This window comes from Diaphorina citri, unplaced genomic scaffold (assembly GCF_000475195.1).
Source record: "Diaphorina citri unplaced genomic scaffold, Diaci psyllid genome assembly version 1.1 scaffold430, whole genome shotgun sequence".
In the NCBI taxonomy this organism is placed as follows: Eukaryota; Metazoa; Arthropoda; class Insecta; order Hemiptera; family Psyllidae; genus Diaphorina; species Diaphorina citri.
Window position 1 is genome coordinate 206,570 of NW_007377865.1, and position 65,497 is coordinate 272,066.

Below are 65,497 nucleotides of genomic sequence, written 5' to 3' on the forward strand. Positions count from 1 at the left end.
CAATTTAAATGAAGGACCACAGGAGTTTCTAAATAAATGCCTTTTCTTCGTGTTATTATATTACAAATTTGGTGATCATTGCAGCATAGCCTCCATCTCTGTCTCTGTCCGCTCTCGAGAATCTGTCTTGACTCGACCCTGTAACAAATCACGACAAAATCAATCAAATCTTGTATTACCTACTCCTAGTGAAATCCACAATTTAAATGAAGGACCACAGGAGTCTCTAAATAAATGCCTTTTCTTTGTGTTATTATATTACAAATTTGGTGATCATTGCAGCATAATAGGATTTTTCAAATATCTTAACAACCCAGCGTAAAACGTTTACCTACCGTGCTGGCAGCGGTCGCTATGCGCATTTATATTACATAGCTACTCATTTTCCTCACGAGGCTGAGTGGGCCCCACTACAGAGAGTCACGGATTCAATCATTTGCATGATACAATTTTTTTGACTCCGCCGGGAATCTAACCCGGGCCTTCCGCGTGCTAGGCGAGCACAGTGACCACTACACATAATTTTAATTTATACATCTTATATTATACAATCAAGATTATTAGAATAAATTCGAGTACAGTGACCACTACACCATGCGAGCTGACATAAATTTAATTTATACATCTTATATTATACAATCAAGATTATTAGAATAAATTCGAGCACAGTGACCACTACACCATGCGAGCTGACATAAATTTAATTTTTACATCTTATATTATACAATCAAGATTATTAGAATAAATTCGAGCACAGTGACCACTACACCATGCGAGCTGACATAAATTTAATTTATACATCTTATATTCTTATATTATACAATCAAGATCATTAGAATGAATTTAAGTATTTTACCTTCAGCTCCCCGTGCGCTCGGGTCTTTCATTTCGGACCGATCAAACGTGCGGCCTCCATCCCGAGGTTCCCTGTCTCGGGCAGTGAATCGTTCGGGACTCGAACCCTCGACCCCGCGCTGACTAGGGTCCTTCATTTCCGATCGGTCGAACGCTCGCCCGCTGTCCCGGTCCCGACCTCTGTCTGCGAAACCACCTGTGGGGGGGAAACACAAGATGGCCTTGATTGACTTTCACATTACTCTCCTCCCAGATTCAGATTCAACAAACCTGACAGATCACAGAAACTCTCACAGATAAGAAAGGAAGAAAGAAAGGAAGAAAGAAAGGAAGAAAGAAAGAAAGAAAGAAAGGAAGAAAGAAAGAAAGAAAGAAAGAAAGGAAGAAAGGAAGGAAGAAAGAAAGGAAGAAAGAAAGGAAGAAAGAAAGAAAGGAAGAAAGGAAGAAAAAGAAAGAAAGAAAGAAAGAAAGAAAGAAAGAAAGAAAAAGTTCTAGTTCTTTCTTTTTCATTCACCTTATTATGGAAAATATACTACATTATCCTATAGTTATGAGAGTTGACTAGAAAACGCCCCAACACCTCACATCAAGTTTCAGAAAAACCCCCTCTCCAATCATGGGTTAAACCTTTCGACTTGCATTTGCATGAATTATAACTTTTTTTCTTTTTTTTTTTTCTTAAAAAAAAAAATAACACAATGCCTAGTTAGCTCTTTCAAATAACACAATGCCTAGTTAGCTTGGAGGGTAGTGCGTCTGCTTTGCGAATACTAGGCCGCGGGTTTAATTCCCGCCCGAGGCGGACTTTATTCTAACAGATAGGGTTCTTTCTGGCTTTCTCCTATCCTGTCTTCCTTCTCTCTTCGCTTTTAGGACGATAAGAACTCAGTAGTTACAATTCCCTCTGTCAAACTTCTCAAAAATAATTCTAATGGTACGATTTCACCAATGACAAAAAAGGAGTTTTTAATGACCCAAACAGGAGTTTTTAAAAACTCTTTTTTGGATAACTAAAAACTCCTTTTTGGGTGATTAATAATTTTAGCATTAGTGAAATCTCTCATTATGTGATGAAGTCACTGGTGAAATCCACCATAATAATACAAATTCCTTACCTCCTCTGCCTTCACCGCGGGGGCCGCGCTCTCGCTCGGGCAGTGGCGTGGGTTTGGCCGTACCGAAGTCATCGCGGGTCATCACCGCGTTCTCATCGCTCCCCCGGAATCCGCCACGACGAGGCGATCTCCGATCTGAGTCTCGGTTGTAGGAGTCCCGGCCTCCATACGGGCGACGCCGCTCTGTGAAACCGACACCAAAAAAAACGAGGCTAGATTAGATTTTATTTTTACTTATTTAATTTGACATTACAGTCTGACATTCTAAGATGAATTATGACCTGTCACTATAAAAAGAATAATAAAGGAAGGACGGGCTAAAAACCTGAAAAAAATTCTAGATATAATTCTTACACAAAACAAAAAGAAACATTAATTTGTTGAAATGTTAATATTACGAGAGAGAAAGAATGTAAGAGATATTTTAAGAATTTCCTAAGAAAAATCCCTCCTAAAATATGATGTACAAATGGAATTTTGGAGAACCTTTTTGTTGAATAGGGCAAATGACCCATTATTGTGAGAAGAAAAACAAAAGAGTGTGGAATAGTATTTGAATATTTTTGTACCTCAAATTGCTTGAAGTTCACAACATTACAGTCTGACATTCTAAGATGAATTATGACCTGTCACTATAAAAAGAATAATAAAGGAAGGACGGGCTAAAAACCTGAAAAAAAAATTCTAGATATAATTCTTACAAAAAAAGAAAAAGAAACATTAATTTGTTGAAATGTTAATATTACGAGAGAGAAAGAATGTAACAGATATTTTAAGAATTTCCTAAGAAAAATCCCTCCAAAAATGTGATGTACAAATGGAATTTTGGAGAACCTTTTTGTTGAATAGGGCAAATGACCCATTATTGTGAGAAGAAAAACAAAAGAGAAATTGTATTTTTGTACCTCAAATTGCTTGAAGTTCACAGTGGATGGGAAACATCAAGACATCCTGTTGTCAAGGTTATAATATACTGTACGAATACCTCTAGCACTGAGTGAACATTTATATTAACACATCACTCAGAGACTCCAATGAAGTTTCGATATAAACAATTTCAAGATGGACATTTATGATTTAGTAGTAACTTTTTTTTTTCATTCAAATTTTCAAGTAAAAATAGCTTTTGTCGTACATGACAGGAAAAAAAAACAACAACAATTCAATATAAAATTCAACAAATTTCATAAACTAAATGAATAAAAAGGTGTGCTATCAATTAATAATGTGACCTAACAGGAGTAAAAAAATCACAAATAGGAATCTCTCGATAGCTGAGCTTCTGATATTTGCCATATAGAAAACATGGAAAACCAATAGGTAGGAAGTTTTACACGTCAAGCAAAGTATGGCAGTAGTTAGGACGGTGTTAATGTTAACGTTACTCCGAATTGAGATTAAACGAGGATCTCCATATAGGTAATTATTATCTTCTAAAACCCTGGTCAATCTCGTATTGAACTCAATGCAGAGCTAATCCCTGGAAGGTAAACCTCAAGCTTCTACTTCAACCATTATTAAGTGAGACGTTTAACAAATTGAGGTTTAAATTAATAATCCATTTGAAATCCAAATCTAAATCATGTAGTTCGTGGTGAAGTTAGAGCTTATTGTGTAACATCCCAACATTATTGCGATTTTCTTCTTAAAACTTATGTATGAATGGAAAAACTCACACTACTGGAACTGGACCTATAAACCAATTGATGTGGCAAAATGCCTAGGACTGCCAACTGGAGGAGTTTGAATCCGTTTGACTTGGGCAATGGCTATGGGCAACACAACATGAATGGAAACTTCTGACGTTAAACCCCTAAAAATTAATGTTCTCACCTTCTACTTCGGCGCGCGGTGCGGAGCGCCAATCCCCGCTGGTGAATCTCAAAGCGAGCTGAGTGTTTTCATCATAGCAATTTGACAATAACTAGATTACTAGACAGACTGAAACAAACTTAAATTCCTAATACATACCAACGTTAACCAAAGAAGCAAAACAACTTGTCTCTTTTTTGAATAATTTGAGCCCACTTCAAGGCCACACTTAAGGTGTGAAAGTTGAATTTTATTGTACCTCAAATTGCTTGAAGTTCACGGTGGATGGGAAACATCAAGACATCCTGTTGTCAAGGTTATAGTATACTGTACGAATACCTCTAGCACTGAGTGAACATTTGTATTAACTCCAACCAACATGGTTTCATTAAAAACAAATCCACCACATCCAAAAGAAAGCAAAACAACTTGTCTCTTTTTTGAATAATTTGAGCCCACTTCAAGGCCACACTTAAGGTGAAAGTTGAATTTTAATGTACCTCAAATTGCTTGAAGTCCATGGTGGATGGGAAACATCAAGACATCCTGTTGTCAAGGTTAAAATATACTGTACGAATACCTCTAGCACTGAGTGAACATTTGTATTAACACATCACTCAGAGACTCCAATGAAGTTTCGATATAAATTGTTTTGAAGAAAATAGAAAAATGCATAAGAAGAAAAAATGGTTCGATCTAATAATAATTGACCAACAATGCAATACTTCACAATAAAATTAAAAGGAGTCCCTTCTCAAAAGAAAAAGACATAAAAAGGGGTTCTTTTTTACATTAGACGCCCGAACACTTGGGTATTTCGATTTCGGGACGGTAAGACCTTAGCAGTCGCATTCCCTCGATAAAAAAATAATAATAAATAAATAAAAAAAAAATCATATTTGTGGCTTTCTAGGGATGGTGGTCTAGGAACGGGTCACTTAAGGATCGCGTCCATTTCTTAGGACCATTGCATTCGGGGGAAGAAGATCTTATTTACCTATATTTTGTGGTTTCAAATTGCTCTATGGGTAAAATTTTCAATTCAAAGTATGCAAATGCATAATTCCGTACAAAAAAATAGAACCTTCAGATAATCATTCTCAAAAACTGGCCGACCATCTTTGTCGGAGCTCGAAAAAAATCCAATCCTAAACACGAGGGAAAACACAACCCCAGAAAATATCTCGCACAATTCTCCCCCACAAAGAAAGGTCACCCCCAGGGGCAAGAGGGGTCGAAAGTTCAGGAAAGCTCAAGACTAGTCTGAATTGAGTTGCTTCCCCGCGCGCTGAGGGGGAGTCTCGCACATTGAGCTAACTTGGCCGATTGTGAGAGGTTCCATCGCCCACTCCGGACTTCGTCTCAGGCCCTACGAGGAGGTTTCACAGACGGGGGTTTAAATGGGGCCCGGAGCGTGCGCTATTTCTGGTTCCCTCACTCTCTCTGGTGAGAGAGACTTCCGGCTAGAAAGTACATTTGAATCCAAAACTCAGACCTTCCCGAGACGAGAGTGTGGGTAACTGGGTACCCCGTGAGTACGCCCCTGGTGCAAGATTCGAGCTTTCCTAAAACGGTTCGGGTCCGCCCCTGCCCGCCGAAAATGACACAAACCAGGGGAGGGAATGGTGAGGGACACCTGCGAGGTTGTGTTTCAGCCCGAGTGAAAATCAAATTTTGTTCCGAGCTCAGATTTCAGATCATTTAGCAGGAGAATAATTAGTTATCATCATGAGGTTTGTTTGCTTTTAGAGCACTTGAGATTTCCAATACCAGTACATTATAAACAATATTAAACTAAAGCATACTTGAAAATAAATATTGAACCAACGTACATAAAATATTTGTTTTCTTTAAACTTGGAGGAAGATTTCAGATCATTTAGCAGGAGAATAATTAGTTATCATCATGAGGTTTGTTTGCTTTTAGAGCACTTGAGATTTTCAATTAAACCAATAAATTATAAACGATATTAAACTAAAACATACTTGAAAATAAAAAATTAACCAATGTACATAAAATATTTATTTTCTTTAATCTTGGAGGATAGGTAAGATTTCAGATCATTTAGCAGGAGAATAATTAGTTATCATCATGAGGTTTGTTTGCTTTTAGAGCACTTGAGATTTTCAATTAAACCAGTACCTACATTATAAACAATATTAAACTAAAGCATACTTGAAAATAAAAAATAAACCAATGTACATAAAATATTTATTTTCTTTAATCTTGGAGGATAGGTAGGTACGAGCATGAGTAATTAAATTCCAAGTACTATGTACTTTAAAAAGACATTAACTAAATATTAATTACCTCCATTCCTTCATATCATATTTAATGAAAATCTAAAGTGGTGCAAAATCCAAAGTGGTGCTGATGTACCCTACTCAAAACAAACTAAACATAAGTATGTAATAATATTTTGATATTAAGAAATTAAAAAAAAAAAAGGAAAAATAAACTAGCAAATTTAATACTGAACTTAATAACGAATGTAAAATCAAAAACTCAAAATTAATATTAAGTATTACTTAAAATTAAATTATTAATCAAATTATTTTCTTACCATCTTCTTCGGCGGCTTCAGCCCAGGACACTGGCTTGATGGGCAGCGCCGAAGTGTTGATGATCAGGGTAGGATCTACTGCCTTCCATTTGTTCTTCTTTTGTTTCTTTCCTGCGAAGTCAAAAAATACCACATCCTTGAGTGAAAACATTCCTGAGAAACTTTAGAGAAAGAAATAAAGAAAAAAAAAATTTTTGCGAGAAAATTTAAGTAGCCCCTTCAAGGTTGCATACTTTTTTTACTGACCAAAAATTCTTTTTCCATTTTTTAGGCTTTGAAAATTTCCCCTAATACATTTCTATAAAACACAAAATAAAATTACAGCGCCACAGGCGAAATTTTTTCGAGAAAATATGAGTTGCCCCTTCAAGGTTGCATACTTTTTTATGGACCGAAAATTCTTCTTTTTTTTAGGCTTTGAAAAATTCCCTGACTTTTTAGTCCGTCCTTCCTTTATTATTACAATAGCAATAAAAAGGTATAAGGGACGGACTTACGAGTATTGTATTCGCTTCGGTGTCGTCTGTCTGTCATTCTGTCTGTTCCCATAGAAGGACTTATCCAAAACTGGTCGACCTATATATCAAATTAAAGGTCTTTTTACCAGGATCACGAAAATGGTGGTGCAAATTTTGTCCAGAGAACCATAAAGCCAAAAAACCAAAAAAACTGGTTTTAGGGGGGATTTTTTTTCACATTTTCTCACACAAATGAGCTCTGATCTTGAAATTTGTCGCGACAACCTGTGAACCTATGGCGTTCAAGCATGATTGACAGGCCCGCCTGAACGTGTGTGGCGGGCATTAGTTTATTGGGCCACAAACAGTTTAAACTCGGTTTAAGCAATCAGATTGGCTGAAATTTTTGGATATATTTTTTTTTTTGAAATTAACCAATCATACCTATTGCTTAAACCGAGGTGAATCCAAATACGCTCACTTGTGGTTCCGGCCATTAAAGAATTTTCTTCACTTACCCTCAACTCCTGAAAGAACTCATAAATGTCCTCCTCGGCAATATCAAATGACAAGTTCTGTAGGAACGCCATGAAGGGGCCCTCATGCGGTACCGTACGCTCGTAAACTTCCGCATCGATAGACGCACGCGGCGCAGACGGGAGCACGATCTTCTGGGCGGGCTTGGAGGCGGCGAACAGCTGCTCACGCTCTGACGAAGCGAAAAGGGGGCAAAACAAGGCAGACGGAGAAACGTGTTAGAAATGGAAAGGTTCACTATGTCCTATTTTTAGCTCAATTTCCTTTAGCGAAGACCAAACAAGTCAGAAGAAACATGTGAGAAAGGTTCTCATTGAAACTATTTTCCCTCTGTGTTTAGTTAAATTCCATTTAGGGATTGGTATTGGTGAAGTAGGACCATCGGCTATAATAAACGTCTTATGTCACTAGGACCTGGTTAGATCTTGACTTTCCCTTTAGGGAAGAGCTATGCATTTTTTTTTTATTTTGTTAGAAATGGAAAGGTTCACTATGTCCTATTTTTAGCTCAATTTCCTTTAGCGAAGACCAAACAAGTCAGAAGAAACATGTTAGAAAGGTTCTCATTGAAACTATTTTCCCTCTGTGTTTAGTTAAATTCCATTTAGGGATTGGTATTGGTGAAGTAGGACCATCGGTTATAATAAACGCCTTATGTAACTAGGACCTGGTTAGATCTTGACTTTCCCTTTAGGGAAGAGCTATGCATTTTTTTATTTGTATTCAATAATTACAATTCGAATTGCTCAGAAAATAAATCTAAAGGGAACGAAGGGTTTTCTTCATCGCGATAATCTCAAAGCGAGCTGAGTGTTTTCATCATAGCAATTTAATTAAATTCGCCTAACATTAAATCAGTATGTAAAAAAAAAGTAAAAAAGTTAGACGTCTCTTTTAACATTACATATCTGTAAAAAAAAAAACACACACACACACACAACAACAACTTTTGGGGAAAATATGATGTCTAATAACAATGAAAATAATAAAACCTCATCTTTAAAAAAACTGATTACTTTTAGCGGGGAAAGGTTATTTTATTGTACCTCAAATTGCTTGAAGTCCATGGTGGATGGGAAACATCAAGACATCCTGTTGTCAAGGTTAGAATATACTGTACGAATACCTCTAGCACTGAGTGAACATGTTGCTTGAAGTTCACAGTGGATGGGAAACATCAAGACATCCTGTTGTCAAGGTTAGAATATACTGTACGAATACCTCTAGCACTGAGTCAACATTTGTATCAACACATCACTCAGAGACTCCAATGAAGTTTCGATAGCTACGACCATCCTGTTATACAGGGTGTCTACCAAAAATGGAAAAATAAAACTCCCTGACTTTTCTCGGTTTTCCAGTCCATTTTTTTTTTTTTCCAAAATTCCAGTCTACTTTTTCAAGATTTTCCACCCTATTCCCACTGCGTCACAACAGATTTTTCTTTTCTTCAAGTAATGTTCCCAAGCCAAAAAATGGAAAAATAAAACTCCCTGACTTTTCTCGGTTTTCCAGTCCATTTTTTCCAAATTTCCAGTCTACTTTTTCAAGATTTTCCAACCTATTCCCACTGCGTCACAACGTAATTAAATTCCAAGTACTATGTACTTTAAAAAGACATTAACTAAATATTAATTACCTTCATTCCTTCATATTTAATTAAAATTCAAAGTGGTACTGAGGTACCCTACTCAAAACAAACTAAACATAAGTATGTTATTTATTTATGATAATTTTTATTGTACATTATATACAAAATAGTATGAGTACAACGTCATGATTGCTTAACCTAGGTCCTACATAGTATATAACTTAACTTATAACACTAGCATATGTAATATTTTGATTTTAAGAAATTAAAAAAAAAAAAATAAACTAGCAAATTTAATACTGAACTTCATAACGAATGTAAAATCAAAAACTCAAAATTAATATTAAGTATTAAAATTAAATTATTAATCAAATTATTTATTTTCTTACCATCTTCTTCGGCGGCTTCAGCCCAGGACACTGGCTTGATGGGCAGCGCCGAAGTGTTGATGATCAGGGTAGGATCTACTGCCTTCCATTTGTTCTTCTTTTGTTTCTTTCCTGCGAAGTCAAAAAATACCACATCCTTGAGTGAAAACATTCCCGAGAAACCAAGAGAAAGAAATAAAGAAAAAAGAAAAAACCCACTTGAAGTCAATCGAAAATGGCAAAACTACAATGGAAATATAAGAATATACCACAAACACACACAAAAAAAGAGAAAAATGAAGAAAAAAAACCAGTGTAAGTCATATCATTGACGAAAAAAGCAAAACTAAAACCGAAAAAAGAAAAAAATCCAGTTTTCAAAAACAATGTGTTATATTTACCTACCTGCCATCGCCGCGGTCAATCTAATTCTGAATTATGGGCGATATGAAGTCAATGAATTTAGGTAATGAACTAAAGAACAGCATTCCTGAGAAACTTTAGAGAAAGAAATAAAGAAAAAACCCACTTGAAGTCATTTGAAAATAGCAAAACTACAATGGAAATACAAGAATATACCATGAACACACAAAAAAGAGAAAAACCCAGTTGAAGTCATATCATTGACGAAAAAAGCAAAACTAAAACCGAAAAAAGAAAAAAAAAAAATCCAGTTTTCAAAAACAATGTGTTATATTTACCTACCTGCCATCGCCGCGGTCAATCTAATCCTGAATTATGGGCGATATGAAGTCAATGAATTTAGGTAATGAACGGGTAGGATCTACTGCCTTCCATTTGTTCTTCTTTTGTTTCTTTCCTGCGAAGTCAAAAAATACCACATCCTTGAGTGAAAACATTCCTGAGAAACTTTAGAGAAAGAAATAAAGAAAAAAGAAAAAACCCACTTGAAGTCAATCGAAAATAGCAAAACTACAATGGAAATACAAGAATATACGACAAACACACAAAAAAGAGAAAAATAAAGAAAAAAAAAACCCAGTTGAAGTCATATCATTGACGAAAAAAAGCAAAACTACAACTGAAAAAAAAAGAAAAAAAATCCAGTTTTCAAAAACAATGTGTTATACCTGCCATCGCCGCGGTCAATCTAATTCTGAATTATGGACGAAGTCAAATGAATTTAGGTAATGAACTAAAATGCGCTTTATTGGAACAAAAAAGTAAAAATCATGCACTCAGTTACATATTTATTTGTGCTTGAGCAACCCCCCTCTGAGTTGGCTGACCATCTGGCCTTTAGCCAACAGCCAGCTGGTACAATGACCAACCAAACCTGTTGGCTAGGTGACTGGTCAAATTCTCAACTTTGGCCGATCATACGAGTTGCAATCAAGGCAATGCTAGTAGGAATTTAGCTTGGTAATGAACTAAGAACTAAAATGGGCCTTATTCGAACAAAAAAGTAAAAATCATGCACTCAGTTACATATTTATTTCTGTAACATGCGGGGAGACAGTTTTGGGTACAAGTAATAGTGGAGCCTTTATAAACCGGCAGGTAGGGTTAGCAAAGTGGTTAACCTCAAAATAGGTGGGGTTTGATCATGCATAAAAAATCGAGTCAATGCCACATCCGTTCGATTCCCTGAAGTGTCAAGTCTACAGTAAAGAAAAACTGTAGACAGGGCGTTCTTGGAACAACAGGATGGAGGAATTCTTGAATTTCGCGAAAAATAATGAGGACGTGCCACGAGGAAACGTGAAAATTTCTAGTAAAGCATGCGACCTAACCATCATGACATGCAAGGACAAAATGAAATGCGATATTCTCCAGGATTTACGATAGGTATACTGAGAGAAATGATTTTCTACTAATATAGAGAACAGATAGAATAAGCTGGGCAAATAAAATAGCTGATTTACTTACGGTAAAGAGCAGGTAGGGGTAGAATAACCCATTTATAACCTTTGACTTCTAGCCAAGTGTACCTGACCTGAAAAAAAGGCCAGGGAATTCCAAGGAAGAGGGTATATTATTGAAGAACAAAGTCTGTACTTGAGGTATTTTTACCAGAATTCAAGTCTGCCAAGTACCTTCCTTTTTTAAAGCATAAACATTCCAGGAAAATTAAAAATTATAAAACTCACAAGTAATTATGATTTATTTAGGTAAATCCTGTGAAAATGCAAGGTAGTAATTTTTAATTAACTAGTAAGTAGAACTCCTTTGTTCCCTATTTATAGAGAAAACAATTTCTGCCAAAAGAACTTAAATTAGCAAAAATTAGAAGGAAATTTTAAGAAAAAATCCACATACCTGAAGTAGCCATTTTAAAAGAGTGATTTGTTTCTGAACGGGAGAGAGGGAGAAAGAAAACGAAGGAAGCCGATGATGCGCGAGTGATGTACTGGGTGGGCTCATACGAGATTTGATTTTTAGCCCGTCCTTGTAATAAAAAAAGGTTTAAGGGACGGGCTATTTTATTCGCTTCGGTGTCACCTGTCTGTCTGTATGTGTGTCTGTCTGTCCCCATAGAAGGACTTATCCAAACCTGGTCGACCTATATAGGTATCAATGCAGGTAGGGGTAGAATAACCCATTTATAACCTTTGACTTCTAGCCAAGTGTACCTGACCTGAAAAAAAGGCCAGGGAATTCCAAGGAGGAGGGTATTACTGGAGAACAAAGTCTGTTCCTAAGGTATTTTTTTCAGAATAAAGTCTGCAAAGTACCCATTTACGAATATATCATGAAATTCAAGGAAAATTAAAAATTATAAAACATGCAAGTAATTATGATTTATGTGTAGGTAAATCCTGTTACCTAAAATGAAAGGTAGTATTTTTTTAATTAACTTAAGACTCCTTTGTTACTTTCCCTATTTCTGGACTAGCAAAAAAACGTACATAACTGTAACGCTCTGTGACTGTCACTACCGTGAATATGGGGGGGGGGGGGCTATCCAATCTAATCCAAGTAGAATTTAAATAAACTGCCTTTAATTAATCTGTACCAAATACGTAAGACCTTGTTTAGAGTGCGGGATTAAAGGGCCTTTTCAGTCTCATTCTGGCAGTATAAGCAGGTTATACTTAAGTATTTTACTGTCTATTCTCTGGCAGTATAAAATATTCTATTTGTGTTTAAGCGCGAAGCGCAACCCTATGCTCAATTGCTCAAACCTGCGAAGCCTCGGGAGCGCGAAGCGCGACCGCATGCAAAACCGCGAAACCCTGGGAGCGCGCAGCGCGACCGCATGCACAACCGCGCAAAACCCCAGGAGCACGCAGCGTGACCGTAAACAAGGAAGCGCGAAGTGCGACCATATGCACAACCCCGCGAAGCCGCGGGAGCGCGCAGCGCGAACGTATACGCAACCTCCCGAGCACGCAGTGGGAGTAATAATAAACTGAATATTAAACAAAATAGGTAGGTACATACCTAGGTACTATTTTTCTTTAATCATCACGATCGAGTAAACTACGGGCTAAAAAGTTCCCGGAGGGACGGGCCCAGTTTGTTTTGGTTTCCAGGGTCTGTTTGCATGGAATAATAACTGGACCTACCTGTTACTCAAATAGGTAGTTCTCTGGCAAGAGCTCCCTACTTATAATTTCTAATGGGCATTAAGTCTATGATCAATTTTTGTTGTGACTTGGTAAGCCCTGTATATTAAAAATCAAGAATGGCTCTAATCTTGAAAAATCCCACGGTTAAAAAATTTCCCTCCACTTTCGAGAACAATAATTAATAGCCAGTTATGAAAATCAAAATTTAACCAACCGCAACCCTGCGTATAAGCGTAATCAGAAAATAAATCTAAAGGGAACGAAGGGTTTTCTTCATCGAGATAATCTCAAAGCGAGCTGAGTGTTTTCATCATAGCAATTTGACGTAACAAGCACCTATTATCACAATTTTATACGTTTTTAATTTAACTCGTAACAACAGAGTTCTCAAAAGTTAAGTAAAATCATGTAAAAAAGGCCCCAAGGCAAACTACATGTTGTTAGAGTACTTAAATGAATTAACTCGGGATTTAGGAGTCAACTCCCACAGTTTTTAATTAGGTGATGTTAACAACGACAGATCAGTGAGCCTTTTTTTAAAGGGGAAGTTGTTTTTTTATATATATTAGGGGGACCTGTTTCTTTTTCCATCAGTGGGAGCTGTTTTTTCCCCCATTATTAATAAGAGCTGTTGCTTTCAATTGTTCATCAAAAAGCACAGGTCAATACTTCAGGAAGGGAAATAGAAACACCTGGACCGTACTTCTCAATGATATTGATATACCTCATCATGACTGGCACGCTACAAGCACAGTGAAACACTTGAGATGCGGATGAAACAGAGGTGTTTTTTTGGAGATGTTTAATAGAGGGAACTATTGGCCGCAATGTACACTAGCAAAACGTGTTTCACGAAACCCATACATAAGGCTAACACAAAGAGTAGTGCACACTGGTGAAACCGAGTTTCACGAAACTCACTGTACATTGACAAATTAGCATATGAAACGCGTTTCACTAGTGTGCATTGCACCTTACTATAACAAGAGAGTTTTTATTATGGACCAGAAATCAAAGAGAAAAGGAAGACAGTATAATATAGGAGAAAGCCAGCCGTTCCGAGAATGAAAGCGTTTTTGAGTGCGCCAATGCACTTTTTGGGTACTTTTACATCGAAATAGGACTCTATCTCGAAAAAAATTGTCATTTGGTTGAGCCCCATTGGCATATGAAACGCGTTTCACTAGTGTGCATTGCACCTTACTATAACAAGAGAGTTTTTATTGTGGACCAGAAATCAAAGAGAAAAGGAAGACAGTATAATATAGGAGAAAGCCAGCCGTTCCGAGAATGAAAGCCATCAGCATCTGTTTAGCATAAAGACTTGAGTTACAGGACATAGAGGTTTTACCTTAAAATTTGCAAAGTTTGCAGCATTTTACATGAGTTTTGCTAATTTACAACCTTACTTTCTTCGGGACATAGGTGTCCAAAATGACACTATAGGCCATGGTTTTGAAGTGGTAATACCATACCTATTGCTCTTTGGTGACTGTAAGTATTTTGTCTTTCTGTTTTAGGCAAATAGAAATCAAGTTTTCGTTAATAACATGAAGTACATGTAAATAAAATTATTGCAAATTTGTATACATAGTTACTTTTTTTTTTTGTAAACACCTTTTTTTGTCTGTCTGTATTGTCTTTGGGTTCCTACTTTACACTCATCAGACAAGGTATCTGTATTTTGCTTCTGTTTTGAGTAGGCAAGTAGGCACAGAGAAATCAAGACTGTAAATAAAATGATTACATATTTTATACCTAGGTAGTTCTTTTTTTTTCAATTGGTTATTTTGTTCCATTTCTTTTTGAACTAGGTATATTAATGTAAATAAATTAATTTAATAAAATCTACACAAAAATAAAATTATTAAGAGATTGTTACAAATTTTAAAAAAAAGCCTTTTTTCACCAGTTTTTCATTTACCTTTTTTTCTTTAATGGGTAAGTAGGTACCAAATTTGTGTCAATAGTAAACCAATAAATTGATGAATTTCATGACAAGTTACCCAGTACCGGTACTTGTGCAGAAGTCACATCTGTGGAATATTGCTACCAAAGGAACTGGCACAAACAAGCTCTGACCCTAGTTATTATAGGGTTAGGTAAACGCAAGAAAGGAGTTTTCACAAATAGAGCAGTGATTAGTGTTATTATAGGGTTAGGTTAAATACAAAAAGGAGCTTTTCTTTTCCACGGACGTGACTTCTGCATAATTACCCCCAGTACCTACTACCTAATTACTACCTATAGGTGTACGTAAGTAAATTTGTAAACAACTTCTTTAAAGATTAGAATTTATACCTAATTAGAAAGATGCAACTATTGATGGGGTTGTCAAGGTCACCTTACATAGGTGAATGATTAACGTTTAGTAGGTTTTTCCAATACCTAACTATGGAGGTAGAGATTCTAGTGAAGGACGTGAAGAAATGAACATACCTACTCCATGATTTGACCATTACATAAGTATAGTCAAACCTGTCCAGTTGGAAATCTATGAGACCTGAAATTTTTCCTCCACTTATCCTCATTTCCCAATGGAGCAGTTGCTAATGGGTAAAAATTATAAATAAATGGTCAATTCCTAGGTAAAAAGTTGGGAAAAAACCAAATCTGAGGTCAAAACTCCGAAAAAATAATTGTAAAAGGTTGAAAATTCAATTTTTATTTTCCGCTCTAATGAAAGAGTTTAAATATGTGTGACATCAGACTTTACGCAGTTGTTTTTTTGTCCGTTAGGTAGTGCCTCTATGCAAGCGTGCTAGCGGATATCCTGAACGGATAATGTTCGTTCTCGGAACGGTTGGCTTTCTCCTGCAGAGTTTGACCCACCTGGCCCCAAAGGTAAAGTCCTGTCCTGAGAAGGCCGAACCCCGTTCGCTCTTTCCTCAAGTTCTAGCTCTGAATATAGCGAGACCATATGGTCCTGAATAACGGCCGACCGTAACTTATCTTAGGCTGGATTTTTGAATTATATATAATTTTTCGAACCTCTCTCTTTTTTAAACCCATCTACACGACGCGAGGGAGCGGAAGCGAGGTAAATGCGCGAGTAGACTCGCTTCGTCTAAACCTACCTTTAAATAGAAGCTGTTTCTTTCAACTAAAAATGAGCTCTGATCTTGAAATTTGTCGCGACGACCTATGAACTCAAAGCGAGAAAGTTTTAGATAGGTAACACTTCAGTCGTTATTTATTTTTAAGACCGGTTTTAGCGTCATCTATGTTAAGCTACGCAGTAATAGGGAGCGCGAAGCGCGACAGCATGCACAACCGTGCGAAGTCCCATGAGCGCTCAGCGCGATCGTAAACAAGGGTAACACTTCAGTCTTTATTTATTTTTAAGACCGGTTTTAGCGTCATCTATGTTAAGCTACGCAGTAATAGGGAGCGCGAAGCCCGACAGCATTCACAACCGTGCGAAGTCCCATGAGCGCTCAGCGCGACCGTAAACAAGGGAGCGCGAAGCGCAACCCTATGCTCAAACCTGCGAAGCCTCGGGAGCGCGAAGCGCGACCGCATGCACAACCGCGCAAAGCCCCAGGAGCACGCAGCGTGACCGTAAACAAGGAAGCGCGAAGTGAGACTATATGCACAACCCCGCGAAGCCCCGGGAGCGCGCAGCGCGACCGTATACGCAACCTCCCGAGCATGCAGTGGGAGTAATAATTATAATTTTATAATAAACTGAATATTAAACAAAATAGGTAGGTACATAGGTACTATTTTTCTTTAATCATCACGATCGAGTAAACTACGGGCTAAAAAAATTCCTGGAGGGACGGGCCCAGTTTGTTTTGGTTTCCAGGGTCTGTTTGCTCGGAATAATAACTAGACCTACCTGTTACTCAAATTACAGTAATTTGACTAACTCAAGATTGATTGAATTTAAATAGATTTGGTATAGGTAGTTCTCTGACAAGAGCTACCTACTTATAATTTCTAATGGGCATTAATCATCACCTATGGGAGCATATGCCGTGACATCAAAGTTCATGATTTACTGGTATTTTTTAAAGCGATTTATCTCGGGATCTAGAAGTCATAGAAGAAAAAGGAAAGTTGTTGGTCCTCATATTTCCTGCTCTATGACTTTGAAACATTACCTACCCAAGTAAGCGGAACTGTTCTATTAGATGGGTGATACTTAAACAGGTTTGACAATAGAAGTAGGTACCTACCTAGATAGGTACCTACTAAACTATAATACCTGGGGAGAGGAGTGAAATACCCAATGATATTTCAATTGCTTGAGGATGGGAAAATTCCTGTACTCAAGTAGCCTATTATTGTTGTCAAATTCCCAAATTATACAGAGGATGGAGCCTAAGCCCTCCTAGCTCCTGGGATTGAACCTCTTGTTTACCAGACAAGTGTCTTGACCATAACACCTGGCAGGCAAAGATAAAAGAAAAACCTCAAAAGACCTACATTAATAGAATCAAGTGATAAGAGAAATGGAAATGATGAACTTTGAACCCTGAATCATTCAAAAGATAAGGTGATATCGGACGGGACCTACTTTCTACATCCTCAATAAAATCATGCCATATTCTCATGTTTAATGCTAAAACAGTGAGGAAGGTATAGGATAGGTACATTAAAAAAAAGCTTCAAGCTTGAATCAGAAGTCTTGAATATTTGGATTATTTACCCTTGTGTAAACAAAACTAGTATCTTCATTCCAGTTGGGAACTCAAAATATAACTTGATTTTTCTTCTCTCTCTCTTTTTATATCCAAGCTAACAGATTTACCCAGTTACCCTAAATTTCCTTGAGAGATATGGGTAGCCCAGGCAAGCCACATCTAACTGGACATCCCCCTACACAAAAACAAGTAGGTATTGCATAACAAAAAGAAATCAATAAAAATCTCAATTTCCAACACCTACAAGTCTATCAGCCTGCTGCTAATTCGAAAGTGCTTGAGCAACCCCCCTCTGAGTTGGCTGACCATCTGGCCTTTAGCCAACAGCCAGCTGGTACAATGACCAACCAAACCTGTTGGCTTCAAATTCTCTACTTTGGCCGATCATACGAGTTGCAATCAAAGCAATGCTAGAAGGAATTTACTTAGTTCAAGTAGTTCAAGATAGCTTTAGCAAAGTGGTTAACCTCAAAATAGGTGGGGTTTGATCATGCATAAAAAATCGAGTCAATGCCACATCCGTTCGATTCCCTGAAGTATCGAGAACTCTACAGTAAAGAAAAACTGTAGACAGGGCGCTCTTGGAACAACAGCATAGAGGAATTCTTGAATTTCGCGAAAAATAATGGGGACGTGCCACGAGGAAACGTGAAAATTTCTAGTAAAGCATGCGACCTGACCATCATGACATGCAAGGACAATATGAAATGCGATTTTCTCCAGGATTTACGATAGGTATAATGAAACAAATGAATTTCTACTAATCTAGAGAACAAATAGAATAACCTGGAGTTCAAGATAGCTTTAGCAAAGTGGTTAACCTCAAAATAGGTGGGGTTTGATCATGCATAAAAAATCGAGTCAATGCCACATCCGTTCAATTCCCTGAAGTGTCAAGGTTAGAAATGGAAAGGTTCACTATGTCCTATTTTTAGCTCAATTTCCTTTAGCGAAGACCAAACAAGTCAGAAGAAACATGTTAGAAACGTTCTCATTGAAACTTTTTTCCTCTCTGTTTAGTTAAATTCCATTTAGGGATTGGTACTGGTGAAGTAGGACCATCGGCTATAATAAACGCCTTATGTCACTAGGACCTGGTTAGATCTTGACTTTCCCTTTAGGGAAGAGCTATGCATTTTTTTTATTTGTATTCAATAATTACAATTCAAATTGCTCAGAAAATAAATCTAAAGGGAACGAAGGGTTTTCTTCATCGAGATAATCTCAAAGCGAGCTGAGTGTTTTCATCATAGCAATTTGATTCTAAATAGGTACCTAACAAATATTCAGCAGATTCTTCTGATTGTATGGGTAAAATCTTCAATTCAAAGTATGCAAATGCATAATTCCGTACAAAAAAAAAAGAACCTTCAGATAATCAATCTAAAGGGAACGAAGGGTTTTCTTCATCGAGATAATCTCAAAGCGAGCTGAGTGTTTTCATCATAGCAATTTGATTCTAAATAGGTGCCTAAAAAACATTCGGCGGATTCTTGTGACTGTATGGGTAAAATTTTCAATTCAAAGTATGCAAATGCATAATTCCGTACAAAAAAATGGAACCTTCAGATAATCTAATTTGATTCTAAATAGGTACCTAACAAACATTCAGCAGATTCTTCTGATTATGGGTAAAATTTTCAATTCAAAGTATGCAAATGTATAATTCCGTACAAAAAAATAGAACCTTCAGATAATCATTCTCAAAAACTGGCCGACCATCTTTGTCGGAGCTCGAAAAAAATCCAATCCTAAACACATGATATTGATATACCTCATCATGACTGGCACGCTACAAGCACAGTGAAACACTTGAGATGCGGATGAAACAGAGGTGTTTTTTTGAGAAGCTTGAGTTTCTCAAATCAACTCAAAATGGAAATCAAAAGGTTGTGACAGAAGAAGGCTCTTCTTGGAGAACTTGGGAAACACTCTCATTCAAAAACATGTTGAGAGACATCAAACATTACCAAGAGAATCAGCAGCAAGAAGAGTTGCTGAAAGCATGCAGGCCACTCCCCTGACAGAAATGTCTACAAATTGGAGTTCACAGATGTCAACTGTGTGTGAAGGAGGTAAGTAAAAGTTCCTTCAAATGTTCAAACTGCCAAAGATTCACCTGCAAAAACCATCTAATGCAGATTTGCAGAGCCTGCTGTAGAAAAGTGGAAGAATAGGTATACACTACATGTATCATGTTTGTACAGAGATGTACCTAAATAAATTTTATCTGTACTTACTAAGTATGTCTTAGTTTCCAACTTTACACTCATTGGTCTAGCTGTGTTTTGTTTTTCTGTTTTAGGCACATAGAAATCAAGTTTTCTTTAATAACTTTACTTAAGTACATGTAGGTAAATAAAATTATTGCAAATTTGTATACACAGTTTTTTTTGTAAACACCTTTCTTTTTTTTCTGTATTATGTCTTTGGGTTCCTACTTTACACTCATCAGACTATGTAAGTATCTGCTGTATTTTGCTTCTGTTTTGAGTAGGCAAGTAGGCACAGAGAAATCAAGATTGTAAATAAAATGATTGCATATTTTATATTATACCTAGGTAGTTTTTTTTCAATTGGTTATTTTGTTCCATTTCTTTTTGAACTAGGTATATTATTGTAAATAAATTAATTTAATAAAATCTACACAAAAATAAAATTATTAAAAGATTGTTAAAAATTAAAAAAAGAAGCCTTTTTTTCACCAGTTTTTCATTTACCTTTTTTTCTTTAATGGGCAAGTAGGTACCAAATTTGTGTCAATAGTAAACCAATAAATTGATGAATTTCATGACAAGTTACCCAGTACCCACTCCCTAATTACTACCTAGGTATAGGTGTACGTAAGTAAATTTGTAAACAAGTTCTTTAAAGATTAGAATTTATAATTAGAAAGACGCAACTATTGATGGGGTTGTCGAGGTCACCTTACATAGGTGAATGATTAAAGTTTAGTAGGTTTTTCCAATAATTATGGAGCTAGAGATTCTAGAAAGATGTGAGGAAATGAACATACCTACTTCATGATTTGACCATTACATAAGTACAGTCAAACCTGTCTAGTTGGAAACCCAAGAGACCTGAAATTTTTCCTCTACTTATCCTCATTTCCCAATGGAGCAGTTGCAAATGGGTAAAAATTATAAATAAATGGTCGATTCCTATGTAAAATGTTGGGAAAAATCCAAGTCTGAGGTCAAAACTCTGAAAAAATAACTGTAAAAGGTTGAAAATTCAAATTTTAATTTCCGTTCTAATGAAAGAGTTCAAATATGTGTGACATCAGACTTTACACAGTTGTTTTTTTGTCCGTTAGGTAGTGCCACTATGCAAGCACGCAAGCGGAGGAGCAGAAAGAACTGCACAGAAACATATGCACAAAAACACATTAATGCATTGCCTGCGAGGGAGCTTTGCTTGGGACATTTGATGTGACATCATCACCTATGGGAGCGTATGCCATGACATCAAAGTTCATGATTTACTGGTATTTTTTAAAGCAATTTATCTCGGGATCTAGAAGTCGTAGAAGAAAAAGGAAAGTTCTGTTGGTCCTCATTTTTCCTGCTCTATGACTTTGAAACATTACCCAAGTATTCTATTAGATGGGTGATAATACTTAGACAGGTTTGACAATAGAAGTAGGTACCTACCTAGATGGGTACCTACTAAACTATGATAATACCCAATTATATTTTAACTGCTTGAGGATGGGAAAATTCCTGTACTCCAGCAGTAGCCTATTATTGTCATCAAATTCCCAAATTCTACAGAGAATGGAGCCTAAGCCCTCCAGCTGTTTACACTTTTGTATAAGCAACTAGCCTGGGATTGAACCTATTACCTCTTGTTTACCAGACAAGTGTCTTGACCACAACACCTAGCAGGCAAAGATAAAACAACTAATAGAATACATTAATAGAATCAATGATAAGAGAAATTGAAATGAACTTTGAACCCTGAATCATTCAAATGATAAGAAGATATCAGACCTACTTTTTACATCCTCAATAAAATCATGCCATATTCTCATCTTTAATGCTAAAACAGTGAGGAAGGTATAGGTACATTAAAAAAAGCTTCAAGTTTGAATCAGAAGTCTTGAATATTAGGATTGTTTACCCTCAAAAAAAATATGTTGCAACATCATTCCTAGACTTCCAACAAGCTTTTGATAAGATCTGGCATCAAGGTTTATTATACAAACTAAAGAACAACAAAACTAGTATCTTCATTCCAGTTGGGAACTCAAAATATAACTTGATTTTTCTTCTCTCTCTCTTTTTATATCCAAGCTAACAGAGTTACCCAGGTACCCTAAATTTCCTTGAGAGATATGGGTACCCCAGGCAAGCCACATCTAACTGGACATCCCCCTACACAAAAACAAGTAGGTATTACATAACAAAAAGAAATCAATAAAAATCTCAATTTCCAACACCTACAAGTCCATCAGCCTGCTGCTAATTTGAAAGTGCTTGAGCAACCCCCCTCTGAGTTGGCTGACCATCTGGCCCTTAGCCAACAGCCAGCTGGTACAATGACCAACCAAACCTGTTGGCTAGGTGACTGGTCAAATTCTCTACTTTGGCCGATCATACGAGTTGCAATCAAAGCAATGCTAGTAGGAATTTAGTTCAAGATAGCTTTTAGCAAAGTGGTTAACCTCAAAATAGGTGGGGTTTGATCATGCATAAAAAATCGAGTCAATGCCACATCTGTTCGATTCCCTGAAGTGTCGAGAACTCTACAGTAAAGAAAAACTGTAGACAGGGCGTTCTTGGAACAACAGGATGGAGGAATTCTTGAATTTCGCGAAAAATAATGAGGACGTGCCACGAGGAAACGTGAAAATTTCTAGTAAAGCATGCGACCTAACCATCATGACATGCAAGGACAAAATGAAATGCGATATTCTCCAGGATTTATGATAGGTATAATGAAAGAAATGATTTTCTACTAATCTAGAGAACAAATAGAATTAGCTGGGCAAATAAAATAGCTGATTTACTTACGGTAAAGCACTTAAATTAGCAAAAATTAGAAGGAAATTTTAAGAAAAAATCCACATACCTGAAGTAGCCATTTTAAAAGAGTGATTTGTTTCGGAACGGGAGAGAGGGAGAAAGAAAACGAGGGAAGCCGATGATGCGCGAGTGATGTACTGGGTGGGCTCATACGAGATTTGATTTTTAGCCCGTCCTTGTAATAAAAAAAGGTATAAGGGACGGGCTATTTTATTCGCTTCGGTGTCGCCTGTCTGTCTGTATGTGTGTCTGTCTGTCCCCATAGAAGGACTTATCCAAACCTGGTCGACCTATATATCAAATTAAAGGTCTTTTTACCAGGAACATGAAAGTCGTGGTGCACATTTTGTCCAGAAAACCATAAAGCCAAAAAACCAAAAAAAAACTGGTTTTTGGGGGATTTTTTTCACATTTTCTCACACTAAAATGAGCTCTGATCTTGAAATTTGTCGCGACGACCTATGAACTCAAAGCGAGAAAGTTTTAGATAACACTTCAGTCGTTATTTTAAGACCGGTTTTAGCGTCATCTACCTATGTTAAGCTACGCAGTAATAGGGAGCGCGAAGCGCGACAGCATGCACAACCGTGCGAAGTCCCGTGAGCGCTCAGCGCGACCGTAAACAAGGAAGCGCGAAGCGCGACCATTCCAAGGAAGAGGGTATATTATTGAAGAACAAAGTCTGTACTTGAGGTATTTTTACCAGAATTCAAGTCTGCCAAGTACCTTCCTTCCTTGCATAAACATTCCCGGAAATTTAAAAATTATAAAACTCACAAGTAATTATGATTTATTTAGGTAAATCCTGTTTAAAGGCAAGGTAGTAATTTTTAATTAACTAGTAAGTAGAACTCCTTTGTTCCCTATTTATAGAGAAAACAATTTCTGCCAGCCTAGTTAGCTTGGTTCGTAGCGCGTCTGCCTTGTAAGCGCTAGGCCGCAGGTTCGATTCCCGCCCGGGGCAGATTTTATCCTGAACGTATAATGTTCGGAACGGCTGGCTTTCTATCCTGTCTTCCTTCTCTCTTCGATTTCGGGCCGATAAGACCCTAACAGTTCTGTTAAGATTCCTCTTTGAAAAAAGAAAAAAAAATCTGGACTTACAACACGTACATAACTGTAACGCGATCATAAAGTATCTGTGTCTGTGATTATGGGACTTCCCAATCCAAGTAGAATTCAAATAGGTTGTCTTTAATTTTTCTGTGCCAGATACTCAAGACCTAATTTAGACTGCGGGAGGAGTAGAGGGACTCTTCAGTCTAATTCTGGCAGGATAAATGGGGTAGGTATATTCTTTTTTTTCTTAGGTCATCTTATTACTTCCTATTTTATTTGTATTTATCAAACTCTTGTTAGGTTAAATTGCTCAGAAAATGAATCTAAAGGGAACGAAGGGTTTTCTTCATCGAGATAATCTCAAAGCGAGCTGAGTGTTTTCATCATTGCAATCTGACGTAACAAGTATCCAATACCTATATCAGATTTCAGATTATCAATTTTGTATGTACCTACTTTACTCATAAAATAGAAAGTAAAAAGGCGCAAGAGGCAAAATACGTGTTGGTAGAGTAGTTAAGTGAATTGACTCTGAATTCAGGAGTCAACTCCCACTGTTTAGGTCGTTTAGGACGACAAATCAATGAGGCCTGTTTCTTTTTTACTTACAGGAGGGGAAAGTAATGCAATCAATTTTTTCTATTTCCGGGGTGAAGTCAATTTTTCCTTCATTAGTGGGGCCTGTATTTTTTATTGGTGGAAGCTGTTTCTTTTTCCATTAGTAAAAAAGTTACTTTTTTTTCGTGTTTAAAGGAGCTGTTTCTTTCAATTGTTTATCAATAAGCACAGGTCAATACTTCACCCAGGAAATAGAACTGTTTCTTTGTGGGAACTGTTTCTTTCTCTACTATTGGAAGCTGTTTTAGGTCAATACTTCACTCAGGAAATAGAACTGTTTCTTTGTGGGAACTGTTTCTTTCTCTACTATTGGAAGCTGTTTTTTCATTATTAAATAGAAGCTGTTTTTTTCAACTGTTCATCAAAAAGCACAGGTCAATATTTCTGGATGGGAAATAGAAACACCTAGACCGTACTTCTCAATGATATTGATATACCTCATCATGACTGGCACGCTACAAGCACAGTGAAACACTTGAGATGCGGATGAAACAGAGGTGTTTTTTTGAGATGTTTAATAGAGGGAACTATTGGCCGCAATGTACACTAGCGAAACGTGTTTCACGAAACCCGTACATAAGGCTAACACAAAGAGTAGTGCACACTGGTGAAACCGAGTTTCACGAAACTCACTGTACATTGAAGCGCGACCATATGCACAACCCCGCGAAGCCCCGGGAGCGCGCAGCGCGACCGTATACGCAACCTCCCGAGCATGCAGTGGGAGTAATAATAATAAACTGAATATTAAACAAAATAGGTAGGTACCTACATAGGTACTATTTTTCTTTAATCATCACGATCGAGTAAACTACGGGCTAAAAAAATTCCCGGATGGACGGGCCCAGTTTGTTTTGGTTTCCAGGGTCTGTTTGCATGGAATAATAACTAGACCTACTTACCTGTTACTCAAATTACAGTAATTTGGGTAATTCAAGATTGATTGAATTTAAATAGATTTGGTATACCTAGTTCTCTGGCAAGAGCTACCTACTTATAATTTCTAATGGGCATTAAAAGAGTCTATGATCAATTTTTGTTGTGACTTGGTAAGCCCTGTATATTAAGAATCAAGAATGGCTCTAATCCTGAAAAATCCCACGGTTAAAAAATTTCCCTCCACTTTCGAGAACAATAATTAATAGCCAGTTTTGAAAATCAAAATTTAACCAACCGCAACCCTGCCTATAAGCGTATATGCGCTAGGTCGCTTCAGCCCCCGGGCGTGAATCGAACCCGCGGATTTTATCCTGAACGGATAATGTTCGTTCTCGGAACGGTTGGCTTTCTCCTGCAGAGTTTGACCCACCTGGCCCCAAAGGTAAAGTCCTGTCATGAGAAGGCCGAACCCCGTTCGCTCTTTCCTCAAGTTCTAGCTCTGAATAGCGAGACTATATGGTCCTAAATAACGGCCGACCGTAACTTATCTTAGGCTGGATTTTTGATGTAGGTATATTCTCTTTTTAATTTGATCGATTTGAGATACCTAAAATCTAAAGTTCTGAGCTTCTGAGCAAGGCAAACTCTTTTTGACCTTTCTGAAAATTTGACCGGTTCCCGGTTCCCTATCCCTATATTTCTTGATCTTCGGCCGCTGCGTCGGGACTTTTGATTTGATCTAAGATTCTGAATAACGGCCGATGTCGCCTGTCCTTGTGGGAATTTTTTGTTTGTTTCAAATTTCCCTCGTATTTCTTCATAATTTCCCACAATAAATTCCCTCTTTTTTAGTTCGCCAAAAAGTGCAGCGTTCTTGAGATTTTAGATTTGCCGGGAAAACGTTTCAAATTTGAGGTTAGGATTTTGTTTTTGTTGGAAAAATATAAAAAGCAGTTCATCCCGAGTTGGTATCGGGGGTGTTCCAGTGTCTGGACTGTCAGACTATTGTGAAGGATGTGGAACAACAGTTCAAGGTGAGAATCTGTGTTTTTTTTCTACTATTTCTTATAGTTCGCTATATTCAACTGTAAATTTATCTCAGATTCCCAAGTTTTTTTTTTTATTTTCTTATCTAATATGTAAAATATGTATTTAACACAATCAACTCAATATATAAAACATTCCTAAGTGGTATTCGATTGTGACTTTTAATTCAGTCATCATACGAAATTTCTCCTTGGGCTAGTTTTGGTAGACAGCGCGGGTGGTAGGAGACCATTGTCCAAACAAGTCCAAAGAGAAATTTCGTATGATGACTAAATTAAAAGTTACATAATCGAACACAACTCTACCTACTTAATTTATTTACTTGCACTACCTATCTACAAACTCAATCAACAAAAATATTCATAAATAAATTATACATACCACTACTTATACCAAGGTGGCTTATGACCAGATAGTGGTTTTATTTCGTAGCAATAAAACAAGTGCTTCATTAGACTCGTATGGTCTGTGTCATAGCATGCCCATCCCGTAGTATGTCCCTCCTTCGGTGGTTGGGCAAGAGGAGACACAATACTTCCCACAATAGGTACTTACAAAACCAGAAAGTAAATCATTGGGGGAAAAAATGCAATGGAAATAGGTTTGAGTGATTTTTTTTTTATTTTTTTTTTGAGAATCGAACTCGGGACCTTCTGCATGCACGGCAAGTGCGTTCCCACTGGACCAATCACACCCCTAAACATCTCGTAATATCTTTTTCTGTAAACAGTACACAAACCCCACAATCTGCAAGAACCCGGTGTGCAGCAATCGCCGTAGATTCCAGTTGGATACAACCAAGAGTACATTTGTCGACTTCCAGAAGGTTCGAATCCAGGAGACTCAATGTGAACTGCCCCGCGGTTGTATACCCAGGAGTGTTGAGGTGAGTTTTTTTTTATATAACACACTAAATTATATCAATGAGGAGGTGCTCTATTAAACTGTTGGTATAATGGAACAACTTGTTGTAAGTTGACAGTCTAAATAAAGCACTACTTATACTTATACTTTTTTTCAGGTTTGATAGTAGGAATTGTTAATCACTGCGGTCTTATCGTCCCGAAATCGAAGCGAGAAGTAGGGCAGGATAGGAGAAAGTCAGCGGTTTTGATAACGAACCCTGTGTTTAGATTTAGAATAAAGTTCGCTCCGACTATATCTTCAATTTGCGGGAATCGAAGCCACGGCCTAGCGCTTACAAGGCAGACGCGATACCCTCCAAAGTGACCAGGCTGGCTTACAGGGAATTTCCATCATCTTCTGATATTATAGAGTTTTTGCAACCAAAATTAGCGTCCCGTTAACTGAACTCTTGTACGTTATTTGACGAAAACTCGCTTTTTGCGCATGTGCAGAAAGGTCAACTTACGTCTTACGTTTCAATTATCGTCTTGCAAAAACTCTATAATATCAGAAGATGATATCTATCGTCAATTATCGTCTTGTATCTTCTTCAATTATCGTCTTGTATGCAGTGCAAAAATTTCTATTAGTAAAATTAATATAACTTTTATCATTTCAGGTAATTTTGAGAGCGGAGATCGTGGAGAGTGTAACTCTCAACCGACTTCCAGAAGGTTCGAATCCAGGAGACTCAATGTGAACTGCCCCGCGGTTGTATACCCAGGAGTGTTGAGGTGAGTAGAGTTGCCTCAGTAGGTATTACAGTTCACCTCTGTGGCCGAGTGGTCAAGAGCACTGACTCTCAACCTGGAGGCGCTGGGTTCGAATCCAGGAGACTCAATGTGAACTGCCCCGCGGTTGTATACCCAGGAGTGTTGAGGTAAGTTTTTTTTATATATAACACACAAAATTATATCAATAAGGAGGTGCTCTTTTAAACGGTTGGTATAATGGAACAACTTGTTCTAAGTTGACAATCTAAATAAAGCACTACTTATACTTGTACTTTTTTTTCAGGTTTGATAGTAGGAATTGTTAATCACTGCGGTCTTATCGTCCCGAAATCGAAGAGAGAAGTAGGGCAGGATAGGAGAAAGTCAGCGGTTTTGATAACGAACCCTTGGGTTTAGATTTAGAATTAAGTTCGCTCCGACTGTATCTTCAATTTGCGGGAATCGAAGCCACGGCCTAGCGCTTACAAGGCAGAAGCGATACCCTCCAAAGTGACCAGGCTGGCTTACAGGGAATTTCCATCATCTTCTGATATTACCTATAGAGTTTTTGCAACCAAAATTAGCGTCCCGTTAATTGAACTCTTGTACGTTATTTCCTTGTGTTTAGATTTAGAATTAAGTTCGCTCCGACTGTATCTTCAATTTGCGGGAATCGAAGCCACGGCCTAGCGCTTACAAGGCAGACGCGATCCCCTCCAAAGTAACCAGGCTGACTTACAGGGAATTTCCATCATCTTCTGATATTATAGAGTTTTTGCAACCAAAATTAGCGTCCCGTTAACTGAACTCTTGTACGTTGACGAAAACTCGCTTTTTGCGCATGTGCAGAAAGGTCAACTTACGTCTTACGTTTCAATTATCGTCTTGCAAAAACTCTATAATATCAGAAGATGTTGTTGTTGTTAGCGTTGGCGACTACATCTCCGTCTCCAGGCCCAGGAGCTGCGCCATCTCTACAGGATTGGTCCATATTCAACTTACGTCTTACGTTTCAATTATCGTCTTGCAAAAACTCTATAATATCAGAAGATGATATCTATCGTCAATTATCGTCTTGTATGCAGTGCAAAAATTTCTATTAATAAAATTAATATAACTTTTATCATTTCAGGTGATTTTGAGAGCGGAGATCGTGGAGAGTGTTTGTATGCAGTGCAAAAATTTCTATTAATAAAATTAATATAACTTTTATCATTTCAGGTGATTTTGAGAGCGGAGATCGTGGAGAGTGTACAGGCAGGAGATAGATATGACTTTACAGGAACTCTTATTGTGGTACCTGACGTAGGTGCCTTGGCTTTACCAGGTAATTATAACCTATACAAAATAGGTAAGTAAATTGAAATGTTGTATTGATGATTAGTTGATTTTGTCAAGTTTCCCCATAAAATGAGAGGTATCAGTAATTCTTCGGGGGACAAGGGACAATTAAAAGAAAAAAAAAAAAATGTGTTTAGGATAATAAATTGTTTCTCTACTCTGAAAACAATTGTCTATTTCTGGATTTGAGCAGGAGATAGATATGACTTTACAGGAACTCTTATTGTGGTACCTGACGTAGGTGCCTTGGCTTTACCAGGTAATTATAACCTATACCAAATGGGTAAGTAAATTGAAATGTTGTATTGATGATTAGTTGATTTTGTTAAGTTTCCCCATAAAATGAGAGGTATCATTAATTCTTCGGGGGACGAGGGACAATTAAAAAAAAAGTGTTCAGGATAATAAATTGTTTCTCTACTCTGAAAACAATTTTCTATTTCTGGATTTGTCAGACTCTTTTTGTAATTCAAAGACCTTCTCACGCCCTTTCTCGTGTTTTGATCAAATCAATCAGGGTCTTAACAACTCTGTATATTTGTCTACCAACCTCAGTGGTGCAGTAACGCGTTGAATTTTGGATCTGAAGGTTGGTGGTTTGAGTCCAAGTCAAGTCATAAATTTTATCTAGGTGTTAATCGAGGAACGATATTTGTGACAAGCATTTAAATATGCTGAACACAATTAAAAATTCCTTCCACTATATTTGTCTGCAACTTTCAGGTGCTAAAGCAGATACACAAGATATATAATCTATTTTAATTTTATTCCCATTTCAGGCGCTAAAGGATCACTAGTTCACTCCTAAACATATCCAAACATTCCCAACCTAATCATGTTTTGACTGCTGGGGTAAAGGGACTTTTCAGTCCTATTCGGGCAAGATAAACAAGATAATATATAATCTATTCTATTTCCATTTCAGGCGCTAAAGGATCACTAGTTCACTCCTAAACATATCCAAACATTCCCAACCTAATCATGTTTAGACTGCTGGGGTGAAGGGACTTTTCAGTCCTATTCGGGCAGGATAAACAAGATAGATAATCTATTCTATTCCCATTTCAGGCGCTAAAGGATCACTAGTTCACTCCTTAACATATCCAAACATTCCCAACCTAATCATGTTTCGACTGCTGGGGTGAAGGGACTTTTCAGTCCTATTCGGGCAAGATAAACAAGATATATAATCTATTCTATTCCCATTTCAGGCGCTAAAGGATCACTAGTTCACTCCTTAACATATCCAAACATTCCCAACCTAATCATGTTTCGACTGCTGGGGTGAAGGGACTTTTCAGTCCTATTCGGGCAAGACAAACAAGATATATAATCTATTCTATTCCCATTTCAGGCGCTAAAAGGATCACTAGTTCACTCCTAAACATATCCAAACATTCCCAACCTAATCATGTTTAGACTGCTGGGGTGTAGGGACTTTTCAGTCCTATTCGGGCAAGACAAACAAGATATATAATCTATTCTATTTCCATTTCAGGCGCTAAAGGATCACTAGTTCACTCCTAAACATATCCAAACATTCCCAACCTAATCATGTTAAGACTGCTGGGGTGAAGGGACTTTTCAGTCCTATTCGGGCAAGACAAAGAAGATATATAATCTATTCTATTTCCATTTCAGGCGCTAAAGGATTTTTTTAAAGATTAAAGCGTTTTAAAAAAAAAAAAAAAAAAAAAAAAAAGTTACTTTTTCGAAGTTTTGACCTCAGATTTGGATTTTTCACAACTTTTTACGTAGGAATCGACCATTACAATTTTTATTTACAATTTTTACCCATTTGCAACTCCTCCATTAGCTTGGTAACAATAGAGGTCTTATCGTCCCTAAATCGAAGAGAGAAGAAAGCCAGCCATTCCGTGAAAGAATCTTATCTGTTTAGGATAAAGTTCGCCCCGGGCGGGAATCGAACCCGCGGCCTAGCGCTTACAAGGCAGACGCACTACCAACCAAGCTAACTAGGCTGGCTTTTTTTTAATTTTATATAAATTAGACAATATTTTTTTGTCTTACTGCAACCCACTGTAGTGGTATGTGTTTCGTTTGGTTTCAGGTATTCTTCTTCTCTTGTTCGGTGGAGTTCCTAAAGTCACCACAGAGGGCACCACGCTACGAGGAGATCTCAACTGTTGTATTGTAGGAGATCCGAGTACTGCCAAGTCACAGTTCTTGAAACAGGTGAGTCATTTGTAAAGAGGTTTGTTTTTTTGTTTTTTTTTTTTTTTTTTTTTTTTTTTTTTTTTTTTTTTTTTTTTAAGAGGTTTGACAGAGGGAACTTTAACTGCTATGGTCTTATCGTCCCGAAATCGAGGAGAGAAGGAAGACAGGATAGGAGAAAGCCAGCCGTTCCGAGAACGAACATTATCCCATCAGGATAAAATCCGCCCCGGGCGGGAATCGAACCCGCGGCCTAGCGCTTACAAGGCAGACGCACTACCAACCAAGCTAACTAGGCTGGCAAGGTGAGTCATTGTATTGGTTAAATTTAATACAGGTGCTGTTTGACCTAGAAGTTAAGTTTTGCAATAGATCCCTACAATTCTTACCATCCCGACTCTGAGTTTTATCTTCTTTGTAGACAACATACCTATAAGAACTTAGTCTCAAGATTTGTAAAGGGACCTTTGTAAAACAATGGGTAGTTCCCGTTTATTTAAATAAAAAAAAAAAAAATAATAATACAGTTGTTATTTTACCTAAGTTAAGTTTTGCAATAGATCCTCTACGCCATGAATAATAATACAGTTGTTATTTTACCTAAGTTAAGTTTTGCAATAGATCCTTACAATTCTTACCATCCCGACTCTGAGGTCTGGATTTGTCAGACTCTTTTTGTAATTCAAAGACCTTCTCACGCCCTTTCTCGTGTTTTGATCAATTCAATCAGGGCCTTAAATAATAACTCTGTATATTTGTCTACCAACCTCAGTGGTGCAGTTGTTCACGCGTTGAATTTTGGATCTGGAGGTTGGTGGTTTGAGACCAAGTCAAGTCATAAAATTTATCTAGGTGTAATAATCGGGGAACGATATTTGTGACAAGCATTTAAATATGCTGAACACGATTAAAAATTCCTTCCACTATATTTGTCTGCAACTTTCAGGTGCTAAAGCAGATACACAAGATATATAATCTATTCTATTCCCATTTCAGACGCTAAAGGATCATTAGTTCACTCCTAAACCTAACTATTTCCATTTCAGGCGCTAAAGGATCACTCACCTGGAATTGGTTAGTTGATCAACATCCCTGCTAGAAAATTCAGTTGTGTTTTCTGTTTTTACTCTAATATCTTTTGATAAAGATTTACCCAAAGTGTTTTGTCCGACTAATCTTCCCATCCTAAGAACTTGAAGATCCTCAGGAAGTTCCACTCTTTTATTCTTCACTATGGATGCTACTGGTGACATTCCCTCAGGAAGAGCAGTGGTGAGAGATGAAATTGGATTCCGATGTCAGACATTGTTCCAGGATTTCTTATCCGAGTAAGTTCAATCAACAGGTTTTGTGTTTTTCGTGAGAGCTATTGTGGAATGCTCCCCTGTTTGCTGGTGAACTTAACTTTGCCTTGGGTACACAGTATTGTCCTTGATATCAAAGAGTCTTGATAACATGGGAGAGAGATTAAATAAGACCTAAAAAAAAAAAAAAAAAAAAAAAAAAAAAATGTAGGTAGGTATTACCTATTTCTCAAGAAATAGCTTACCTATATCCTACTTAATGTATTGATTCGCTGAAGATAGAGCACCAAAGTTGCATTGGTTGGTATCTGATTTTGTTCATTTTGTGGCTAGAGTGGTTTCCCTGCTCAGGCCGTTGGTTTATGATTATTATTATTATTGTTATTATTTTTTTTTCAATTCTTCTTCTTGTAGTGCTTTATCCATTGTGGATGTTGGTGACCAGCTTGGCAAATTTGATTTTGTTTACAGCTATGCAAAATAGTTCTGTGGATGTTTTTCCAGTCCACTTTTCTCAAATTGTGCAGCCAGGAGATTCTGTGCCTGCTGCATCCTCGTTTTCCTTCAATTTTCCCCTTAATGATGAGTTGTAGTAGGGTGTATTTGTTGTCATTCTGCATTTTTTAATTGTGCCTATAAATTTGGAGAAATGTTGTGTTAAAATCAATAAGAGCAAGGGGTAGATAACACCTCCTGCTTATTGCTTTCATCAATGTTCACAACCTGAAATATATTTAAAAAATGTCAGTTTTAATTTTTTCTTTCAGGTTCAAAGAAGACGGAGAAATCAAATATTTGGAAGGGGCCAAAGAGTTGAATTTGATGGAACGGTACACATTGGAAGTCAGTTTTGAGGATGTTGAGAAATACAATCAGAACTTGGCAACCACCATCATTGAAGAATACTACAGGTTTGTGAAATTCAATGTGGGTTCTTTAGATATATCAATTGTTCAAGTTGACAGATTCAGTAATTTCAGACTCATAAGATAGCCATGTGGAGGAATGGACTGAGAAAGAGATACCTACCAAAAGGAAGGGAGTGAGAGACAAGTTGAGAGAAAGAGAAAAAGAGATGGAGGGAAAAAGAGAGGAACAAAAGAGAGGAGAAATAGAGAGAGAATGCTATTAATTCTCTTGTTCTTTTGCATTCACTCTTTATTGAATAATAATAATAATAATAATAATAATAATAATAATAATAATAATAATAATAAAAATCGGCACAAACACATTTAATTAAACGATGCGATGGCCACGCATGTCTAATGGCCGGGGCTACAATTATAGTTTAAACTCGGTTTAAGTTAAATTAAACTGTTGGTTTAATTGGCTGAAAATTGGATTAATCCATCAATCAGATGGATCAATACAATAGTTTTTTTGTATAGAAGGAATGCACTAACTACCTTCCAAGCTGACTAGCCTGGCGATCTTATTATTATTTATTTTTTACCTCGACTTTCTTATTCCCCCTTTCGTTTTTGCCAGGTATTGCCAGGAAGATCGTGTCTCTGCATTCAAATCATGATGACAATATTGAGAGAGTATATTCTCAAGATGAAGTACTACGATATATCACATTCGCCCGCCAGTTCAAACCCATCATCACTGATGTAAGTATTTTAATTGTTATCTACTTAGGCCTTTTTTTCTAGTCTTTTTTAATATTTTTAATGTTAGCTAATGTCAAGAATTGACCATTGGCCATTTTCTTAAGTCTATTTTAATATTTGTTTTAAAAAAAAAAAATGTTAGCGTTTTATTTTTATAAAATTATTTTAATGTCACTGTATGACTGTTAAGGCTCTATGTTTTACCCTTCTTTCGGCGACAAGCTACTCGCCTACACAATAATCTTGCCTAGCCTTAGTCTCGCGGGGAAAGTCAGTATCACGCAATTGTCTATATGGTGGTTACTTAACCTCAGTGCTTCAGTAGCTTTCAGTGATCCATCGGGAACTAATGGTTCAACATGCTTTCGTCACTGTGGATCATTAGTCCGTCCTTCCTTTATTATTACAATAGTAATAAAAAGGTATAAGGGACTTCACCCGGGCGGGAATCGAACCCGCGGCCTAGCGCTTACAAGGCAGACGCACTACCAACTAAGCTAACTAGGCTGGCTTTTTTTATATATAAATTAGACAATATTTTTTTGTGTTAACTGCAACCCACTGTGGTGGTATGTGTTTCGTTTGGTTTCAGGTATTCTTCTTCTGTTGTTTGGTGGAGTACCTAAAGTCACCACTGAGGGCACCACCCTACGAGGAGATCTCAACTGTTGTATTGTAGGAGATCCGAGTACCGCCAAGTCACAGTTCTTGAAACAGGTGAGTTCATTGTATTGGTTAAATTTAATACAGGTGCTATTTGTAAATGTAAAAAAAAAATGTAATGTAAAAAAATTAACAATTTCTTTGTTGTTATTATGTCACACTTTGGTGCTCACTGCAGCATTGTAGGATTTTTCCCACTACATATCTCAATAATCCTAAACAACCAATATTTACCTACCATGCTGGCACCGGTCACTATGCGCATTTACATGTCATAGCTACTCATTTTCCTCACGAGGCTGAGTGGGCCCCGCAACAGCTAGTCACGGGATCAATCATTTGCATGATACAAATTTCTTGACCCCGCCGGGAATCGAACCCGGGTCTCCCACGTGCAAGGCGAGTGCAGTGACCACTACGCCATGGGAGCTGACACAGGTGCTATTTGACCTAAGTTAAGTTTTGCAATAGATCCTTACAATTCTTACCATCCCGACTCTGAGTATCTTCTTTGTAGACATTTTCAAGGGAAATGTTTCCCGAAACATTTTCCTTAGCTTTATGTTTCAATGAAAACTAGAGAAAATTCAGAAAAGTTCAACAAAAAAGTCACTATTCACACTTTTTGATTAAATAGACATTTTCAAGGGAAATGTTTCCCGAAACATTTTCCTTAGCTTCATGTTTCAATGAAAACTAGAGAAAATTCAGAAAAGTTCAACGAAAAAAGTCACTATTCACACTTTTTGATTAAAGAAAAAAAGAAGATTTGTTTTATGTTAAGCGTGGACGCGTGGCTGTGAAACATTGGCATTGAAACCAAATGCAAAACTGTTGAGTTAAAACGTAGACCTTCACTTTGTTCGGTTAAAAATATTTTCCTCCATTTGCAGACTCTACCCGTTTCTCTGCAAAGCCGTCGCCAACTACGCTGTCGAAGTAAGCAATGCCAAGTCGGACAAAGAGTACTACGTCAGTTTTGTCGACGTCCCCACTCGGCACAAGGTACGCGAGCTGACAACCACTAAGATCGGGACGCTGATTCGGATCTCGGGACAAGTGGTACGCACTCATCCCGTTCATCCCGAGTTGGTATCGGGGGTGTTCCAGTGTCTGGACTGTCAGACTATTGTGAAGGATGTGGAACAACAGTTCAAGGTGAGAATGTGTGCTTTTTTTTCTACTATTTCTTATAGTTCGCTACGCTATACTACTATTCAGATTCCCAAGTTTTTTTTTATATATTTTCTTATCTAATATGTAAAATATGTATTTAAAACAATCAACTCAATATATAAAACATTCCTAAGTTGTATTCGATTGTGAATTTTAATTCAGTCATCATACGAAATTTCTCCTTGGACTAGTTTTGGTAGACAGCGCGAGTGGTAGGAGACCATTGTCCAAACAAGTCCAAAGAGAAATTTCGTATGACGACTAAATTAAAAGTCACATAATCGAACACAACTCTACCTACTTAATTTATTTACTTGTACTTCCTACCTACAAACTCAATCAACAAAAATATTCATAAATAAATTATACCACTACTTAAGTATACCAAGGTGGCTTATGACCAGATAGTGGTTTTATTTCGTAGCAATGAAACAAGTGCTTCATTAGACTCGTATGGTCTGTGTCATAGCATGCCCATTCCGTAGTATGTCCCTCATTCGGTGGTTGGGCAAGAGGAGACACAATACGTCTCCAGTGCTCTTAGTAGATCTCCCTACAATATTTTTTCTTCTGACGCATCCCTGTCTCACTCTCTCCCCTTCAGGTGGCCAACATGTCCCCCCGGGCCGTGTACACATCAGGCAAGGCCTCTTCCGCGGCCGGTCTCACTGCGGCCGTAGTACGAGATGAAGACACTCACGACTTTGTTATAGAGGCCGGTGCCCTTATGTTGGCCGATAACGGGGTCTGCTGTATAGATGAGTTTGATAAGATGGATCCTCATGATCAGGTGGCCATTCATGAAGCCATGGAACAGCAGACTATTTCTATTGCTAAGGTGAGCCTAGATTTATATTAGAGTGTTAGAGAGGCCGGAGTTGGCCCTTATGTTGGCCGATAACGGGGTCTGCTGTATAGATGAGTTTGATAAGATGGATCCTCATGATCAGGTGGCCATTCATGAAGCCATGGAACAGCAGACTATTTCTATTGCTAAGGTGAGCCTAGATTTATATTAGAGTGTTATAGAGGCCGGAGTTGGCCCTTATGTTAGCCGATAACGGGGTGTGCTGTATAGATGAGTTTGATAATTTGTCAGTGACTTCATCAAAAGTTTATATGTATATATTTTTTATCTTGTGGCGCTCACAACAACACTCAACACTAAAATAAAATCTTACATAGAAACCCAGGTTCTCGTTTCTCCACATCTTGGCCAGCACCTGAGAGCTATGTCTAACTGATGAGTTCAAATAAGAACGAAACGCGTCTTAGGCTGCTCTCAGGTGTTGGCCAAAATCTATTCTATTCTTTTTTTTTTTTCATTTTAGGCTGGTGTGCGTGCTACTCTAAACGCTAGGGCTTCTATTCTAGCAGCCGCTAATCCTATAGGAGGACAATATTCAGTCCTATTCGGGCAAGATAAACAAGATATATAATCTATTCTATTCCCATTTCAGGCGCTAAAGCAGATACGGGGTCTCGTCACAAGCAGGGCGATATGAACGTAGAAGGAGTACGAGGTCTGAAATCACTGGGAGTACGGGATCTCAACTATCGTCTTGCATTTCTGGCGTGCTCGGTAGCGCCTACTAATCCGAGGGTGAGTACTGGGTTCGATACCCGCAGCGAGAAAGAAATTATTAAAAGCAAAAAAGTGCTCTGATTTATTTTCTCCTGTACAATTTTCTTTCTCTCTTAGAATTAAGACCTTTGCAGTTACAGTTTCCTCTATCAAACCTTACTTACTTATCCTTGGCTGCGGCCTTAACGACCATATGCCTGTGTATCCTACTCTTAAAAAAAAAAAAAAATAATACAACGCAGCACAAACATTAAGTGATGAATCTAGGCCTCTTAAAAAAAAAAAAAAAATAATACAACGCAGCACAAACATTAAGTGATGAATCTAGGCTCGGATTGAGGTAGGTTAGGTACCTATAATAGAAATAATCAATTTTTTTTAAAGAGCATTTTTTTTTTTTTAAAGTAAGTACCCAAGTAGGTTCTTGATAGAGAGAACTACTGAGACTGAGGCCTTATCGTCCTGAAAAAGAAAGGACAGGATGGGACAAAGCCAGCTGTTCCGAGCATTTTTTTTTTTTTTTTTTTTTTTTAAGTAGGTAAGTACCCAAGTAGGTACTTGATAGAGAGAACTACTGAGACTGAGGCCTTATCGTCCTGAAAAAGAAAGGACAGGATGAGACAAAGCCAGCTGTTCCGAGAAAATCTGTTTAGGATAAAGTCTGTAAATCGAAGCTGTTCCGAGAACATCTGTTTAGGATAAAGTCTGTAAATCGAACCCGCGGCCTGGCCCTTACAAGGCAGGCGTGCTACTCTCTAAGCTGATTGTTAACTGTTGTGTAAGAGCGCTGTTCCGAGAACATCTGTTTAGGATAAAGTCTGTAAATCGAACCCGCGGCCTGGCCCTTACAAGGCAGGCGTGCTACTCTCTAAGCAGATTGTTAACTGTTGTGTAAGAGTCAGTGAGCTCAATTAATAAAGATTCATTCTGATACAAGATACTAAACAAGATATCTTAACTTTTAATCATTTACCTCTCTTTATTTTGTTTTTAATATCAACCTTTTTTCCTTCAGTTTGGTGGAGGTGAGCTACACACGGAGGAAATGTCTGCCGAACTCATGAAAAAGCACATGACAGAATCCGAGTGGAACAAAATCTACGAGATGAGCAGAGATAGGAACCTGTACCAGAACCTGACGTCCAGTCTGTTCCCGAGTATCCATGGCAACGAACAAATCAAGAAAGGTGCGTCTTTTTAAGAGATAGGAACCTGTACCAGAACCTGACGTCCAGTCTGTTCCCGAGTATCCATGGCAACGAGCAAATCAAGAAAGGTGCGTCTTTTTGAGAGATAGGAACCTGTACCAGAACCTGACGTCCAGTCTGTTCCCGAGTATCCATGGCAACGAGCAAATCAAGAAAGGTGCGTCTTTTTAATATTCTAGCCAGCTCAATTAGCTTGGTAACAACAGAGGTCTTATCGTCCCTAAATCGAAGAGAGAAGAAAGCCAGCCATTCCGTGAACGAATCTCATCTGTTTAGTTACTTGGGTGATGTTTCAAAGTCATAGAGCAGGAAAAATGAGGACCAACGGAATTTTTCTTCTACGACTTCTAGATATGGAGATAAATCGATTTAAAAAATACCGGTAAATCGTGAAGTTTGACGTCACGGCATACGCTCCCGTAGGCGATGACGTCATAATTCATGACTCCCGCTTCGTTTGTTTGTGCGCAAGCGTTTCTGCCCATTTTGACGTGAAATCTGACGTCACAACTCTTTGAACATTTTCATTAGAACGGCAATTAAAAATTGAATTTTCGAGCTTGGTAACAATAGAGGTCTTATCGTCCCTAAATCGAAGAGAGAAGAAAGCCAGCCATTCCGTGAACGAATCTTATCTGTTTAGGATAAAGTTCACCCGGGCGGGAATCGAACCCGCGGCCTAGCGCTTACAAGGCAGACGCACTACCAACTAAGCTAACTAGGCTGGCTTTTTTTTTTAATTTTGTATAAATTAGACAATATTTTTTTGTGTTACTGCAACCCACTGTGGTGGTATGTGTTTCGTTTGGTTACAGGTATTCTTCTTCTGTTGTTCGGTGGAGTACCTAAAGTCACCACTGAGGGCACCACGTCAGTGATCCATCGGGAACTAATGGTTCAACATGCTTTCGTCACTGTGGATCATTAGTCCGTCCTTCCTTTATTATTACAATAGTAATTATTACAATAGTAATAAAAAGGGACGGACTATTGTATTCGCTTCGGTGTCTGTCACTCTGTCGGTCGGTCTGTCTGTCTGTCCCCATAGAAGGACTTATCCAAACCTGTATAATATGTAAAAATATAGAACTTTTTACTCATGTCCCTTTAATTTGGCATAATTTTTCACTCGTCACTTCTCTTCTTCTCTCCAGGGTGCAGCCAAACTTCTGGTGGATATGTACACTCAACTCCGACAGCGGGATGGTAACTCAAGTTCCAAAGCTACTTGGCGCATTACAACACGACAGCTTGAGTCTCTGATTCGTCTGTCGGAAGCTATGGCCAAGATGGAGTGTTTGGATGAGGTAAGAGAAGCTAACAGTAGCTGTTTTTTTTACTTAAAGCTTTTGTTTCGCAACAGTTATGCAAATGTTGCGAAACAAATACTTCGAATGTTGAGCATCTTTTACGAAAAAAAGTTTAATACACACTAAAAGACCGGGATGGTAACTCAAGTTCCAAAGCTACTTGGCGTATTACAACACGACAGCTTGAGTCTCTGATTCGACTCTCATCCCGCCCAGGAGAGACACCATCCCGCCCAGGAGAGACACCATCCCGCCCAGGAGAGACACCATCCCGCCCAGGAGAGACACCATCCCGCCCAGGAGAGACACCACCCCCACCAGGAGAGACGCCATCCCCCCAGAGAGAGACACTATCCCCACCAGGAGAGATACCATCCCGCCCAAACTCAGGACTCCCCACCCACAGGAAGGAATCCGGTACTGATGGAGAGCTTTCACTTAGCCTTTGAAATTGAGCATGATTCATGCGCTGAAAAGTATGAGTTTGATAAGATGGATCCTCATGATCAGGTGGCCATTCATGAAGCCATGGAACAGCAGACTATTTCTATTGCTAAGGTGAGCCTTGATTTATATTCATCAGTGTTATAGAGACCGGAGTTGGCCCTTATGTTGGCCGATAACGGGGTCTGCTGTATAGATGAGTTTGATAATTTGTCAGTGACTTCATCAAAAGTTTATATATACCTATATATTTTTTATCGATCTATTTTTTTCTATTTTCTTATTTTTTTCATTTTAGGCTGGTGTGCGTGCTACTCTAAACGCTAGGGCTTCTATTCTAGCAGCTGCTAATCCTATAGGAGGACAATACGATAGAACCAAATCTCTACAACATAATGTTTCCCTGTCTGCTCCCATCATGTCACGGTTTGATCTCTTCTTTGTACTCATTGATGAGTGCAACGAAATTCTCGATTATGGTGAGTGTAACCCGTGCCCTAAATCACCAAAGTATGGAAAAGTATCTTACTTACAAGTGTAATAGCCAATGGAAAAGCAGAATTTTGAATTTGGACGAATCACATCGAAGTATGGAATTGTAAATACTTTTCCATACGTTGGTGATTTAGGGCACTGAATGTCTCCGACTTTGGCACGTTTATGTATTTTGTGATGCAGATGAGTCCGCAAATAACTGTGCCAAAAGCTAGTATCGAAAATAACACAGCTAATTCAATGTTAAAACACTTTAATAAATACAAATAAAAAAAAAACACAGGCAAATAATAATAAAAATCGGCTCAAAACCATTTAATTAAACGATGCGATGGCCACGCATGTTTAATGGCCAGGGCTACAATATTATAGTTTAAACTCGGTTTAAGTTAAACCCGTGCCCTAAATCACCAAAGTATGGAAAAGTATCTTACAAGTGTAATAGCCAATGGAAAAGCAGAATTTTGAATTTAGACGAATCACATCGAAGTATGGAATTGTAAATACTTTTCCATACTTTGGTGATTTAGGGCACTGAATGTCTCCGAATATGATAGAACCAAATCTCTACAACATAATGTTTCCCTGTCTGCTCCCATCATGTCACGGTTTGATCTCTTCTTTGTACTCATTGACGAGTGCAACGAAATTCTTGATTATGGTAAGTGTAACCCGATGGTCTCCCATTTTGGCACGTTTATGTATTTTGTGATGCAGATGAGTCCGCAAATAACTGTGCCAAAATCTAGTATCGAAAATAACACAGGCAAATAATAATAAAAATCGGCTCAAAAACATTTAATTAAACGATGCGATGGCCACGCATGTCTAATGGCCAGGGCTACAATTATAGTTTAAACTCGGTTTAAGTTAAATTAAACTGTTGGATTAATTGGCTGAAATTTGGATTAATCCACCAATCAGATGAATCAATGTAATAGTTTTTTTTTACCAAAAAGAAACACAAGCTCTCATTCGATGAATACAAGAGTTTGACCAATATGCTGGTGGCTTATATGAGGGCGGAAGAAGAGAAAGTCACTTCTGAAGGTAAGTTGATCTGGAGGTTGTTGGTTCGAGTCACTGTGAAATAAAATCTAGCGAGATACAAATATAAGTAATGATCAAGGAGCGACTTTTTTTCCAAGTTTACTCTGCCTATAACTACTTAGGTACTACTTTAAGGATGAAGGTTTTACCCTTCAACAAGAACAAGCTACCAGTCTACTCACATTGACCTCATCCAGCCAATGTAAGGCCGGGAAAAGCCAGCAGGACACAATTTCTCAGATGGTCACCCATTACGATACTAACCACGCGCAACTTTCCTTAACTTCAGTAAACCATTGGGATCTGGTGGTGCTATCGCCGCTGTTGTGATCTGGAGGTTGTTGGTTCGAGTCACTGTGAAATAAAATTTAGCGAGATACAAATATAAGTAATGATCAAGGAGCGACTTTTTTTCCAAGTTTACTTTGCATATAACTACTTAGGTACTACTTTAAGGATGAAGGTGTTACCCTTCAACAAGCTACCAGTCTACTCACATTGACCTCATCCAGCCTATGTAAGGCCGGGAAAAGTCAGCAGGACACAATTTCTCAAATAGTCACCCATTACGATACTAACCACGCGCAACTTTACTTATCTTCAGTAAACCATTGGGATCTGGTGGTGCTATCGCCGCTGCTTAGGACAGGCTAGGAGAAAGCCAGCCATTGCGAAAATGAACCTTATCTGTTTAGTGTTTAGGATAAAGACCGCCCTTAATGGGACTCGAATAAGCAACCTAGCGCTTACAAGGCGACAATAGATCAGTTGCGCTTACTTGGGTGATGTTTGAAAGTCATAGAGCAGGAAAAATAAGGAAGAACGGAATTTTTCTTTTTCTTCTACGACTTCTAGATACCGAGATAAATCGATTTAAAAAATACCGGTAAATCGTAAAGTTTGACGTCACGGCATACGCTCCCGTAGGCGATGACGTCATAATTCAAGACTACCGCTCCTGGCGTGGTATTTGGAACAGATTGGGGATCAGATTGAAAACCCTTGTAAACCCTTTATTTCCGATTGAAAACCCTTTGTCTCCTTGGTTGATGTTTGCAGGTCTTCACAAATCAGAAGTAGTGGCGTGGTATTTGGAACAGATTGGGGATCAGATTGAGAACGAGGAGGAACTATTGGAGAGAAAAACAGTGGTGGAGAAAGTAATAGAGAGACTCATCTATCATGTAAGTTTCAATTTTAATATCTAAATCTAATCTAAACCATGATATATTTGTGATGAAGCTGAGAGCTTCTTCACAATTTTTGGGGATATCACAGCATTACTAAGTGCATCCTTTACTGTTTCTGAAATATGTATATATAATTTTTCTTTTTATTCTTTTAATGCCACCACTGGTCGCTACTCGACCTGGTCTATAATTTTTCTTTTCACCCTAGTAATGCCACCACTGGTCGCTACTCGATTAAAGTAGCTTCTCATTTGACCTCACGAGGCTGAGTGCACCTCGAAATTCAAGCACAGAGCCGAAAAAACTTCGACCCCGCCGGGAATCGAAACCATCTTCTTTTCCACTGTGCTAAATCTCTACCTATTCTGTGTGTTTCAGGACCAAGTTATCCTAACCTTGACGTCCGAAGCACGTCGGAAACAGTCCCAGGAATCTACTGAAGATGATGACCCTCTCCTAGTGGTACATCCCAACTATATTCCCTCCTAAAAATAGGACCATTCCTGTCCAAAAATTGGACCATTCCTGTCCAAAAATCAAACCATCAATTATTTGTGTCTGGTGTGTTTCAGGACCAAGTTATCCTAACCTTGACGTCCGAAGCACGTCGGAAACAGTCCCAGGAATCTACTGAAGATGATGACCCGCTCCTGGTGGTACATCCCAACTATATTCCCTCCTAAAAATAGGACCATTCCTGTCCAAAAATCAAACCATCAATTATTTGTGGTAAACCAGTGCCTTTTCACAACTTTTTGTGGGTATCGCAGCATTACTAAGTGCCTCTTTTGCAGTCAATTCCATTTTCCCCCATCGGTCGGTCGGTCTGTCTGTCTGTCCCCATAGAAGGACTTATCCAAACCTGTATAATATGTAAAAATATAGAACTTTTTACTCATGTCCATTCAATTTGATATAATTTTTCACTCATCACTTCTCTTCTTCTCTCCAGGGTGCAGCCAAACTTCTGGTCGATATGTACACTCAACTCCGACAGCGGGATGGTAACTCAAGTTCCAAAGCTACTTGGCGTATTACAACACGACAGCTTGAGTCTCTGATTCGTCTGTCGGAAGCTATGGCCAAGATGGAGTGTTTGGATGAGGTAAGTGAAGCTAACATTAGCTGTTTTTTTTTTTTGTAAAACATGTATTTCGCAACAGTTGGGCAAATGTTGCGAAACAAATACTTCGAATGTTGAGCAACTTTTACGAAAAAAAGTTTAGTACACACTAAAAGACCGGGATGGTAATTCAAGTTCCAAAGCTACTTGGCGTATTACAACACGACAGCTTTCCCCCATCTTTTTACACTGGTAATGCCGCCACCGGTCGCTAATTGATTAAAGTAGTTACTCAATTGTCCTCACGTTCCATATTTCAATAATCTTTTTACAGTGGTAATGCCGCCACTGGTCGCTGCTCGATTAAAGTAGCCACTCAATTTTGTCCTTACGAGGCTGAGTGCATCCCGAACTCCAAGCATAGAGCCGAAAAAAAAATTGATCCGGCCGGCAATCGGTGTCGCTACAGGGGGGTTACGATAATATGCCAAATATGTAATATTATTGTAATTCGTGTTTTTCGAACGTTTAAGAGTTGCTTTTTTTTTGTTGGTCCTAGGTAAACCAGGAGTTCTTATTGTTTAAACGAATTTGTTAACTATCGTCCTTATTCTTATTGTTAAAAACTAATTTGTTAACTATCGTCCTTATTCTTATTGTTTAAACGAATTTGTTAACTATCTTCCTTATTCTTATTGTTAAACGAATTTGTTAACTATCGTCCTTATTCTTATTCTTTAAACGAGTTTGTTAACTATCGTCCTTATTCTTATCGTTTAAACGAATTTGTTAACTATCGTCCTTATTCTTATTGTTTAAACGATAACTATCGCCCTTATTCTTATCGTTTAAACGAATTTGTTAACTATCGTCCTTATTCTTTTCGTTTAAACGAATTTGTCAAATAATTATTGTTCTTCCTCGCATAATGTCCAATATTTCTTATTGTCTGATCACTTGTATCCAAGAGATATTGCATTTTGTACCTGTAAAATAATAATAAATTGAAATTTACCATTTTTTACACACTCAATAAGTCTGCTGTGAAATCTTTTGAAATTCTGCAAAATTTATCTACATGGAATAGAGTTAGCCCTTCTACACACGGAGCTACTGAAAAGAAACTCGAGTTAATAACTGGTTACTACCCAATCAGTTTCTTTTTAGTAGCTTGGTATGTAGATGGGCTCATACTATCAATTCCTAAATTTTCAAATAATAAAATGATTTTGGTTAGTTATTGGGTCTCCGAACTCCAACTGCACAGTTCTCCCTCTGTGCGATGTAGCATTAATAAAAAAAGAAAAGAAGTGAAAAGTGTGGAAGAAGAAGTGCATTTTATAATAAGAACAGATATCCATGGAAAGAAAAAAATAAACCAAAATAAATTCCTATTTCAAAGCTATCATAAATCAAAGGACAAGGTCGGGGTAAAGACAAATGAATCGATACCAATAGATAGAGCATTAGGAATAACTAGAGATAACAATAATGACAATAGAAATGACCTAGTGTCATTATGACAATAAATCATAACAATGACATGGACAATACAAATACCAGAGCTATGTCATAACATCCTATACCTCTTCACTCCTTGAAAGAAAAGTGAAAACAAAGAAAAGGGTAGGTGAAGCTTTTTTTTTAAGATGTTTATTACAGGGTCTTACCGTCCCGAAATCGAATAGAGAAGAAAGACTTATAGGAGAAAGCCAGCCGTTCCGAGAACGAAACTTATCTGTTTCGAAAAAAATCCGCCCATGAGGGAATCGAACCCGTTTTCGAGCGCTTACAAGGCATACTTGCTTGTCGCTGCCCTCCAATCTAGTCTGGCTTAATTTTGCCTGTCATACCGACAAAAATATTTTGTTTGTTACAGAAAAAAAAAATCATCGACCTCAGTACACTGAACAGTCCTAACAAAAACTTCCCTGTATTTAGACACGAAACTCCATTGTGTGACATCTTGACTTTATTCCTTAAGGACTTCTCGTAGGAAATTTTGTAGAAAGAGGTGAACAAGGAGGATGTGAAGGAATTTCAGAAGATGTAATCCAAGGAACAAGAAGATATCCAGGAATACTACCTTTGTATTGTTTAGGATACCTATCATCCCTACAAAAGAAAGGAGTTTTTTTAGGTCTCCCGAGGGAAACCCTTTGTTATTTTAGGTTGCTTGGGGCATCGTGGTAATCTTGTCTAAAAAGACTTACTTTTTCTATCTTGTTGTTCCTAGCTGTGTCGTTAATTCTCCAAATGGGGTTCCCTGTTGAACAAAATTTTGAAATAATTTGCCTGTGGCGCTGTAATTTATTTAAGGATTCTTGTGTGTCTAGAGTCTAGACCAAAGGAAATAAGTCAGCAAAAATAACCAAAGGTGACTTAACATGGCGTGACACAAGGCTTACAATTGGTTTTTTTAAATATACAAATCTAATTTACTTTTTCCCTTTCGTAGGTGTTAGACCGTCATTCTTTCGACGGAGAAAAGTTTTGAGTGAAAAGAGACATTGGTTCTTTGAGTGAAAAAAAGCATTCGGTAAATATTAAATGGAGTCTTTTACTGATTCAATTGTTGAACAAAATTTTGAAATAATTTGCCTGTGGCGCTGTAATTTATTTCAGGATTCTTGTGTGTCTAGAGTCTAGACCAAAGGAAATAAGTCAACAAAAATAACCAAAGGTGACTTAACATGGCGTGACACAAGGCTTACAATTGGTTTTTTAAATATACAAATCTAATTTAACTTACTTTTTCGCTTTCGCAGGTGTTAGACCGTCACGTAAACGAAGCATTCCGTCTCCTGAACAAATCCATCATACGAGTAGAACAACCTGATGTACATCTTGATGAAGATGAAGATGTGGATGAACCTAGACCCCTACCTGATGAAGATGATGGTATGTACCTATATGATTCAAGATTCAGAAATGAAGAAGTTTTTTTAAAAAAAAACTAGGTACTATCATTCATATAATAAATAATACCAGCGAGGTCCATTCGCACACTGGACTGGTCGCTCTATCTCTAGAACCTCAACCCCTAGATATCTGAAATTTGGTAGGCATTTGCCGAAATCTAAACCGACCTTGAATTTTGTCCCATTTCTTTTTCTTTTTAGAAGTGCTGTTAATAGAGGATAGGTATGCATTTGAGTAAAAATATTATACCTAAATAATTATAGGTAATTCCTAATTATTTAGGTATATAATATTTTAATTCTGTTCTATGGATTGGCAATAAGAGGGATTTTGTCGATATCTAAACCGATCTCGAGTTATGAACAGTTTTCCGTAGCACGGGCAACCTGCTAGTCCTACATTACATTTACACAGGAGTGGAAACTAGTGAACTAATGCCTGTTTCTTTTTTGCAGCCATGGACACGAATGAAACAGCTCCGTCCAGTGAGACAGCGGATCCAAATACATTTACACAGGAGTGGAAACTAGTGAACTAATGCCTGTTTCTTTTTTGCAGCCATGGACACGAATGAAACAGCTCCGTCCAGTGACACAGCGGATCCAAGATTATTATTATTATTATTATTACAAGGCAGAAGCGCTACCAACAAAGCTAACTAGGCTGGCAAAACAGGCAGGCTAAATGATAATGAAAAACACGGAGCACATATAGGGGGGCTCGGGGCAAAACGGTACCCCGGAGCAAAACGATACCGATTCCTACTAAGACAATAGGTACCTACCTACTAAGATGGCGTATTCGAATGGTTACTTTCTGATCTTCTCACTTTTTCCTTGGCGTTTTCGTTCATTGGTACATCCCGGTGTTTTGCGCGGCCTTTCACATACTCACTTATGCCTAATCAAATTACCCTGGGTACGTTCTAATACAAGTCTAACCCCCCACTACTACCTTTCTATAGCGTTATTCCATTGGAAAAAAAAAAAAAAAATCTGGAGTGAACATCACATGACTTTCCTTATTCTTTTTTTTCTGCTGGGAAAAATCCCGTTTTTAATATCTCTGACTGTTAAAAGTCATAAAAAGTGCTCGAAAGAGCGCTAACTCCCAAAATAGGTTTTTTTTACTATATGGGCTTGCAGTTTGGTGCAGGCATGTTTTTGGGGGCCTACTTCTACTCCCATAACCTTTTCGATGGTATTTCGAACAATTTAGTCAATAGATAAGAGCTGAAAACAGTGCACTGATCCCAAAATTTTGGCGCCAAAAACTGACTATCGAAAATTTCAGACGATTACATTTCTGTCCTTCCTATAGGATGAGAATTGATGAAAGTAACGAAAAATATTAGGATAAGGAAAGTAAATAGGGGAAGAGAGGTCGAAATACTGATAGGTAACTACCAAAATGTAGTAAAAATACCGATAACGGTTTCTCCAATATTATACCTAGAATAAAGGGGGAAAAATCTGGGGATTTTGGTAATTTTTGTGAAGGAGAAGGAGGGGACTAACTTTTTCGATTTTTCGAACCTTGTTAGTAGAGCTGAAAACCGCCAGAAAACGGTAAAAAAAAAAAAAACTGACAAAAGCTGCACCGCTCTTAACCGTTTGTCGTCTCTCAATCAGCTTTAGAGTGATCGCTTTGAGACCAACTGGTTTTGGCTGTACAAAATTTTCCGAGTGGATGCCCTTCGCACTCAACCTTCGCTATTGATATAGCGTGAGGAAATTTGGACAAGTCTACTTCCTGTTTATAGTCCCCTAGCTAGACGCTGATCTACATTCTGTTTATTAGTCCCTCAGCCAGACTAAAATCCTGCAATAAGGAAAAAGGAATTGTTACCTACAGGATAAGGAAAGTAAAAACGAAAAAAAAGTCTTGATAAATGATGGATCGCTTTTTTTTTCGTGTACGGTTCGTAGTATGGAAAAAATATAAAAGTTAATTCTGAAGCTATACGAAAAATCCCCCCTTTTCTGTTCCGTTTTTGGAATTATTTTTATTTTTACTTTAACCCCTCCCCCCCTCTCCCTTTTTATTCCCCCTCCCAGTTTGCTTTTACAAAAAAAAAGAAAAAAAAATCTGGTCGGTTTTTGTATAGCTTGACTCCCTTGATATTATGGGATCAAGGGATCACTGTAGTTTTCAAGGGGGATTTACGTATACATATTGATCACTAAACTTGATCATAAGGGCTCATTTAGGATCTCCATGATTTTTACTTTCTATTACTACAGTATAGCGAGCTATACTAGTTTTTAAGTACTAAACTTGATCATAAGGGCTCATTTAGGATCTCCATGATTTTTACTTTCTATTACTACAGTATAGCGAGCTATACTAGTTTTTAAGAGGTTTGATAGAGGGAACGGTAACTGCCAAGGTCTTATCGTCCCGAAATCGAAGAGAGAATGAATACAGGCCAGAAAGCCAGCCGTTCTGATTACGAACCTAATCTGTTTAGGTTAAAATCCGCCCCGGGCGGGAATCGAATCCGCGGCTTAGCGCTTACAAGGCATATGCGCTACCTTTCAAGCTAACTATAGGTTGACGAAACAATGTTTATTTTCGCCAAATTGCATCCAGATAGGACCAACACTAGTAAGTCTACCAGACCCTGTTTTTTGGTATCACTTCTCACTGACAGACCCTGTTTTTAGGCATCAAAATCGGACCAACGCTATTAAGGCCAACGGACCCTGTATTTAGGTATCAGTTCTCACTGACAGACCCTGTTTTTAGGCATCAAAATCGGACCAACGCTATTAAGTCCAACGGACCCTGTATTTATGTAGGTATCAGTTCTCACTGACAGACCCTGTTTTTAGGCATCAAAATCGGACCAACGCTATTTAAGTCCAACGGACCCTGTATTTAGGTATCACTTCTCACTGACAGACCCTGTTTTTAGGCATCAAAATCGGACCAACGCTATTAAGTCCAACGGACCCTGTATTTAGGTATCAGCTCTCACTGACAGACCCTGTTTTACTATCAGCTCCTTATCAGGCCACCACTTATCGGCCATGTTGTCTCTATCATTGTTTACTACCTAGTACCTACCTATATTATTTACTAAGGCCAGCCACTCACTAGTAGGTAGACCTGATCAGGTGTCAGGTATACCTGATAGAATCAGTTCTACCTGATAGTGTGTGTGCTCTGCAGGTATCAGGCAGACCTGACATTCGGACCTTTTCAGCCATTCCTGTCAGGTCTACCTCATAGTGTGTGTGCTCATCAGGTGTACCTGTCAGGTCTACGTGATAGTGAGTGGCCGGCCTAAGTAGTTAGGTACCTAATACCTACATAGGTATTTATAATATTTACGGAGGCAGGTATTTACTAGGTATGTACCTACCTGCGTCCTGCATTGTAGGTATACTACTGATTCTGTTACCAGACTATGTTGTGAGTGGTATGTACCTGCGTCCTGCATTGTAGGTATATTACTGATTCTGTTACCAGACTATGTTGTGAGCAGAGAACAAAATTTGTTTACTTTAATCATAGCAACAAATATACAGTATAAAAATTATAATAAAAACATTTCAAAATAGAAAGTAAATTTGATAGTGAAGAAATTTCGCTCAGTGAAGTGCCGATGCCGGTTTTAGATTTTTAGAATCAGTCTTCTTAATTGGAAGCTCAGTGCGAACGAAAGTCTTAAACGGTCAAATTTTAATCTAACAAATTTTTTAAAAAGTAGATATACTTATACCTACTAGCTACTTACTATCTAACATTTTTTTGAGTGTGATCTGAAATATCTAATAAATTGAATTCAATAATAAAAACATTTCAAAATAGAAAGTAAATTTGATAGTGAAGAAATTTTGCTCAGTGAAGTGCCGATGCCGGTTTAGAATCAGTCTTCTTAATTGGAAGCTCAGTGCGAACGAAAGTCTTAAACGGTCAAATTTTAATCGAACAAAATTTTTAAAAAGTACGTATACCAACTAGCTACTTACTATCTAACAATTTTTTGAGTGTGATCTGAAATACATATATACCTACTAAATTGAATTCAATTTTGTCACTTTTATCTCATAGTACCTACCTAGGTACGGTATATAACTAAAAAAAAAAAAAATTTTTTCCTTTTTTTCTAAAGATCCCTCCCTAGGTAGGGTTAAAAAAAAAAAAAAAAAAAAAAAAAAAACTATCCAACAAACAATGGAGTTCAAAAATAAAAGGGTTATAATCACTGGAGCCGGTCAGGGTAAGTTAATACTTCTAGTTATTAGCAAATATATTTATGTTTAGGTAAATACAGAGCAATATTCGTCACCGAAAGGGTATCGCACTAAGCTTTTTTTTATCGGACTTTTTTCACGATATCCCTAACAGTTTAGTCAGAAAGAGAGGTCGAAATACTGATAGGTAACTACCAAAATGAAGTAGAAATACCGATAAGGGTTTCTCCAATATTATACCTAGAATAAAGGGGGAAAAATCGGGGGATTTTGGTAATTTTTGTGAAGAAGAAGGAGGGGACTATCCAAAACCAGGAATAGGTCGGTGCATCGTGGAAAAACTTTCCCAACATGAGGCCATTATCATAGCCCTCTCCAAAACCCAGGCGAATCTAGACTCTCTCAAACAGGCGTTCCCAAACGTCCAAACCGTGCAAGTAGACCTACAGGATTGGGCCCGCACCAGGGCAGCGGTGTCCAAAGTGGGGCCCGTGGACGTACTCATTAACAATGCGGCCGTGGCGAGATTTGATCGCTTTCTTGATATCGATGAGGAGAACCTAATTGACTCGTAAGTAATAAGTAGACTAGAATATATCTACCTTGTTTATATTGCCGGAATGAGACTGAAAAGTCCCTTTACTAAGTACCGCAGTTTAAACAAGGTCTAAACAAAAGGGACAGAATTAAATACTGAAAATTAAAATAATAATAATAATAAGAAGAAGAAGTCTTGCCAGTCTTATTGTCTCAAAATCAAAGAAAAGGCTAACAGAATGGGAGAAACCCTATCAGTTTAGGATTAGGATAAAGTTTTCAGCTCCCATGGCGTAGTGGTCACTGGGCTCGCCTTGCACGCGGGAGACCCAGGTTCGATTCCCGGCGGGGTCAAGAAATTTGTATCATCCAAATGATTGATTCCGTGACTGGCTGTTGCGGGCCCACTCAGCCTCGTGAGGAAAATGAGTAGCTATGACATATAAATGCGCATAGCGACCGGTGCCAACATGGTCGGTAAACATTGGATTTTAGGATTATTGAGATATTGGGAAAATCCTACAATGCTGCAGTGAGCACCAAAGTTGTGACATAATAACACAAAGAAACTGCATTTACATTATAAAGTTTGCCCCGTGTGTGAGCCGAACCCACAACCTAGCGCTTACAAGGCAGGCACGCCCGTGTGTGTGTCTGTCTGTCTGTCTGTAGGTAAACAAAATATCTCAAGAACGGTAAGAGCTAGAGACTTGAAATTTGGTATGTAGGTATAATGTAGGTCACAAATGTGACAAGGATGCAACACGAAACTTTTGGATCGGTGCAGCGGTTGGCGGTATTTCGGCCGCTTTTTTTATTACCTATTAGGCTTCATTCCTTTTTTCCCAGCCGTTTCTGAGATATACCTAAGCGTGGTTCGCAAATCACGAACCACCCTGTAGTGTAGGTCACAAATGTGACAAGGATGCAACACGAAACTTTTGGATCGGTCCAGCGGTTGGCGGCATCCGGCATTTCGGCCGCTTTTTTTTATTACCTATTAGGTGAAACTGCATTTACATTACATTACAAATACTTCGCTAATTCGGTATGGTACCATTGGTCAAGACTAGGTACTCTCTCCCTGTACCTACCTATGTATGGACATTCCCTGTTCTGAAATTAGGCTAACTTCATACTGAGGATCACTACTATTTCTTTCATGGTGTATGAGGTACTTCCCCCTTACTAAGGGTTACTTCCCGATCCCTATATTCAACACCTTTCCCTTACTACGAGTTTGACGTCACGGCATACGCTCCCGTAGGCGATGACGTCATAATTCAAGACTACCGCTCCTGGCGTGGTATTTGGAACAGATTGGGATCAGATTGAAAACCCTTTATTTCCCTGTTTATTTATTGGATTTCCTTGCCCTTGATTGGATTGAAAACCCTTGTAAACCCTTTATTTCCGATTGAAACCCCTTTATTTCCTTGGTTGATGTTTGCAGGTCTTCACAAATCAGAAGTAGTGGCGTGGTATTTGGAACAGATTGTGGATCAGATTGAGAACCCTTTATTGCCCTGTTTATTTATTGGATTTCCTTGCCCTTGATTGGATTGAAAACCCTTGTAAACCCTTTATTTCCGATTGAAACCCCTTTATTTCCTTGCTCCATGTTTGCAGGTCTTCACAAATCAGAAGTAGTGGCGTGGTATTTGGAACAGATTGGGGATCAGATTGAGAACGAGGAGGAACTATTGGAGAGAAAAACAGTGGTGGAGAAAGTAATAGAGAGACTCATCTATCATGTAAGTTTCAATTTTAATATCTAAATCTCTTCTAAAGCATGATATATTTGTGATGAAGCTGAGAGCTTCTTCACAATTTTTGGGGATATCACTGCATTACTAAGAGCATCCTTTACTGTTTCTGACATATGTATATATAATTTTTCTTTTTATTCTTTTAATGCCACCACTGGTCGCTACTCGACCTGGTCTATAATTTTTCTTTTTACCCTAGTAATGCCACCACTGGTCGCTACTCGATTAAAGTAGCTACTCATTTGACCTCACGAGGCTGCACCCCGAAATTCAAGCACAGAGCCGAAAAAACTTCGACCCCGCCGGGAATCGAAACTATCTTCTTTTCCACTGTGCTAAATCTCTACCTATTCTGGTGTGTTTCAGGACCAAGTTATCCTAACCTTGACGTCCGAAGCACGTCGGAAACAGTCCCAGGAATCTACTGAAGATGATGACCCTCTCCTAGTGGTACATCCCAACTACATTCCCTCCTAAAAATAGGACCATTCCTATCCAAAAATCAAACCATCAATTAATTGTGGTTTGTGTTAAAGCAGAGCCTTTTCACAACTTTTTGTGAATATCGCAGCATTACTAAGTGCCTCTTTTGCAGTCGATTCCATTTTCCCCTATCTTTTTACACTGGTAATGCCGCCACCGGTCGCTACTTGATTAAAGTAGTTACTCAATTGTCCTCACGTTCCATATTTCAATAATCTTTTTTCACTGGTAATGCCGCCACCGGTCGCTCCTTGATTAAAGTAGTTACTCAGTTGTCCTCACGTTCCATATTTCAATAATATAGCGAGCTATACTAGTTTTTAAGAGGTTTGATAGAGGGAACGGTAACTGCCAAGGTCTTATCGTCCCGAAATCGAAGAGAGAATGAAAACAGGCTAGAAAGCCAGCCGTTCTGATTACGAACCTAATCTGTTTAGGTTAAAATCCGCCCCGGGCGTGAATCGAATCCGCGGCCTAGCGTTTACAAGGCATATGCGCTACCTTTCAAGCTAACCATAGGTTGACGAAACAATGTTTATTTTCGCCAAATTGCATCCAAATAGGACCAACACTATTGAGTCTACCAGACCCTGTTTTTTGGTATCACTTTTCTCACTGACAGACCCTGTTTTTAGGCATCAAAATCGGACCAACGCTATTTAAGTCCAACGGACCCTGTATTTAGGTATCACTTCTCAGTTATCACTGACAGACCCTGTTTTACTATCAGCTCCTTATCAGGCCCTTACTTATCGGCCATGTTGTCTCTATCATTGTTTACTAAGATGTACCTACCTACATTATTTACTAAGGCCAGCCACTCACTAGTAGGTAGACCTGATCAGGTGTCAGGCATACCTGATAGAACCAGTTCTACCTCTCTTATCGTCCCGAAAGCGAAGAGAGAATGAATACAGGCTAGAAAGCCAGCCGTTCTGATTACGAACCTAATCTGTTTAGGTTAAAATCCGCCCCGGGCGGGAATCGAATCCGCGACCTAGCGTTTACAAGGCATATGCGCTACCTTTCAAGCTAACTATAGGTTGACGAAACAATGTTTATTTTCGCCAAATTGCATCCAAATAGGAAAGTCTACCAGACCCTGTTTTTTGGTATCACTTCTCACTGACAGACCCTGTTTTACTATCAGCTCCTTATCAGGCCCCCACTTATCGGCCATGTTGTCTCTATCATTGTTTACTAAGATGTACCTACCTACATTATTTACTAAGGCCAGCCACTCACTAGTAGTTAGACCTGATCAGGTGTCAGGCATACCTGATAGAATCAGTTCTACCGGATGGTGTGTGTCCTCATCAGGTATCAGGCAGACCTGACATTCGGACCTTTTCAGCCGTACCTGTCAGGTCTACCTCATAGTGTGTGTGCTCATCAGGTGTCAGCTATACCTGATCAGGTGTACCTGTCAGGTCTACGTGATAGTGAGTGGCCGGCCTAAGTAGTTAGATACCTAGTACATATATTATTTACGGAGGCAGGTATTTACTAGGTATGTACCTGCGTCCTGCATTGTAGGTATATTACTGATTCTGTTACCAGACTATGTTGTGAGCAGAGAACAAAATTTGTTTACTTTGATCATAGCAACAAATATACAGTATAAAAATATAATAAAAACATTTCAAAATAGAAAGTAAATTTTGATAGTGAAGCAATTTTGCTCAGTGAAGTGCCGATGCCGGTTTAGAATCAGTCTTCTTGGAAGCTCAGTGCGAACGAAAGTCTTAAACGGTCAATAATCGAACAATTTTTTTAAAAAGTACCTAAACCAACTAGCTACTTACTATCTAACAATTTTTTGAGTGTGATCTGAAATATCTAATAAATTGAATTCAATTTCGTCACTTTTATCTCATAGTTACATAGGGTATAGGTACTTACCTAAAAAAAAAAAAAAAACTATCCAACAAACAATGGAGTTCAAAAATAAAAGGGTTCTAGTCACTGGAGCCGGTCAGGGTAAGTTAATACTTCTAGTTATTAGCAAATATGTTTATGTTTAGGTAAATACAGAGCAATATTCGTCACCGAAAGGGTAGGTTTCGCACTAAGCTTTTTTTCCCCGAAATCGAAGAGAGAAGGAAGACAAAATAGGAAAAAGCCAGCGATTCCGAGAACGAACATATCCCATCAGGATAAAATCCGCCCTGAGCGGGAATCGAACCCGCGGCCTAGCGCATACAAGCGCTACCAACCAAGCTAAATAGGCTGGCTTCCTGAGAGTCAAATCCCTCATTTGATACCAACCAAGATTCAAAATATAGACGTAATAATTCTTTATCCCTTTTCCTTTTATCCAAAACCAGGAATAGGTCGGTGCATCGTGGAAAAACTTTCCCAACATGAGGCCATTATCATAGCCCTCTCCAAAACCCAGGCGAACCTAGACTCTCTCAAACAGGCGTTCCCAAACGTCCAAACCGTGCAAGTAGACCTACAGAGAGGGAACTGTAACTGCTATGGTCTTATCGTCCCGAAATCGAAGAGAGAAGGAAGACAGGACAGGAGAAAGCCAGCCGTTCCGAGAACTAACATTATCCCATCAGGATAAAATCCGCCCCGGGCGGGAATCGAACCCGCGGCCTAGCGCTTACAAGCGCTACCAACCAAGCTAAATAGGCTGGCTTCCTGAGACTCCTGGGAGTCAAATCTCTCATTTGATACCACCTATTAGGTATTATTATTTTATTTTTTACTATTATTTCAGCATATTTGATGTGAATATAAAAGCAGTCATCAACATCAGTCAAGTGGTGTCCAAAACAATGATTGATCATAAAATACAGGGTAGTATTGTCAACGTGTCCTCCATAGCTGGCAAGGTAAATAATACCATAGTGGTTTCATACGGACTGAACGACACTGTATAACTGCTAAAGTTTTTTTAAAGAGGTTTGACAGAGGGAACTGCAACTGCTAAGATCTTATCGTCGGAAAGCGAAGAGAGAAGGAAGACAGGATAGGAGAAAGCCAGCTGTTCCGAGAACGAACCTTATCTGTTCAGGATAAAATCCGCCCCAGTTTAGAATCGAACCCGCGACCTAGCGCTAACAAGGTAGACGCCAAGCTAACTAGGCTGGCCTCTGTTTCTTATTTCTATTTTTATTCGATTTTCTTCCAGACTGCATTGGAAGGTCACACCATCTATTCGGCCTCCAAGGCGGCCCTAGATTCCATCACCAGAACCATGGCCCTGGAATTAGGGCCGTATAATATTCGGGTGAACAGTGTACAGCCTACAGTGGTCATGACGCAGATGGGCCGAACAGGGTGGTCAGATCCAGCGAAGGCTGAGCCCATGTTGGCCAAAACCCCACTGGGCCGATTTGCAGGTGAGTGGCTAAAGGTAGAAACACACCACTATCACGTCACGTCTGTCTGGCTAGGGGACGTTAAACAGAGAGTAGACAAGCGTCTGGCTGTGGGACTATAAACAGGGAGGAGAACAGCTAACCCTAAACAGCCTAGCTAGCTGGCAGTTCTTCAAAGGGCTCTCTCTGCTTTTAAAGACCAAGCACAAGTCCTCACGATGGTTGACTGCGGTTCAGGACGAGCCAGCCAATTTTACATGGCTAAAGCTAGAGAGTCTAGAGACCATCACCCCGGTGTATAGCAGATACAAAAAGATATCTTTTCTTTAGTCTGCTATTGCCATTCGGCCGCTACAACAACAACAACAACAACAACAACAACAACAACAACAACAACAACAACAACAACAACAACTATCACGTCCTACGTGTAGCTGTCCTGAACGAAATTGCCTACAATATTGTAGGAAAACTTTCAGTGGCGGCTACTCATATGTTGTTTGGTTGTAGAACCCCCAGAATATCAAAGAGTTCTTATCGTCCCGAAATCGAAGAAATAAGGAGAGTATAGGAAGGATAAGAGAAGTCTGGCTGAGGGACTATAAACAGGGAGTAGACTAGTCCAAATTTCCTCACGCTATATCAATAGTGAAGGTTGAGTGCGAAGGGCATCCCACTCGGAAAATTTTGTTTAGCTAAAAGCAGTTGGCCTCAAAGCGATCACTCTAAAGCTGATTGAGAGGCCGACGACGAACGCCGACCCCATCTGAACATGGGAAAAACGTGTCCTCCATAGCTGGCAAGGTAAATAATACCATAGTGGTTTCATACGGACTGAACGACACTGTATAACTGCTAAAGTTTTTTTAGAGAGGTTTGACAGAGGGAACTGTAACTGCTAAGATCTTATCGTCGGAAAGCGAAGAGAGAAGGAAGACAGGATAGGAGAAAGCCAGCTGTTCCGAGAAAGAACCTTATCTGTTCAGGATAAAATCAGCCCCAGTCTGGAATCGAACCCGCGACCTAGCGCTAACAAGGTAGACGCCAAGCTAACTAGGCTGGCCTCTGTTTCTTATTTCTATTTTCTTCCAGACTGCATTGGAAGGTCACACCATCTATTCGGCCTCCAAAGCGGCCCTAGATTCCATCACCAGAACCATGGCCCTGGAATTAGGGCCGTATAATATTCGGGTGAATAGTGTACAGCCTACAGTGGTCATGACACAGATGGGCCGAACAGGGTGGTCAGATCCAGCGAAGGCTGGGCCCATGTTGGCCAAAACCCCACTGGGCCGATTTGCAGGTGAGTGTCTAAAGGTTTGACAGAGGGAACTGTAACTGCTAAGGTCTTATCGTCCCGAAAGTGAAGAGAGAAGGAAGACCGGATAGGAGAAAGCCAGCCGTTCCGAGAACGAATATTATCCCATCAGGATAAAATCCGCCCCGGGCGAGAATCGAACCCGCGGCCTAGCGCTTACAAGGCAGACGCACTACGAACTAAGCTAACTAGGCTGGCTAAACGTCCTTTGTTAGGGTTCTCATTTTAACAGGATCTCATTATTTTATCTCATTTTTTTTTTATTATTATTGAACGTTATTTACAGAGGGAAACTATTTTAACCAGGATATTTTACTTTCTCTTCCAGAACCAGAGGAAGTGCTGGAGGTGATACTATTCCTGGCAGGTTCCAAGTCCAGCATGGTACACGGGGTTCATATCCCGGTGGATGGCGGACGTCTTATCTAACCTACCGTGACCATCCAACTACCAGGCAGAACGTCCCGGGTTCCATTCCCAGCATAGGCCAAATTTAATGGTGAATTTCACCAACCTTCTTTTTTGTCCCTAACAGCCCTGTTAAGCCTATTTAAATCAAATTTAATTTAACAGGTTGTTAGCTTAAAAGGCCTTCTGAGGGCGGAAAAAATATTGGTGAAACCCACCCCAGCAGTTATACAATGACGTTAAGGCTGTATTAAACACTTTTTTATTTTATCGCGAATTCACAAACAAAACAGTCTGATTGTGTGTGGAGGAAACATCTACCCAGGTCTCGAGCATTTTCTGCCACACACGTTAGGACGGTCTGACAGACCTATTTCCGCAAGACCGCGGTCTGGCAGATGGTCTGGCAGACGGTTTGTCAGACCGTTTGAGCGTGAGTGGTGGGCATAAGAGAAACAAAAACACTCTTTGACCTCATTGTACAAGTTTACCAGTAGGTTAGGAAGTTAGTTAGGTACATTTCTAACTACTTTCTTACTCACGAGGCTTTTTTCCGGATTAGTAAGTAAGAAGGCAGAAGTCATTTGGATTAATAAGCATGAACTATTCCGGATCACTCATTTTATACGAGTCATGGTACTCCCCCAGTGGTGTAGGGTGGTTGAAACTCGAATTAGGTAATGCTTAAAAAAAAAGAGGTTTGATAGAGGGAACTGTAACTGCCAAGGTCTTATCGTCCCGAAATGGAAGAGAGGAGGAAGACAGGATAGGAGAAAGCCAGCCGTTCCGAGAACGAACATTATCCGTTCAGGATAAAATCCGCCCCGGGCGGGAATCGAACCCGCTGCCTAGCGCTTACAAGGCAGACGCGCTACCCTTCAAGCTAACTAGGCTGGCTAGTTACGTCACTGATTATTTCAGTAGGCAAGCTGAGACTGTTCGAACAGTGGCCTTCATTAATGTAATTCCAAATTACATCAAGTATTACAAACAGATTACGCCACTAGGTGCATGGATTAGTCATAACTATTACAGTAGGCAGTATGAGCAGAGGGCCTCGTCAGATCTTCGAGATAAACCTGTCACCTTGTCATTTCAAATGGACATTTCTTAGAGGTGGAGAGGGGAGGGAGAAAAGGAAAAGGAGGGGAGGGAGAAGGAGAAAAGGAAGAGAGGAAGGAGAAGGAGACATTAAGGTAAATGGAGAGAGGGGAGGGGAAGAAAAGGAGACATTAGAGTAGAGGGAGTGTGTTTGGGTTTTTGATGTTTTTTTTAGGATATTAAGTACTAGGATATTACTAGGATATTAACCTTATGTGATTTCTGTTTTAGGAAAATTAAAGCCTAAACCGTGGAATCGGTGGCTATTGCCCTCTGTTGGTTTGAACTGGGAATTGGTACGAAATTAACCCATTGAGCGCCTTCTGAGTCGTCGAAAATTAAGAGGTGCTATGAAAATTAAGAGGTGCTATCGAAAATTAAGAGGTGCTATCGACCCGAAAGCGAAGAGAGAAGGAAGACAGGATAGGAGAAAGCGGGCTGTTCCGAGAACGAACCCTATTTGTTGGGGATAAAGCCCGCCTAGGGCGGGAATCGAACCCGCTGCCTAGCGCTCACAAGGCAGACGCGCTACCCTTCAAGCTAACTAGGCTGGCTAGTTACGTCACTGATTATTTCAGTAGGCAGGCTGAGACTGTTCGAACAGTGGCCTTCATTAATGTAATTCCAAATTACAAGTATTACAAACAGATTACGCCACTAGGTACATGGATTAGTCATAGCTATTACAGTAGGCAGTATGAGCAGAGGGTTTCGTCAGATCTTCGAGATAAACCTGTCACCTTGTCATTTCAAATGGACATTTCTTAGAGGTGGAGAGGGGAGGGAGAAAAGGAAAAGGAGGGGAAGGAGAAGGAGAAAAGGAAGAGAGGGAGAGGAAGGAGAAGGAGAGATTAAGGTAAATGGAGAGAGGGGAGGGGAAGAAAAGGAGACATTAGAGTAGACGGAGTGGAGAGAAGGGGAAACAAAGGGAGGAGAGGGGAAATGAAACATAGAGGAGAGGGAGAGTAGACGTAAGAGGGCACTTGGAGGGGGAGAGGGCAGAGGAGGGGAGGGAAAATAAGGTGGAGAGGACGAAGGAGTAAGATATTAGAACACGCATACCCAAAGCCCAAAGTTTCAAAGTAGGTATACCTACTAAAAATTGCAAGTCCTTAGCTGGCCAAGTAAGTTTGAAGGATAGCAGGATAGCGCGTCTGTCTTGTAAGCGCTAGGTTGAGGGTTCGATTCCCGCCTGGGATGGATTTTATTCAAAACTTGTCTTATAAAATAAAATAGTTTGAGCGTGAGTGGTGGGCATAAGAGAAACAAAAACACTCTTTGACCTCATTGTACAAGTTTACCAGTAGGTTAGGAAGTTAGTTAGGTACATTTCTAACTACTTTCTTACTCACGAGGCTTTTTTCCGGATTAGTAAGTAAGAAGGCAGAAGTCATTTGGATTAATAAGCATGAACTATTCCGGATCACTCATTTTATACGAGTCATGGTACTCCCCCAGTGGTGTAGGGTGGTTGAAACTCGAATTAGGTAATGCTTAAAAATAAATAATAATGATAAAAAAAGAGGTTTGATAGAGGGAAATGTAACTGTTAAGGTCTTATCGTCCCGGAATCGAAGAGTGAAAGAAGACAGGATAGGAGAAAGCCAGCCGTTCCGAGAACGAATATTATCCGTTCAGGATAAAATCCGCCCGGGGCGGGAATCGAACCCGCTGCCTAGCGCTCACAAGGCAGACGCGCTACCCTTCAAGCTAACTAGGCTGGCTAGTTACGTCACTGATTATTTCAGTAGGCAGGCTGAGACTGTTCGAACAGTGGCCTTCATTAATGTAATTCCAAATTACATCAAGTATTACAAACAGATTACGCCACTAGGTGCATGGATTAGTCATAACTATTACAGTAGGCAGTATGAGCAGAGGGCCTCGTCAGATCTTCGAGATAAACCTGTCACCTTGTCATTTCAAATGGACATTTCTTAGAGGTGGAGAGGGGAGGGAGAAAAGGAAAAGGAGGGGAGGGAGAAGGAGAAAAGGAAGAGAGGAAGGAGAAGGAGACATTAAGGTAAATGGAGAGAGGGGAGGGGAAGAAAAGGAGACATTAGAGTAGATGGAGTGGAGAGAAGGGGAAACGAAGGGAGGAGAGGGGAAATGGAACATAGAGGAGAGGGAGAGTAGACGTAAGAGGGCACTTGGAGGGGGAGAGAGCAGAAGAGGGGAGGGAAAATAAGGTGGAGAGGACGAAGGAGTAAGATATTAGAACACGCATACCCAAAGCCCAAAGTTTCAAAGTAGGTATACCTACTAAAAATTGCAAGTCCCTAGCTGGCCAAGTATTAAGCTTGGAGGATAGCGCGTCTGTCTTGTAAGCGCTAGGTTGAGGGTTCGATTCCCACCTGGGATGGATTTTATTCAAAACTTGTCTATAAAATAAAATAATAAACATTCGAGTTTCATTATTTCACTGTCTTACAACTTTATTTACATTTAGAAAACACAATTTACAGAATTATTTACATGGAATGTTGAGGACAATTTCAGTGAGTAGGTATCCTCGAGGACAAGATCTTGTCAGCGAAAAGTGGCTTTACCGAATAGGTAGCCGAGTATATCGGACTACCTAAATGTCTCGTCCAGGGTATAATAATAAGTGAGCCAAATTATTGTTTCTAAAATAATTTTACCTGTACCTATTCTCAGTTCTGGAATCAACTCTGATGCGTTATCCCGTTATTAGGCACCTCTCCCTACAAAAGGGTTCATGCAGAATTATAAATGACGCAGGTTATTCGATTTTTAAATACTTCGGTAATCAGCTCTCATGGCGTAGTGGTCACTGCGCTCGCCTTGCACGCGGGAGACCCGGGTTCGATTCCCGGCGAGGTCAAGAAATTTGTATCATGCAAATGATTGATTCCGTGACTGCTTAGTTGGTAGTGCGTCTGCCTTGTAAGCGCTAGGCCGCGGGTTCGATTCCCGCCCGGGGCGGATTTTATCCTGCTGGGATAATGTTCGTTCTCGGAACGGCTGGCTTTCTCCTATCCTGTCTTCCTTCTTTCTTCGATTTCGGGACGATAAGACCATAGCAGTTACAGTTCCCTCTGTCAAACCTCTTAAAAAAAAAAGGAATTTTAATTGTGTTAAGCACATGTAAATGCTTGTCACAATTAATGTCGTTCCCTGCTTAATGCACTACGCTAAATTTCATGACTTGACTTGGACTCGAACCACCAACCTCCAGATCCAAAGTCCACCGCGCTAACCACTAACACCACTGAGGTTGGTTTTAGTATTTTATTAAAGTACATATTAGTTTTTAATGTTATATTGTATTATGATAAGTTTCAATTGTAAAAATGGGAATTCCCGTAAATTTATACAAATAATTCACCTGCGTCTCATTGAGCTGCAGCACCGACGCGATCTCAATTCGGCGCGCCCGCGTTAGGTATTTGTTGAAGTGGAACTCCTTCTCAAGCTCAGTCAGCTGCTTATTGGTGAAGTTCGTCCGACCGGAGTTATTCAGCAATGATTGATGCTGACTCAACGCGGCGGAGGGGGGGTATTTGAGTGCCGTCAACGGAGTGGTGTAGTCCGTGGAGGGGGAGGTGGGGTGGGGGTGAACCCCGAGGGGGGACAGTTCGGACGGGATTTGAACTTTGGTAACTGAAAGCAGAAGAGGAGAGGGGGCTAAGAACTTGAAACGATAAGGCCCTTTCTTTTTGGAGGGTTAAACATTTAAACCACTATACATCGGTATACGCCGACCGTATCTAAGAAATAGTTGAATCACAGGTGCAGTGTAGACCTCAACTAAAAGGAACCTATGATGCTCCCCAAATTGCTGATTGAGTACATAAGTTAATCTCTCTGCCAATAGAGGATATCAAGGCATTTGCAGCAATGCCAGCTTAAGTAGTCTTCTGCAGATTATGACGATGGGTCAGCTCCCTGGGCGTAGTGGTCACTGCGCTCGCCTTGCACGCGGGAGACCCGGGTTCGATTCCCGGCGGTGTCAAGAAATTTGTATCATGCAAATGATTGATTCCGTGACTGGCTGTTGCGGGGCCCACTCAGCCTCGGGTCAAGAAATTTGTATAATGCAAATAATTGATTCCGTGACTCGCTCAAGAAATTTGTATCATGCAAATGATTGATTCCGTGACTGGATGTTGCGGGGCCCACTCAGCCTCGTGAGGAAAATTTAGGCTATGACATATAAATGCGCATAGCGACCGGTGCCAGCATGGTAGGTAAACATTGGATTTTAGGATTATTGAGATATTTTCCCAATCCTACATCGCTGCAGTGAACACCAAAGTTGTGACATAATAACACAAAGAAACTGCATTTACATTTACATACATAAGTTAATCTTAATGAGCAATTTTAGGTGGTTAACAATGAGTATAAGCATATTCGCCGAATTTCATCAAATTTGAACAACGTGTTCGAGAGTTATGGCAAAACGAGGGGGCGGGTTCAATTCCAGTCAAGGAGTAAAATCCTTCCTTACTCGGAAATCATGCAGACATCTTTATAATAAAGCGGAAATCATGCAGACAGGATAGGTGGTAAAGAACGCCTCAGGCGTCCACCTCACCCACCAGCCCAAAGAGTCTTGCTCAAGAGACAAGGTGGTCCCTAGGAACCGTTCTATATAAATATAGGTAAGCCTTTATTGTTTATTTTTCTACCAACAAGCGCCTTTTTTAACCTACCTATCTATGTACACCAACCTTTTTTTTAAAACCTACCCAAACATTGCAACTTGACAAGCCTGCTTTGACAATTTAAGTACCTACAAGTAAGAAGAGTACATTTAGGTACTTGACTAACCCCCAGGGTCCTGGGGTCTACGATGTTAAAGTGTTTGCTCTGAGAATGGTGGGAGAACGTTCGGGTATAGTCTCCGAGCAAGCTCAGAATGCAACAGTTTATAACAGTGTCTCCCAACCTGGGCGATATCGCCCCCTTGGGGGCGATGGAGATTTTCATGGGGGCGATGAAGCCTTAGGGGGTGATATGGGGGGCGATCAATAAAAGGAGTGATGAAGGGGGCGATGGCTATCTAGGGGCAAAAATGTAAGTAGGTACCTACTTAGTTATTTTAGTCC

At 39.0% G+C, this 65,497-nt stretch overlaps 5 protein-coding genes across 5 annotated transcripts in view; 3 read left to right on the forward strand and 2 right to left on the reverse strand.

Annotated features, from left to right (window-relative positions):
* The window catches only part of LOC103508743 (eukaryotic translation initiation factor 4B), a gene marked incomplete at its 3' end in the record, with an annotated part of 21,552 nt that extends 9,945 nt beyond the window's left edge, over positions 1-11,607 (reverse strand). Inside the window, 3 exon segments of the mRNA XM_008473314.3 lie at positions 7,322-7,512; positions 9,321-9,431; positions 11,580-11,607. Of these exon segments, the coding sequence (XP_008471536.2) occupies positions 7,322-7,512; positions 9,321-9,431; positions 11,580-11,592 (315 nt within the window).
* Positions 11,608-32,317: 20,710 nt separating this feature from the next.
* LOC103508745 (DNA replication licensing factor Mcm6-like) lies at positions 32,318-54,392 on the forward strand. Its single transcript, XM_026823260.1, has 23 exons — positions 32,318-32,574; positions 33,318-33,461; positions 35,723-35,987; positions 36,610-36,843; positions 36,875-37,007; positions 37,466-37,608; positions 38,606-38,777; positions 39,614-39,714; positions 39,953-40,105; positions 40,325-40,666; positions 40,851-41,062; positions 41,578-41,725; positions 42,007-42,097; positions 43,157-43,281; positions 43,666-43,749; positions 43,860-43,943; positions 44,240-44,392; positions 47,119-47,251; positions 47,728-47,801; positions 51,831-52,045; positions 53,465-53,481; positions 53,524-53,765; positions 54,147-54,392. Exons 1-23 carry the CDS (start codon positions 32,480-32,482, stop codon positions 54,255-54,257), a joined length of 3,471 nt encoding a protein of 1,156 aa, XP_026679061.1. The 5' UTR covers positions 32,318-32,479; the 3' UTR covers positions 54,258-54,392.
* A 1,378-nt stretch (positions 54,393-55,770) lies between these two features.
* On the forward strand, positions 55,771-58,155 carry LOC103508746 (L-xylulose reductase-like). The gene is made up of 5 exons (XM_017443892.2): positions 55,771-56,243; positions 56,591-56,734; positions 57,018-57,106; positions 57,406-57,616; positions 58,106-58,155. Exons 1-5 carry the CDS (start codon positions 56,198-56,200, stop codon positions 58,153-58,155), a joined length of 540 nt encoding a protein of 179 aa, XP_017299381.1. The 5' UTR covers positions 55,771-56,197.
* Positions 58,156-58,381: 226 nt separating this feature from the next.
* LOC108252343 (L-xylulose reductase-like) lies at positions 58,382-60,293 on the forward strand. The gene is made up of 3 exons (XM_026823261.1): positions 58,382-58,399; positions 58,688-58,898; positions 59,242-60,293. Exons 2-3 carry the CDS (start codon positions 58,754-58,756, stop codon positions 59,340-59,342), a joined length of 246 nt encoding a protein of 81 aa, XP_026679062.1. The 5' UTR covers positions 58,382-58,399; positions 58,688-58,753; the 3' UTR covers positions 59,343-60,293.
* Positions 60,294-63,088: 2,795 nt separating this feature from the next.
* Positions 63,089-65,497, reverse strand: part of LOC103508747 (homeobox protein Hox-D1-like) — a 3,936-nt gene continuing 1,527 nt past the window's right edge. The window contains exons 2-3 of the mRNA XM_008473318.1: positions 63,772-64,046; positions 63,089-63,127 (exon numbers count right to left, since the gene is read on the reverse strand). Of these exons, the coding sequence (XP_008471540.1) occupies positions 63,089-63,127; positions 63,772-64,046 (314 nt within the window). The remainder of the gene's footprint in view (positions 63,128-63,771; positions 64,047-65,497) is intronic.

What these genes read in the sequence shown, in the direction of transcription:
- LOC108252343 (XM_026823261.1), top strand. Translation starts at nt 58,754, where the DNA reads ATGGCCCTGGAATTAGGGCCGTATAATATTCGGGTGAATAGTGTACAG. An exon ending in CCCACTGGGCCGATTTGCAG is followed by an intron (nt 58,899 to 59,241) that starts GTGAGTGTCTAA and finishes TTTCTCTTCCAG; the next exon opens with AACCAGAGGAAGTGCTGGAG.
- LOC103508745 (XM_026823260.1), top strand. Translation starts at nt 32,480, where the DNA reads ATGGATGCTACTGGTGACATTCCCTCAGGAAGAGCAGTGGTGAGAGAT. An exon ending in CAACGAACAAATCAAGAAAG is followed by an intron (nt 38,778 to 39,613) that starts GTGCGTCTTTTT and finishes GTTTGGTTACAG; the next exon opens with GTATTCTTCTTCTGTTGTTC. An exon ending in ATGATGACCCGCTCCTGGTG is followed by an intron (nt 43,944 to 44,239) that starts GTACATCCCAAC and finishes TCTTCTCTCCAG; the next exon opens with GGTGCAGCCAAACTTCTGGT.
- LOC103508746 (XM_017443892.2), top strand. Translation starts at nt 56,198, where the DNA reads ATGGAGTTCAAAAATAAAAGGGTTCTAGTCACTGGAGCCGGTCAGG. An exon ending in AGACCTACAGAGAGGGAACT is followed by an intron (nt 56,735 to 57,017) that starts GTAACTGCTATG and finishes ATATAAAAGCAG; the next exon opens with TCATCAACATCAGTCAAGTG. An exon ending in CCCACTGGGCCGATTTGCAG is followed by an intron (nt 57,617 to 58,105) that starts GTGAGTGGCTAA and finishes GTTTGGTTGTAG; the next exon opens with AACCCCCAGAATATCAAAGA.